At 37.1% G+C, this 72089-nt stretch overlaps 2 protein-coding genes across 3 annotated transcripts; both read left to right on the forward strand.

Annotated features, from left to right (window-relative positions):
• The first annotated feature begins 14005 nt into the window (after positions 1 to 14005).
• LOC135650104 (zinc finger CCCH domain-containing protein 17-like) lies at positions 14006 to 21809 on the forward strand. Of its 2 annotated transcripts, XM_065169242.1 has the most exons (9): positions 14006 to 14727; positions 14801 to 14896; positions 14980 to 15069; positions 15185 to 15286; positions 15410 to 15556; positions 19536 to 19655; positions 19786 to 19845; positions 21000 to 21097; positions 21182 to 21809. In XM_065169242.1, the coding sequence occupies exons 1-9, from the start codon at positions 14302 to 14304 to the stop codon at positions 21321 to 21323; spliced, it is 1281 nt and encodes a 426-aa protein (XP_065025314.1). In that variant the 5' UTR covers positions 14006 to 14301; the 3' UTR covers positions 21324 to 21809. The 2 variants fall into 2 exon arrangements, with proteins under 2 accessions (XP_065025314.1, XP_065025315.1); XM_065169243.1 differs by lacking the exon at positions 19786 to 19845.
• A 5042-nt stretch (positions 21810 to 26851) lies between these two features.
• On the forward strand, positions 26852 to 29721 carry LOC103973783 (uncharacterized). The gene is made up of 3 exons (XM_009388438.3): positions 26852 to 27775; positions 28181 to 28346; positions 28806 to 29721. The coding sequence occupies exons 1-3, from the start codon at positions 27059 to 27061 to the stop codon at positions 29384 to 29386; spliced, it is 1464 nt and encodes a 487-aa protein (XP_009386713.2). The 5' UTR covers positions 26852 to 27058; the 3' UTR covers positions 29387 to 29721.
• Positions 29722 to 72089: the final 42368 nt, after the last annotated feature.

Consider the following 72089-nt stretch of genomic DNA (forward strand, 5'->3'; position numbering starts at 1 on the left):
TACTTGATTCAATTGTTTATAATCGATGCACAACCTTATGAAACCATTCTTCTTTTTGACAAATAAGATAAGGACACCCCATGAAGAGATACTAGGTTCAATAAATCTCTTATCTAATAGCTCTCGTACGAGAAGCTCTAACAGTGTCATTCGTTAAGGTGGCTTTGAAATTAGTGTTGTGCCATGTTACAACTCAATACAAAATTTAATTTATCATTCAATAGACAACCCTAATAAATCCACAAGAAATACATTTAAAAATTCTTTAACAATGAATATGTCCTGAAAGTTAGGTTCAACACGTTGATTGCCAAACACAAATGTCAAGTATCCTCGGCACCCTTGCTTTAGTACTTGCACAGCATGGGGAGCCAAAATAATAAGTGGTCATCTCACACACATATAAATTTAAAAGAGAATTGTCTTGGTAGTGAGAAAATCATAATCTTCACGAAATAATTAATGCTCAGATAATAAGCTAAAAGTCAATCTACACCAAATATAGCATCGAAATCATACAAGTCTAGGAGGATGAAGTAAACAGTTATATCCTGATCCTTGATCTTAATAGAGCAATCCTTGAATATTTAATCCATCAGCTTGGATTTCTTAACAAGTGTGGCTAGAGACATGATGTTTTCTAGTGGAACAAGTTCTATATTCATCTTGCATGCAAAATGTAGTGCAATGGATGAATACGTAGAACTACTTTCAATAAGCACATTAGCTATCAATTTACAAAGGGGAAGGACTCCTTGAATCATTGATCCAAAAGCTAGAGCATCTTGTTGAGTCAAAGCAAAGACTTGGGCTTGGTTCCTATGAGATCTACTCCATTGATCACGAGATGGGTAAAGGTCATTGTTACAACCATCTTGGGCAATCTTTCGGCATGTGACTAAGCTGTTGATAGATAAAACACACTCGTTGTCCCACCAAACAATGAGTAGAAATGTCATCAGTTTGCCCACAGTTATAGCATATGAAAATAACCTACTTGGAGCATTTGGATTCTTCTGAGATGGTGGTTGCCATTGATGCAATCTCAGCTTCTTCGAGAGTCTTTGATTAGTGCTGTGCATGCATGAACCACCTCCAACGAAGGAAAAACGAAAGGTTTTCCCTTGGTCCTTTCGGCTCAAAAGCTGCTCAAAGTATCTTTTTGACATAAGGGCCTTATTGATGACCTCTACAAAGGTCGGTAGCTCCACGAGGCCAACTAACTCTTTGGATGTAATTTGCTGTACCACTCTGAAAGTGTCGAATCTTCTAGTCGTCATTTACTATTAAGTGTCGAGCAAAGCAAGAGAGTTATGTGAAATTGTGCTCATATTCTACCACTGTCCAACTACCTTATTGTATATTCAAAAATTCCAAATGTGATAAGATAAAATTACTTATAAAAAGCTTCCCTAAATACTTGCTAAGTCACCACATCATAGACAATCTCCAGAATTTAACGTTGGGTATGGTAGCTTGCCACAGGTTGGCTTTGCCTTTAAGGATGAACGTGGTAAAGGTGATCGTTTTGCTCCTTAGGGTAGCCTATGGCGTCAAATGTGAAGCTTCATGGCCCATTGGATCCAACATTCGGCCATTAATAGGTCATGACTCCCATCGAAGGGAAAGGGTCCAAGTTGCTTCAACTCCTCAAGCTTCATGTTGCCCTCCAGCAGTACCAGCAAACACCATCATGTCCACTTGCACTAGTCGGGAAGTATTTGAGGAATTACATCAATAGCAACATTGTGCAAAACTTCTACAGCAATAGCAGTAACAACATTATGCGGAACTCTTGCAGGCACAACAATATCGTATGAAGATTTTGCAAAGGACTACAACATTATGTGGAACTCCCACAGTAGCAGCATTTAGCACAGGTGGAGGGATAGGATGCATCAGGCCATCAATAACTGGGGCTTTGGTTGGGTAATTAATTAGCCTATGGCACCATCGGCATACCACTCTATAATCTCGTGGAAATACCAGCTCGCGCCCCTTGTCCAGCTCCAATTCCACCTCCTCACATGTGTTATAATCTTAAAAAGATTATTGTCATAGTTATTATTTAAATTTGAGACTCTCATAAGTACTTAACCATGCTCTAATACCATAAAAAAAGTTATCAAACCCCAACTATGATTCAACATTATTTAGTCATGTACCAAAAGTATGAAACTTATTTTAACAATAATGATCCAACTTATTTAGTCATGGTTTAAAAAATTAATAAGAAAAAAAATATCTTAAGTTGATCGCTCAATAGTACTTTTACTAAAAGAATATGTGTTGCTCCTATTGTTATTAGCTATTGTCCTATGCCTTGGAATAATTTTGCAATAATAGCATTCAACAACAATAGCATTGCAATAGTAGGGTGATCCCGAATAAATAAAAAGATATATTAAGGTAAATGATAAAAATAATTTTTTAAATGATAGTTAGTTCATGCAATAATACAATATATAATCCACACATGCTAATGAATTACAAATACATAAATACAATACCATATACACATCATCATTAGCAAATGGGATATTCGAATCTCTTGACTCAACTCTCATAACAATTACTTGTGATAATTAAGCTAGAGATTGAAGTCTTTTACCAATTCTTGAAAAAATATAATTAACCAAAGAAGAAGGCGAGAATACAACTTTATAAAATTCCTAATTAGAGAAATATAACATATGAGGGCATCATCATAATTCACGTAGAATAATGTCATTTTGACCTCAAGATAGTCATATATTTCACAAGATCAGTGCTTTCATCAAAAATTTCAAAATTTATGAAACATAATTAGAAAGAACAAGTTTCTCGTTAGCCCTCTTTTTAGCACAAATATAGTATAATCAATTTTAGTGGTCAATTCGATGTGATGAAATTGATCCAGCTTGATTTGCGGTGGCACTTCCATGAGTCGTAACCCAACTAAATTATGAGAGACTTATCAAGTAGCTGACCCTTATCCCTATGTACTAAAGCCATCATAATTCTTTTAATATGTAGCCAATGACACGAGTGTTAGGATCGGAGCGACACTAAGAGGGGGGGGGGTGAATTAGTGCAGCGGATTAAAACGTTGATTTCGATAAAACTTTCGTACGAAAAGTACGAAACTTGAAAAGCTTAACTTGAAGGCGTATTCTTAAAGTTGTGCAGCAAAGGTAATAAGGAACTAAAGCATGTAAGAAGGTTTGCAATAATGTAAATGGCAATAATGAAATGCAAACCAAGGATGACGCCGATTTTAGAGTGGTTCGGTCAAATGACCTACTCCACTTGCGAGGCCCCTCTTCGATGAGGCTCCCACCTTCCACTAGCAAATCTCTTGAAATGGAAGGGTAAATACCCCTCTTACAACCTTTTACAAGCAGTTAAACCTCTTACAAAATTTCAGCAAGAAAGAATGAGGAGAACTCTCTAACAAAATGAAAAGAAGACTTGCTAAGACTTTCTAAGACTTTTTTCTCAATCAAATTGCTTCTCAAAAGTTGTAATCTCAGCTGAGATTTGAGGGGTATTTATAGGCCTCAAGAGGATTCAAATTTGGGCTCCAAATTTGAATTCTCGTGGAGTTCCCGATGCTGGCGGTGCTACCGCCTGTCAGTGGCGGTTCCACCACCTGTCAGTGTCAGGCGCTGATAGTGCTGGGCGGTGCCACCGCCCAGCTCAGGCGGTGCCACCGCCTGGCTCTCGGGCACTGGGCGGTGCAACCGCCCAGTCTGGCAGCGCCACCGCCAGACTCTTTGGTTGATTGGTTGGGCTTCAAACTTAGCCCAAACCAAGTCTAATTTTGGGCCCAGTTGGCCCCTAACCAGGATATAGGATTATCTCTTAATCCTAATCCTAATTACAAGTTAACTACAAAAAAACACTTCCTAAACAAGTTTTCAACCGCGAACGTCGAGTCTTGTTCCGGCGAGCTTTCCGACGAACTTCTTCCGACGGGCTCCAAGCACGCTCCCGAACTTGTGATGACTTTAATGAGTAGCCGAGCCTTCTCGTTGATCTCCGTGAACCTCCGACGATCTCTTCGGCGAACTTCCGAAAATTCCGACAGGTTCCCGATTTCTTCTCGGTTGGTTCTGGCAGCATCTCCGACGATTCTTCAAACTCTTAAACGTCCATCGAACTTGACTCCGGTATACTTTCTTTGTGTTTTCTGGTTTATCGTAGTTAACCCTGCACACTTAACTCAATAATATGGATTAGATCAAATAACCCATCAATTGATTTTATCATCAAAATCCGAGATTCAACAATCTCCCCCTTTTTGATGATGACAATCAATTGATAACGGAGTTAACCATAACTCCCCCTATCTATATGCCATATTATAAGAAGTTAAAAAATAAACACTTGAATTTCATCCCATTGAATTCAAACATGAACCGATAAGTTCTAACCGTAGAACTTATCACTATTCTCATTAAGCATAATGTAAATACGAAACTTTGATGAAAAAAAATTTTCAAGTCGAATGAAGATTTTTATCATGAATTTAATGATATGTTTGACATGCTTTCAATATGATTATGTGATCTTGCGAATTTCTCAAAGATTATGTAAGGCACATAAGACATTCATATCACACTAGCTTATATAAGTCATCACTTTTCTCCCCCTTTGTCATCAACAAAAAGGAATACGATTTTACAGAAAAATTTAGCATTCATTTTATCAAACCTCTTCTTTCTATACAAGCCCATGGTAATTTGAAACTCATCATGCATTCACGCAAATCCAACATTCATTAATACTTATCCAGAATTCAGCTTAAAAAGAGAAATCAGCATTCAACCAAAAGCATATATCCAGAATTTAAATACAAAACAGAAGTTCAGGTTTTGTTCAAAAGACGACCAATTTGGAGCATGAGATGAAGAGCAGAATAAGAGATTGAGAGAATTTGAGAGAGCTGGAGGAAGATATCCACGGGTTGGGGGCGGTGTCACCGCCGGCCCTAACCTTCTCGGGTTATAAAGGGCTCTCGGGCGGTGCCACCGCCTGAACAAGCGGTGCCACCGCCTGGCGCCCGAGCGCTCAGGCGGTGCTACCGCCGATTCTGGCGGTGCCACCGCTGGCTGACCGTGAAAGAGGAAAGAAAACTTTTCTTCCCCCTTTCTTGATTTCCAGAGTTTTTTTTTTGACGCAAGGAAAGGTTGAGACATTGAGTTGTAGTTTTAATATCTCATTTGGAATCGAAAGAGGAAGATGAAATCAAATTCACAAACGAACGGAATAGGAATAAGACATCCTTTCAAAAGTCTTACTCCAAGGGACAATTTAACATGCCTAGTTCCCTTCTAATAAATTCAAATTGATCTTCATTTAAGGCTTTTGTAAAAATATCTGCTAATTGATGCTTTGTGTCAATGAATTCTAGAATAACATCATTGTTAAGGACATGATCGCGTATGAAATGATGCCTAACGTCAATGTGTTTAGTTCTAGAGTGCTGAATTGGATTCTTAGTAAGACATATGGCACTAGTATTATCACATTTTATGATAATGTTTTTAAAGTGAATTCCGTAGTCTTCTAATATATTTCTCATCCAAACAACTTGTGCACAGCATGCACTTGCAGCAATGTATTCGGCTTCTGCCGTAGATAGTGCAACTGAATTTTGTTTCTTGGAAGTCCAAGAAACAAGTGCATGTCCTAAAAATTGGCATGTTCTGGATGTACTTTTTCTATCTATCCTGTATCCACCAAAATCGGCATCCGCATAAGCTATTAAATCAAATTTTTCAGATTTTGGATACCACAATCCTAAATTTGGAGTTCCTTTAAGATACCTAAATATTCTTTTAACACTTTTGAGATGAGATAATTTAGGATTAGATTGAAACCTAGCGCAAAGTCCTACACTAAACATAATATCCGGTCTAGTCGCGGTGAGGTAGAGTAGGCTACCTATCATTCCCCTATATGTTTTTTGATCGAAATGTTCACTATTTTCATCTATATCTAACTTAGTTGCAGTACTCATAGGAGTGTTTATTGCTTTTGAATTATCCATGTTAAATCGTTTTAACAATTCTAATGTGTATTTAGATTGGTTAAGAAATATACCATCCTTAAGTTGTTTGATTTGTAATCCTAAAAAGAAAGTTAATTCACCCATTAAACTCATTTCAAATTCATGACTCATAGATTTGGCAAATGATTCACATAGTGATTCATCCAAAGAGCCAAAAATGATATCGTCAACATAAATTTGCACAATAAGAAAATTCTTTTCAAAATGTTTAATAAACAATGTAGTATCAACCTTGCCTTTGGTAAAATTATTTAAAATAAGAAAGGAACTAAGCCTTTCATACCAAGCTCTAGGGGCTTGTTTCAAGCCATAGAGAGCCTTAGTCAATTTGAATACATGATTAGGAAGAAGAGAATTTTCAAATCCGGGAGGTTGTTCGACATATACTTCTTCGGAAATAAAACCATTCAAGAAGGCACTTTTGACATCCATTTGAAATAGTTTAAAATTATAACTACTAGCATAGGCAAGGAGCATCCTTATGGCTTCTAATCGAGCCACGGGAGCGAAGGTTTCTTCGTAATCGATACCTTCTTCTTGGTTAAAACCTTTGGCCACTAATCTAGCCTTGTTTCTAACCACGATACCATTTTCGTCTTGCTTGTTTCTAAAGACCCATTTAGTACCAATGACTAAATGGTCACTAGGTCTAGGAACAAGCTCCCATACCTTATTCCTCTCAAATTGATTCAATTCCTCTTGCATTGCAATAACCCAAAGATCATCTTTTATGGCCTCATCAATGCATTTAGGTTCGATTTGAGAAAGGAAGGCGGCATTAGCACAAAAATTCTTGAAAGAGGAACGAGTTTGAACCCCTTTAGATGTATCCCATATAATTAGCTCCTTTGGATGAGCATCTATATACTTCCATTCCTTAGGTAAGGAAATTTCGGAAGAAGGTGCATCCAAGTTGCTATTTTGAGGAGGGGGTTCATTCAAATTCAAATTATCAAAACCAAGATCATCATCAAAATCATTTTTCTTTAAATTTGAAACTTCATTAAAAACTACATGAATAGACTCTTCAATTACTAAAGTTCTTTTATTAAAAACCCGAAAAGCTTTAGAAACGGAAGAGTAACCAAGAAAGATGCCTTCATCGGATTTAGCATCAAATTTTCCTAAGGCATCCCTTTCATTTAAAATAAAGCATTTACAACCGAAAACTTTAAAATAGGAGATGTTTGGTTTTTTGTTATTCCATAATTCATAGGGAGTTTTTGATAAGGATTGTCTTATTAGGACTCTATTCATGATGTAGCAAGCCGTATTTACGGCTTCGGCCCAAAAGTACTTAGGTAAACTATGTTCATTCAACATAGTTCTTGCCATTTCTTGTAGGTTTCTATTTTTTCTTTCAACTACTCCATTTTGTTAGGGATTTCTTGGAGTGGAGAAGTTGTGATTGTATCCATTAACTTCACAAAAATTTTGAAAGTCATGGTTTTGAAATTCGCCACCATGATCACTCCGGATTGATGAAATCATGAAACCTTTTGCGTTTTGAGTGAGTTTACAAAATTTAGAGAAGCACTTGAAACAATCACTTTTGTGAGTTAAGAAATAGATCCAAGTGTATCTAGAGTAGTCATCCACAATCACAAAAGCATATTTGCTTCCACCTAGACTTGTCGTATCAATTGGTCCAAATAAGTCCAAATGGATCAATTGTAATGGTCTAGTGGTGCTAATTTGATTTTTTGGTTTGAAGCTTGTTTTTATTTGTTTCCCTAGTTGACATGCATCGCATACCTTATCCTTAATAAACTTCATATTCGGAATCCCTCGGACTAATTCTTGAGATGAGATTTTAGATATTGTTTTCATGCTTGCATGGCCTAATCTCCTATGCCAAAGCCAAGCATCATCATTTACGGCGGAGAAACACATTTCATTTCTTAGTTCATCAAGATTGATGGTATAGACATTATTTTGTTTTAAAGCAATCATAGTCATGTTAAGATTTGGTTTTTCAATAATGCACATATTTGATTCAAATCTAACGATATAGCCTTTATCGCATAATTGACTAATGCTCAATAGATTATGTTTCAATCCATCAACTAGTAACGCATCATCAATGGAAAAACTTGATTTGTTACCTATGGTTCCCTTGCCAATGATTTTGCCTTTGTTGTTGTCTTCGAAGGTGACATAGCCTTCGTCCATGCTAGTGAGTTTGGAGAATTGGGATGGATCTCCGGTCATATGCCTTGAGCATCCACTATCAAGATACCATCTCTTGCTCCTAACATGTGATGGTGTATGTTTCTACAAGAAGGAATTATTTTTAGGTACCCATTTACTTTTGGGTGCCTCAAAAACTAATCTAACTTGTTTATCATGTTGCATAGACTTGATCATGGTTCCTTTAGGAACTCAAATCAATTTGTTCGGACTAATTTTCTTGAATGGACATTGCTAAGTTATATGTCCATATTTACAACAAAAGTTACAATTGCTTTGGTGTTGAACATGTAAGATAGGACCTTTAATAAAGGTGGTTGGATTTTGGTGAGTACTTCTCACAAATCCGATTCCACTCCTTTTGGGAACGTGACCCTTATTTGTAAGGATCATGTTTAAGGACTTGCTACCGACCTCGAATTTCTTCAAGGTATCTTTAAGTACCAAGTTCTCAATTTGGAGAGTTTCTAGATCATGGCATTTAGCACATTGAGCTATACTATCATGATATTCAGTTTTTAATTTATCAAGATCACAAGTAAGGCTATCATGCTCCTTTTTTAGCATTTTGTACTTTCTACTAATTATCTCACATTCATCAAATAACTCATGGAAGGCATTTAATAATTCATGATAAGGTAAATCTGCATTAATTAAATCCGTTACCTCTTCTTCGAAGGCCATTAGGGCGTAGTGAGCAACTTGCTCAGTGTTGGACTCCTCTTCTTCGGACGTGCTTGAATCATCCCATGTTGCCTTGAGCGCCTTCTTCTTTGATGCTTTCTTTTTGGCTTGTGGACAATCGTTCTTGTAGTGTCCCGGTTTCTTGCACTCATAGCAAATTACTTGGTCCTTCTTGTGTTCGAATTTATTTTTTATATTATTTTTAAATTTATTCTTTCTTAAATATTTTTTAAATTTTTGAGTCAAAAGTGCAATGTCATTGTCACTGTCCTCATCACTTGATGTTCCTTTCAAGTGGTCTTCTTGTGATGTGAGTGTCATATCCTTCCTGTTCTTTGGAAGGGGGTTCTCAAGCTCGTCATGAGCTTGACATGTCATTTCGTAGGTCATTAGAGACCCAATGAGTTCTTCAAGAGGGAATGTTTTAAGGTCTTTGGCCTCTTGAATTGCCGTAACTTTTGGATCCCAACTTTTAGGGAGGGATCTTAAGATTTTAGTTACTAGTTCAAAATTAGTAAAATCTTTACCAAGAGCTTTGAGTCCATTGATGACATCCGTAAACCGGGTGTACATGTCTCCGATGGACTCACTTGGTTTCATTCGAAAAAGTTCGTAAGAGTGCACAAGAATGTTGATTTTGGACTCTTTCACTCGGCTAGTGCCTTCATGAGTGACCTCAAGAGTTCTCCAAATATCAAAAGCCGAATCACAAATTGAAACACGATTAAATTCATTTTTGTCTAGTGCACAAAACAAGGCATTCATAGCCTTTGCATTTAAAGCAAAAACCTTCTTCTCCGATTCATTCCATTCGCTCATCGGAAGAGAAGATTTTTGAAATCCGTTTTCAACAATAGTCCAAAGCTCGAAATCCATAGAAATGAGGAAGATCCTCATCCGAGTCTTCCAATACGTGTAATCCGACCCATTAAACATAGGTGGACGTGTGATAGAGTGTCCCTCATGCATGCTTGAGTAAGCCATCTCTCTTGGGTATTAAACCAAATATGAGAGTGAGCCTAGCTCTGATACCAATTGTTAGGATCGGAGCGGCACTAAGAGGGGGGGGTGAATTAGTACAGCGGATTAAAACGTTGATTTCGATAAAACTTTCGTACGAAAAGTATGAAACTTGAAAAGCTTAACTTGAAGGCATATTCTTAAAGTTGTGCAGCAAAGGTAATAAGAAACTAAAGCATGTAAGAAGGTTTGCAATAATGTAAATGGCAATAATGAAATGCAAACCAAGGATGACACCGATTTTAGAGTGGTTCGGTCAAATGACCTACTCCACTTGCAAGGCCCCTCTTCGATGAGGCTCCCACCTTCCACTAGCAAATCTCTTGAAATGGAAGGGTAAATACCCCTCTTACAACCTTTTACAAGCAATTAAACCTCTTACAAAATTTCAGCAAGAAAGAATGAGGAGAACTCTCTAACAAAATGAAAAGAAGACTTGCTAAGACTTTCTAAGACTTTTTTCTCAATCAAATTGCTTCTCAAAAGTTGTAATCTCAGTTGAGATTTGAGGGGTATTTATAGGCCTCAAGAGGATTCAAATTTGGGCTCCAAATTTGAATTCTCGTGGAGTTCCCGATGCTGGCGGTGCTACCGCCTGTCAGTGGCGGTTCCACCGCCTGTCAGTGTCAGGCGCTGATAGTGCTGGGCGGTGCCACCGCCCAGCTCAGGCGGTGCCACCGCCTGGCTCTCGGGCACTGGGCGGTGCCACCGCCCAGCTCTCGGGTGCTGGGCGGTGCAACCGCCCAGTCTGGCAGCGCCACCGCCAGACTCTTTGGTTGACTGGTTGGGCTTCAAACTTAGCCCAAACCAAGTCTAATTTTGGGCCCAGTTGGCCCCTAACCAGGATATAGGATTATCTCTTAATCCTAATCCTAATTACAAGTTAACTAAAAAAAACACCTCCTAAACAAGTTTTTCAACCGCGAACGTCGAGTCTTGTTCCGACGAGCTTTCCGACGAACTTCTTCCGACGGGCTCCAAGCACGCTCCCGAACTTGTGATGACTTTAATGAGTAGCCGAGCCTTCTCGTTGATCTTCGTGAACCTCCGACGATCTCTTCGGCGAACTTCCGAAAATTCCGACAGGTTCCCGATTTCTTCTCGGTTGGTTCCGGCAGCATATCCGACGATTCTTCGAACTCTTAAACGTCCATCGAACTTGACTCCGGTATACTTGCTTTGTGTTTTCTGGTTTATCGTAGTTAACCCTGCATACTTAACTCAATAATATGGATTAGATCAAATAACCCATCAATTGATTTTATCATCAAAATCCGAGATTCAACAACTAGAGTGTCTCCAAACTTTTAAAGCAAGAGAAGTGAAGATAATCACACTGATTTCTTAGTTTTTCAATAAATTAAAATTTTAATACTCAATTCACATTAATCCAGAGATGAATAATTCTAAGATATTTATGATATGAGTTGCACATAATAGGAAAGCTCGTTGAGTTAGGAAATCAAAGCATTTTAGATTATTTGATTTGAAGTTTTACAGAGAAAGCTATGCTCAGCTCTCCCTATAAAGGTCCTAATGGCTGCTCTGTCATATTGGAGAAAAGTTGTTTATGTCTCTTTTAATTAGTTTTTATTTATTTTAAATATTAAAAATGGAGAAGAAATTTGTTTTCCAAAAACAAAATGTGATGACAACTATAACCATGCTCCTATATAGGGAGCATAAAATATTATAATTGTGAGATGCCAATTACCCATCCACACACAACAAAATTTGGTAGACAAAGCAAACTGTGGTAGCAAATAGAGATAGAGCCGATCCTGTGAACCAGCCAAAGAAAATAGACTTGGTTTTTTTTTATTATTATTAATTTTAATTCAAAATTACAACTCACTACCACCAAGTGGCTCATGACTTAGATATTTATATTAATCACTATACCACAATAAGCTCTCATCCAACATGGTTGCTTGAATTGGCATGGATCTAACCTCAGTCCCACCTTTGCCAGACTTATCATCTATATTGATTGGGTCGACCTAACCCGAGCCTGACCTATCATGGTCACGCAACCTAAGCCCCACTTATCTTGATTGGGTCAAACCACACTCGACCCAAGCCCAAATTTTACTTAGACTATCTTAGTTGACCTTGAATGAACCTAACTCAAGCCTAATCCAACCTGGATTTAACCCAGGCCTATGTAGGAATGATTATGCCCTCTGCTTTTTTTCAAAAAAAAAAAAGAAGAAATTTTTGTATTAATAACTAAACTATAATAAGCTAGTGTTAGAACATGATTGTCATCAACTGACTACCATTGTTAGGCTAACCCAAACTTGACCTTGAGTTCGACCTTTGCTTGACATACATTGGTTAGGTTTGAATAGGCTCAACTTGAGCCCAACCTCTACCGTAGGATCAACCTGAGCTTAATCTCTTTCAATTGTCTTGATTGGGCTCGATCGACCTACATTTATTAGGCCAACAACCTAAAGCATGATTCAAGTCTAACCAGCTTTTGTCCTACCTATCCTAGTCGAGTAAATCTAGAATCGATAAAATCCTAACGTCTTAACCAATCATAATAACCTAACTCGAGCCAAAATCTGATTTAGGAATTATTATGTTCTAACTCTTTTTTTTTTCTTTTTAAAGTGAAATATTTTATCCTTTTTTATCAGTTGAACTTGTCTCTCGTAAGGAGAGATCCTCATTCTTATAAATAGGATAATTACTACAAGAAAAATTCCTCGTTAGCCAAATATTTTATGTTACAAATATTTATATTTGACAATAATTCTTTTTTTATTGACAAGATCATCACTAAAAAAAAATTAATTACAAAACATGAGTTGTCATTAAATGTATGAATGACATGTGCTCATATCTTACTTGCAATGTGGTCATTAGGATAACAAAAAGCAGCCAAAGCATTCGACATAGTAAAACATCCTTTTTGAGTAACGTGTGTTCAATCAAGAGAAAAACTATCAAAAGTATTTGATGTGATAAATTCTTTCATTTATGGTAGATGTGGTATTAAGGACAAAAAGACATTCAAAAACATCCAATACATGGATGAGATTGAAGCCTCCCCTTGCCTGCCCAAGATAAAAATCATCATGTGTTTAATGCATACAAATTAGCTAAAATATTTGTTTTACATGAAAACAGTCACTGCATTCTAAGCATCTTGATGCATCCACTCAGGATTATATATATATATATATATATATATATATATATATATATATATATATATATATATATATATAGAGTAATTGATAAAAATATGTCTACTGAAAAAGAAAAAAAACATAAAAGAAAGAGTGTCCTTTGCAAACAATGTGATGTGTTTTAACTAGGCACAGTACCCCCATCTTGCATGATGTATCCTTTATACATGATATGTTTACTAGGATAACAAAAAACATTCAAGTCGCCGCTTAATTATATTTTATGAACCAGACAATGATGGAAGTTCAGAAAAGAATATCGCTATTCAAATGATATAACCTTTATCTCAAAGTACAATATGAGAAATAAATGATATAATCAGTATTTTTGGCCAATTGATACTCCACGCGTACTTGGATATAACAAAGCATTGATTGAGTATGCCATATCAGCTTGCTTCCAAAGATTATATGTTATCTAAAAGGAATATCTTTCATTAAACTGCATAATATTTTATAATATGTTAATCATATATTTAATAATTTAATAAAATTTTATTGGGCTTATTAGTCTATTAATTTTGTTTGATCTAAATTATTAATCAAAAATATAAAAATTAATAATAATATCAATTTTTATAAATTAATTTTAATTTTTTTCACTTTCCGATATGGGGTGGTCTTACACTTTCCACCCATGACATCGTCATGGGTGTACGCATGGTTGGTAGATTCATCATTCGTTACTGTCGTTTGGTGAATGGGTGGGTATATAAAAATAGGGAGGCTGTGTTCACAACGTAATAAATTCGAGAGATGGGGAGAATGCTGGGCCGAGCCCGCTTCCGTCTTCGATCGTTTTAGATCAAAATACACACGCCCGTGCTCGAGCCCAAGCAATGTGTTGCAGCTCGTGTCCTCTCCACGACAAAAATAAACCGAGACCGACGATGGGTTGCGGCGGCCGATAGCCAAAAAGGAAACGAGGAACGCAAGAAGAACACATAGAAAACCCCCTCTAAATCCAAAAGCGACGCGGTGAAACACAAATATCAAGCGCTCCTCCGATTCCTTCCCTCTCTGTGTCTTTTCAGCTCAAGATCTCTGCCCTCCTGTCCGATTCCGAGTCTCGAACCCTTTCCATTATCGGTTTGATCTCATCCTTCTTCGATTCTAGAATCTTCTTTTATCCCTCATCTTTGATTCACGGCCATGGACGCCGACGGCCGAAACGGCAACAAGAGATTCCACCAGAGATTGGCGCCGCTAGACCGCGCCAACAACAACGTCTGCTACCACTGGCGGGCGGGGCGGTGCAATCGCCACCCCTGCCCCTTCCTCCACAGCGAGCTGCCACCGCATCAGCAGCAGCAGCAGTCCGTCGCTCCCGACGGCGGCGCCATCGCGAAGCGGAACAACGTCTGGAGGAACCCTGGCGCCGCCTCGGGCCCTCCCTCCAAGTGGGGGAAGGGGCGCGGTGGAGGCGCCGTCGGGCGACCTCCCGGCAGGGCCTCCGACAGGATCTGCCATTACTTCTTAGCAGGGAACTGTACGTACGGCGAGAATTGCCGCTTCTTGCACTCGTGGTTCATCAGCGACAGTTTCTCCCTTCTGACCCCGCTCCAGGGGCATCAAAAGGTGATTCTTTTGCTTCCTATAGGTAATTTGTTGTTTGGTTCTACAACTTTGATTAGGTAAGGGGTGTTTGCAGGCCGTATCAGGTATTGCACTTCCTTCTGGCTCGGACAAGTTATATTCTGGAAGCATGGATGAATCTGTTCGGGCTTGGGATTGCCAGACTGGGCAGGTCCAGATTCTCACGGCATTTTCTTTTCTTTGACACCCGCTATCATCAATCTTTTGACCTCTTTTTACACGTGCCTCTGGTAGTGCGTTGGAGTCATCAATATGGGAGGTGAAGTCGGATGTATGATCAGTGAAGGGCCCTGGTTATTTATCGGAGTTCGAAATGCTGTCAAGGTTAGTTATCATCTATAATCTTCTTCTTCTAATATGATTCTGGATGTTGAGGTTAAGTTCTCATATATGAATGAAGAGAACTTCATTTCGGATTTGTTTTTCGGCGGTGGAACAGGCATGGAACACACAAACGGCAACAGAGCTGAGTCTTGATGGCCCTAGTGGACAAGTTTATTCTCTGGTTGTTGGCAATGAGTTGCTTTTTGCCGGAACTCAGGTACTTTCTTTGTCGTTTTTTGTTTTGCAATTGTGATGCTCAATATTAAACAATGTGCTACTCTGGCCTTGTGAATTTATCTTCGTAATCTGGGAAACCTTATGGGCATGTCTTCTGCTGCAGAATGGACGTATATTGGCATGGAAATTTAGTGCTGTTGGAAACTGCTTTGAACCGGCAGCATTCTTTGATGGCCATCAACTTTCAGTGGTTTCATTAGTGGTGGGAGCTTTGAGGCTTTACTCCAGTTCTATGGATAATACGATAAGAGTAAGTGTCATGTCATCTAAATCGATTAATCCTTTGTTATGTATGATTCTAACTGCTCATTATTGGTTATTGACCTTTATATATTCTGCCTATTCACTCTCTATGTATAAGGTTATATGCGAGATCTCACTATTGCAAGCAGTAGCTTTTGAGAATCAAATACTAATAATTTTAACATATTTTAATGGTTTTTTAGCTTCTAGAGAAAGTGAGCCTATTTGATATCCTTCTTCTGTTGTACTAAAAGAAAACATTTGTTGATTGAAAACAAAATCTAAAGTTTTTTGTCATTAAATTTAGTTTGAAGTCTTTAACTTTCTAACTGACACATCTTGATCTGGTGCACTAAAGAATTTCCTTTCATGTGAAACCTTATGTTGTCATCAGTGGCAAAGCACAGAATGTCATAAGAGTTGTAGCAAATATAAATGTTTGAAATAAGGATAAAAGATATAATGGTCCAATTAGAATCTTAAAATTTCCATTCCAAAGAAAATCCAAGACATGTTCCATTTGATGCAACCAGATCCTGCATTCAACTCCATAATTCCATTCCAAAGAAAATCCAAGACTTGTTCCATTAGACTATGACGTAGTGTACTTTATTAGGGGTCTTGTGTGCCCAGGAGAAAGGAGGCTCCCCTGGCCCCCACGAGGAGTCCACGACTCCTAATGGCAGATGGGCAGGTTTTTTTTTTTCTTTGTTTGGACCAGATAGCAGATCACAAGTCCAATTTGGACTCTTAAAAGGGGCACAAATCATCTCTTTAAGTGTTAGCAGTACTTGCAGCTTAAGAAAACAATAAATAGCAGTTAGCCAGCATAATAAAGGAAGGGCAGCTTATGATTTTAGGCTGTTTATCATTGGAAATACTCAGCCTATATAACAAGGAGAAGGCATATGGGAGCATGTAAATGAGACTGTGCAAGCTTCTTTGTCCATTATTTGGACCATTTTTCTTTCTTATTCCACCAGTATTTTTTTTCTTTAATATTATCTTGTAAGGCTATTTCTCTTCATTAGTTAGAAGCATTAGTTAAGGAGTGCAATCCTTAACAATTTGCTATGAAAGTGAGTTTGAGGGCAATTATACATCGACCTACAACCATTTTGGATTGCTCCTTTATTGGTGCTCACATCTTGAGCTGTAAACCTCAGTTACCAGATGTCATCAATATGATATGAGGATGCAAACCGATATTATGGACCTGATCATGGGACAAGGGAGTTATTTGTGAAGTATTTTGTTTAGAAAAGATGGAAGAAGATCAAAGCACTTACCTTGTCACACCATCGGTAATGTTCGATCTCATCGATGAGAGTGCTACTCCCTCCCTCACGCCAATCAAGTAACCTTCAACATTGCCTTTCTAAGGCAACAAAAAAGTCCAAGTTGGAGGTAACAAGGGAAAGTCAGGCTTGAATGTCCCTGACTATTGGAAATTTCGGATGATGTGGCATTGACTCCCACAACATAGTAGGCCATCCTTCAGGGAGGTGAATCACATATATGGAAACCGAAATCATCACAATAGCATTGATGGCTCTGGCATAGCTAAAGATACTCAACATGTTGCTACAATGATACAACATTCTCAACTTGGTATTGTCATTTTTGCGATGACACAAGGCTTGACAAAATTGTTGTCCCATTGATGTTCACAATAGTACCAAAGGACTTCCAATAGTTCATATTGGTTGGCAGAAGCCCATACAGAGGCAATCAAGCCTCTGGATCCTTGTCGGTGCACTCTTTAGCCTGGAGTCTGCTAAATCATGAAAGCAGGTAATAGTTGACAACTTTAAACACTTGCCAACAACATCACTTGACAACAATCAGTTGCCTCCCATTTAATGATGTTACAATCCTTCGATGGCCCAAAGTCAACAGCAGAGCTGCACCTGACTGCCAAGACAGATTTTCCAAAATTGCTGGTGACTGCTCAACTAACTGGATTTTCTTCTTGAGCAATCCTATGATTATATGGCAACACTCGAGAACCAGAAGTTGCTATTGCAGCTATGTGCTTCGAGGATATGACAATGATATCTGTATTACTTGACTCAAACTGGATAGCCTACAAGTGATGATTCATGTTAGTAACTATGACGTGCCTTCGTCCTTCCTGCATTACTGATTGGGATGCAATGGTGAAGAGAATATCATGAAGAATTCAAGTATCTCATATGGTTCCTGACATGTCTCAAAAAACATTGATTGAGAATTTTTATAGGAGGATTGAAGCCATGGCCGGACAGTGGGTTTCAGCATTGCCTCATAACAGTCATTATCATATTTGCTAGCATTGGAGCAATGCTCAGCATTATTGTCTTTGCCCAAGTGTGTCCGTAGATCCTTTTACATACTAATTCTATTTGTTATCCCATGAAAGAAACAAAGGTTTTGTCCCAAATGTACATTTATGTGGTATTTTGTATGTAGAGGGGACATGCTGTGCTCTACTGGTTGTTTGCCAAGTTACGACTGCACTAAACCACTCAGTTACGACATCTTATTTCATGGTTTGCCACAATGTAAAATAGAATATAAGGTCACCTATTTGACATTTTGTTAATTAGATTGCATATAGCTCTCTTCTACGGCTGTCACTCTTTCTTAGAATTCTATGTTTTCAAGAATTTTGTCAATGGGTCAGCCTTTCTCGATATAACTTTTCTTCTTGCTTCAACTTGAACTTCTGCTTGGATTCCATATGCTGACAACTGAGACCTAAAAGTACTTCCATGTATCCAGCTATGTAGATGCGGATACCTATTGCATATTCCTAGATCATGTACTTCTTGGAAACATTGAGATAGTCATGCAATACTTTCTGGGTAGTTTTCAAGAGAGCTTTCTTGATGAACATTGAAGTGTTGAAGACAAAATGATGAATGACTGACCTTAGAATTAGTGATTTTATGTCAGTGGGTGTAGTATATGGTTTTGATCATACATACTGGATGCTTCATGTGTCCCACTTTTGAGTACTGACTGGAAATGTAAGGATACTTCAGGATGGTACCTATATCTTATTAGTATTGTTTGTTCTTAATGAATTTTGACATAATACCTGCAGAAAATAAATGAAGTTTGATCAGCCTAATCACTCATATCAATATGAAGTACCAAGGCTATCGAATAAGGATGATTTGAGAGGATGAAGTATAAAAATTGATTGTATTCCCTATTCTTGCATGTGACAGAATGTCGTGAAATAGTTGGGACATTATGCTTGTTGTTCTTGTTGTGTTATATCCATTCTTCAAGAGGGTCTGTTTGTCTTTAAATAAGGGTGAATTTTGAGTCTTGTATTAGGTTTTGTTAGATGATTTAGTGAACTTTTGAGCTTTTTTTATGGTTGGTTATACATTATGTCTATTTAAGATGATATTTTGACATCTAAGTCATCGGAATTCTTTTATTTAGCACCAAACTTTTTACAACGTACTCAAAAAGGATTTTTCAGTAGTTAACAGTATATTGTTCTGTTTGTTCATTGGAGTATTTGAATTGAACAACTTCATGTTGTATTTAGTGTCTGTTTCTTTTTATTTTTGAGAGCTTCATGATACTTCAACTTGGATTCATCCTGATCATGATGAACTCAAACAGTTTCTGCTTTTGTCGATACAACTTGCCATCCAATCTGCTTAGGTCATTTTATTTCGTTTATTTTACAGCAGCACCATTGAATATGTTCCTCCGGATGTATCCATTAAGCAAAAAACTATAGTGGATTTATGAGTTATATATGAGGGGACCTTTAGCTTGGATGGTTGCTAATGCATTCATTTTTAAGATTGTTTATTACCCATAGGCAAATGTATAGATATGCTATTATGCCACATAAAATGAACATTTTTTCTCTCTTCTTTTCTTGATTTTGACAACATCAGATTAGCATAATATTCTTTCTGTTTAATCTGATACTTTATTATGGTAAATCATGTTTTCTCAATCTTCTGGTGATTCAGGTGTGGGACCTTGCAACTTTTCAGTGTATCCAGACGCTTACTAACCATACATCAGTTGTCATGTCAGTGCTCTGCTGGGATCAATTTTTACTATCATGTTCACTGGACAAAACAATAAAAGTTAGTTCTTCTTTATATGCAATTCCTATTTATTTGCTAAAAACTCTTTATTTTGCTTTGCACTTTTTTTTAATTGCTCACTTAGGAGGACATTGATGTTTTAGCGATGCCATAATGTTTTTCTGTGCAGGTTTGGGTAACAACAGAAAGTGGAAACCTAGAAGTAACATATACTCACACTGAAGAGCATGTAAGCACCTAACTAGCTATAAAATAACTTTGGATGAACTTGTTGGATAACAAATTGCAGCATTGTTGGCTCAATTAGAACCAAGTGATTAGGGACAACAATTTTTCATGAACTCCATTATTTTATATTTATTATGTGAATCTTTAACTAATTATGATTGCTAAGTTCCTGCTCTTGTAGAGTAGTGGTTGTATTTTTTTATATTTTTGAGAAAGTTATTGAATCATAGGATTTTTTTAATTTATTTAATAGCATAAATTATTCAAAATATTAGAGAAAGATTGAGAAACATCAGTCAGTTAATGATTTGATGTTTTTATGTGGAACATAATTCTTGTAAACCAACCTGCAGTGCTGTACCAAACAAATTTCATGGTTCATTATTCTGTTCTTAGGTTGTTATTACAGGGAATCATCAACACTTATAAGCCTTCTATGAATAGCACATATGAATATCAAAATAACCACATATAAGGCAATCCATCTAGGGTCATCATATAGTTGGAATGCAAGGAATTTTGATAGCGCTGTTCTCATCATGTTTCATTTGATACTGATGCTAACTTTTAACATGAATGTCTGAAATCTGAAATTATTTTGTTGCAGCTGTTTAGTTCATTATTTTCTACCAAGTCTCGCATTTGTGTAGAAATTATATTATCAAATGGATCATCTTGATCCAAGAAGATTATGTCCATATATGTTACGTCTGCTTCCAGTCAGCCTAAAAGCACAAATACCTCACCGTTTTCCCTTAGTTGAAAGAAAATTGGGAGCAATGTTAGCATGTGACGGAATTATGACCAACCATGGCTGCATCTGGTTAGATCTTGTCATAGAAGCCAAATACGTGCTTAATATGGAGGTTGCTTTGTATCAGATGTGTCCAATGTTGAACCATTAATTTGTACTCCTAATTATTGAGTGTGAGTTCAGATAGAAGTATTCTGCTGCTACTGCAACTTTCACAAGACCATGTATCTGTTTTATATTCTTGGAAAGGGCTTCTTCAGTCAATTCTTTCGGGTGGCGGATTATTCTGTTCTTAGCTTACATTTGCACTTTTTAGTGAAGTTACCATTGCTGGTTACTGGTTTACTGTACTCAACATGTTTGTATAAAATTTTGCTAATTGATGTGGTCAAATGTTTCAGGGAGTGCTTGCTTTATGTGGCATGCATGATGCTCAAGCGAAACCCATCTTACTATGTTCTTGCAATGACAACAGTGTCCGCTTCTATGACCTGCCATCGTATGTTAATTTTGATTAAGTCACTCCTTAAGCATATCTTGAGCCCATTACATTATGAAGATGTTGTTTTTTCTTGTTTTGTAGGTTCAGCGAAAGGGGTAAGATTTTCTCCAAAGAAGAAGTTAGAGCAATACAAACTGGACCTGGTGGTCTATTTTTTACTGGAGATGCGACAGGTGAACTTAAGGTGTGGAAGTGGTTGACCAATGAGGTGGCAAATTCATGAAAAGGAGTGATCAGCCTTTCCTATTTATAGGATCCTCTCATGTAAATTTAAGGGATTCGGTGAAGGGCCAGAAGTGAGACTTAATGCTGCCATTTTTGTCATCTCGGCTATTGGGATCGTAGTTACGTGCCGTGCAAGTACTTCATCTCGGTAGAAATCAGATTATGGTATATTACCCAGATGCCGTAATTGGCCATCACTTTGGAATGGAGTTAGCAGACAAATTGTTTTTTGTGATTTCATGCCATGTGGATAAGCTGTCAAGCCAGCGAAGAACTGAATCCAAATCTGCATTCTTTCTGGGATTCACAGAGCTCTGAGGGTCATTACTAAAACAAAAGGTGTGCAGTGAGAAATTTTCATATCAATGTATGTAGGTTTTGGCAGTTTGACAGCATCGTAGTCATTCAGTTATCTGAGGTCTGATGCATGATTTGTGGTAGTGTGTAAGTTTCGGAGTAAGATGCTGTTTTGTGCACGCTCTAATCCTCGGACATTTGGAGCAAGGATTTAAAACAACCGATTGCTGCATTTATTAGTGCAGAAATTTGGGCCTCTTGCAAGGAGTTTTGGATTTTCTATCGATCGGTGCCGGTAAACAGGCCTAACACTTCTACATATGCAAAGACAGACAGATACGCCTCTTGAGTATTCGTAGGCATCAAATCTTGTGTATACATATTGGTATTCTGTTTTTTTCATTTCGAAATTCCAGAAACTGCAATGGAAATGAGTAGCCAACTTCAGAGGTTCGAATCACAATAACCAGCTGGGTTAATTCAATGCATAAAATGGTGCCATGGACTTGTGCTGTTGCTCCACCATACGACTACCAATTTGAGTACCAGTGTTGTTAACACCTCGCAATTAGCACAGTTAAAAGCTATTATTATAACAAGATATATTACTTGGGAGTCTAATAAGAATGGACAAGCAACCCCTCTTCCATCTCGAGGCCACCGAATCGTCTTCGAGGGGCAGCCACGATGGAGGTGACTAAACTCTGACTTGCAGAAACACGCACCCACTGATAGCAGCGTTTACTTTGCTATTTCGAGTGTTCGATTGGCACATGCCAAGAAAACAAGCCGGGTTAAATGTTACAGCTGTTGCGGGCCGGAATCTTGCTTGAGGTAGACGACAGCATTCCAAACCTAAGCAGGAGTAGAGGAGGAGTCATGTGCAGGGCGAGAAGAGAAGGAAGAAGCAGGGAAGGAAGGCAGCTCCGGGGTCAACATGCATGTAGATAAAGAGTACAACCAATCGAGGCATGAGCACGCCCGATACCCACCGAGAAGTAGGGGATATGTTGGTGCAACCGTAATCCATGGAAGTGGGTGGGTATGACATTGTCGTCCGGCTCACATCAGGTTATGATAACTCAGGAATATATATATATATATTTCCTGTTTGATATCATTCCTGTTGGGAATAATAATTCATACGAGAAGAGAGGTTAGTCTTGCAAGAAGAATCACAAATGTTAAAATCTTAATAGACCGATAAAAGTTGGGCTTAAACTTGTATAAAAATTAAAAATTTCTGCCCTTCCACCGACAGTCCATTTTATTCATTCCGACCTGCAAATAACTCGGTATCCACAATATCGTCGGTATCGTATTTTGAGCTCGTTAATTTAGTGCACTATTTATAGACATGTATGGTAGGAGCGAAAATTAATATGTCGATCACTGCTACATGGAGATTGTTAGATTATGTGCCCTTTTTAATTAGGTAAGATATATTATAGATATGATTGGATCTCCTTGCAGATCCTTGCATATTGATATTTCAGATCCGAAGATGAAGCGCTTATAGATTAGATAAGATTTATTCTTCCGAACAACAAGAAAGGTAAATATTGTTATATCCAATTTATTTGATTTCAATCTTGGCATAAAAAATTTTTCGCATTACAGATAACATGATTACAGATTTTATGCTAACAATGAGACTGAATTTCTCATCCTCTTTAAACATATATTAATTGTTGAAGCAGTTGGACGGATAGTCGACATGTGTGTCAATTATACAACAGAATAATCCTCCCCAATCAACATTAATGGCATCCAAAGGCATCTATCTCTCTCCTGATTTTTAGACCTACCTACCTACTGATGATTTATATGGTTATTATTCCCCATCAATCCAAACTCAACATGTAAATACCATTCAGCTCCACCACCACAATCTGGCATGCAAGCCCCAGTCAGCCTCGCTACATCAGACATGTGATGTGAGGCCTAGTCAACCAAACCTCACCAACATCGCCACCACATTAAAAGATTAATTATTTCTCTAACCACCAACTATTATAAAAAATATATATATTATATCTATACTTTTTTTTTTTTTTATAAAATCTCAATACTTTACGATAAACTGTTAAAGTTTTTACCAACTCGGTAAGCTATGCCATCATATACTTTATCCTCATCTCAAGCATTTACTAGAGCACGTACGAATGTATACTTTACACTCAATCTCAAGTATTTACTAGCGTGAGTATCTCACCAAACATGTCTCAAAACTTTTTATAAGAATTAGAGGGTCTAAACACCAAATTCAAAAACTTATGAGGTCAAAAAGAAATTTGTATCAGACACATAGGATTTAGGATTCAAATGGATTTTTAAGAAAATGAGCTAGGTCGATCGATAATCAAAAATCAATACTAATATTAAATTTAATTGGATTTATCTGTCTAGGCAGGAGATTGTAAAATTTGATATGATTTATCATGGTTGATTCAATTAATCATCCTAGAATTCAGATTGTATTCTACTCATAAGTAGGTATTTTGAAAAGACAAACGTGAGGTGTCCCCGAATATCCACGTCCAATTGTCAAAATACGGCCAACAAGCACGTTCAACTTAGGATGGAGTGAGTTACGACGCAAGTCACATCAGATCATGAAGAGGAGCCAAGCCCCGACAGATAGTGGTGGAACGCATGTAGCAAGAGAGGCACGACGCGAGGCGCAGAGTCGGTTTGTCATGTACGTCAACCACTCACGACACGAAGCATTGTGTCGGTCAGATGTGCGGACAAAATACGAGCGTGTTTTGACGGCATGAAAGAGGAGAAGGCGATTCGGCCGCGCGAGTACTAACGCTCATGACGACTTCCCCCATCATTTAACCACATGGCAGGCTCGATGGAGAGATGCATGCATGCATGCATGCATGCAATCCCCAGTCACGGAGACACAGCTCACCGAAAGCCAACAACAAAGATCTCCGCTCAAGATTCGAAGTACCGGCCTCCGACCGCTTAAATTGCATTATCCACGCACGTCAAAGACATGCTGTTTGTCGTTTCTTAACCATAAGAAAAATTTCCTGTTGTTTCTTTTTGTCATTTATTTATTTTTATTTTACCCTTTAAATATAAATATAAATATAAATATATATATATATTTTTTATTTTTATATATCAAACCGATAAGATTACTCATGATGAATCGTATTATGTGTGGCTCTGTTTAATCAGAAACTCGATTGATTGTAGATTCACTCCAATTCATTCCCAAACTTCAAATTCTTAATCCATTCTTATAATCACACATAAGCTCAATGAACGTATAATGTATGATACCCAATTTTATTCTTTTCTTTACTATTTTACTGCCGCACTTATCCAAATAGATCAACTAAGCAATGAAAGTTTACTTAGCCACATATAATAATTTTAAGAATATATTTTGTAATAGTAATTTTAATTTATATAATAATTAAGCTGATTAGTACGTTGTTGCATAAGTAATGGATCTCAATTTTGAAGAACGTTATATACGTCATTTTATATAATAAAAAAAATTATTATAAAAAAATATTTTTAAAAAATATACAGTGATAACCGCCCATCCAAAGTAATGAATCTCACAAAAAGGTAACAAAGTCTATTTGTATTTTTCCGCTTAAAAATCATTAACCTCAGTAATACTGGAGATCGATCCGATACCTTGAGATCAGTACATGTATGAACCACAAACCAACTCCGACAATATCTTTCCGATATAATAACAACAACAACAACTTATTTTTGTGACCCACGGTACGATGGCCAGTATTGTATTGATTGATGATCATCACATTTTGGTTCATTTAGAGACCAATTGCAACTTCATGATTGGGTTTTGATTGTTCCGATATAATAACCCCAAGCCCCGCTCGATTGTACAACGTTTGGTTCTTTCGTATGGAATTCGACAACTCATATTATTGAACCCAGATTCATGCACCTAAACCTGATCATACTACCTATGGACATGGGACTCCTTCGACGACTCAAGTCACGGGGTAATAACGCGAATGCCGTGCTCACATACTTACTACCAATGACATGGACTCGAGTCACGGGCGTGTCGAGGTGGTACTTCCATTACCGCTCACGTTACGTTGGTCACCCAACTGCACTCCCGTTGCGGTCGACGCTGCAGTCGTGGGCTTAGTGAGTGAGTGGCAGGAGCAGTCGATGCATTTGCACGAAGCCTCGGCGTGACCGCACGAATACGTCCGCGCTCTTCGCGCCCCGTGCGTCCGCCGTACGTGACCACCGCGAGCCCATCGTCTGATCCCCTCCCAAAAATACATCCCCACCGTCCGAGCGAGCCAGCGGCGCCGCGAGTCTTCACCGCGCACGACTCCTCCACGAATTAGTCGGGGAACCCGCACGTGCTGTTCCTCAGTCGGGTTTCACCACGCGTCCCGCCGACAGGTCTGGGGATGCGACAAGTTTCAAAATTTTCGAATCCGTCCCCAATTGTTACTTTAACGTGGTTTTTGTTTTTTTGTTTTTTTCTATAAGTAAGTGATTGATGAAAATGAGGTTTCATTTGAGATGTTACGATATAATATTATTTAATTTTTTTTTTCACATGATTTAGTTTTTGCCTCCCTCCCTCCCTCCCTCCCAAGGGTCACACGATCTTTTGGATCCGAAAACTAATATTTATTTTGTTTGGGGGAATTAAAAGGTGTTCGTCTTTTCTTTACTACTTACTACACGACAAACCAAAAAAAAGAAAAAAAAAGGTCCTACCTGGCCATCAGATGCCGAAAAATGGATCCCAAACCAATATTTGTTTTGCTCGGTGGGGGGGGGGGGGGCGGGCGGGGTAAAAAAAAGTAGTGTTGGCTTCTTCAGTATGAGACGAAACAAAATTTATCCTACCTGGCCACCCTCCATTTAGTCCCAATGCCAGAATAACCAAAATAAATAAATAAATAAATAAATAAAATAAACAAATAAAAGCACTTCAATTTTCGTTACTTCCGTTGGTTCACAACGATTCGGTAAAAAGGTCGGCAGAGACGTGAAGTTTGGAGTTATTTTTATTTTTATTATTTTTTTATTATTTTTACTTGACTCAGGCGTTCCAGCACTCCGACCCGCTTTGCCTCTCCGTGCTCTCTGCCCTCCTGTGTTACTGCCAACTGCTTCCTGCCGCCACATTTTAACCACACAGATCAAATGAATTCCTCCTCCTAACTATTATTTTACTCACTATGTCGCCCTGCTTGTCTATCATCTGGAGATCTCCGCCTCGGAAGCTACGCCTCTCCTTCGCCTTCGACCTTCCTCCTCCTCCTCCTCCACCTCTCTCCTTAAATACCCTTTCGCATTCCCTTCTTCCCACCTCCCCAGTCGTTGCTTCTTTGTCTTTCCGGCGAAGAAGAAAGAAGAGGCAAGAGAGGTAGCGTTTCTGGGCGATAGAATTGGTGATTGGCGATGGCTCAGAAGCCGTTAATGCTCAAAGATTACCTTGAACTGGACTGGGATTCCGAGTCCTACTGCGCTGGCTTCGGGTGCGTCCCGGCCCAGGCCGGTGATGTCGACCCAGACGCTGATGCCGCGACCATGCGGTATCTCCTTGACGCGGAGCTCCGCGGTGGCGGAGGAGGACCAAGGCTCCAGCGGACGCGATCCATGAACGCCATGGCGAAGATCTCCGCCGTTATCGGCGCTTTCAGGCCGCTGTCCTTCGCCGGTGCCTCCTCGTCGTCCGCCTCGGGTGGACGACGGAGGTGTGGGGAGGGAGGATTCCTGACAAGAAGCTTCTCACAGCGGCTTAGTGGGAGCTTCTGGCGGATGACGGGGATGGCGGCCGCGGCCGTAGCGATGGAGGACACCTGGGTGGGAGTTAAGGACATCGTACGGCTGAGATCTGTCGAGGAAAAGGTGGTTAGCGAGGAGCTCAGGTCGTTCGACTTCCCGTCTCCGGCTCTCAGCAGCTGCACCGTGTGGTCGGAGTCCGATTTCCTGCCCTCGACCACGGCCGGTACCGACTCCTCGGACGACAGCCTCTCCTCTGCCGGAGCCGCCACCTCCAGAGAAGCCAAGAAGGGATCCCCACGAGCAAGGTCGAGCCGCAAACCCAAGGTAGACAGGAAGAGCACCGGCGAAGGATTGGACGCAAGCGGCGCCGGCCTCAGCCGCATGCCCATGGTGAGAGGTCAATTAATGCCCTTCAATTATTTGTTGCTCAACCCTGCACATCTCTGGATTATCAAGTGCGGGCCCCAGTCTCGTTGTATCTCCACTACAGGTAGCAGGATGTCTCGTCTAATATATGCGCAAGAACACGGAATAGATCGGTGGGCGAGGACCTGAGCGTAGTCTCAGAAATGTTCAACTTGGTCACCGCGAGTCGAAGAGTTCAAGGATTAGTAGATTGTCCAGTGATAAGCCACGCGTGTTTAATTTTCCGGCTTCTTTGGCCGAGATACAAAATCGAACAGCCACGTGGCCTTGTCATTTGTTTATATCTATTTTCCTTTGGAACGAATAGAAATTAGTCTTTATATTTCACTAATTCGTGTGTTTGTCTTTACATGGGAAAAAACAAAAAAGGCACCGGAGAGCGAGGGCACGGAGTCGCCGCAATGCCACTCGGAGGAAGAGGAGCAGCTGAGTCCAATGTCAGTTATGGACTTTCCATCTGGTGAAGAAGACGAGGAAGAGGAAGCGGACGACCCCGCATCGCCTTCCTTCCATCGCAGCCTCGCCAAGCTCGAACGTAGGCATCTCATCCTAGTTTGTTGCTTCTTGAAACCGAGTGAAGAATCTCGAGTTGCAGTAGCTGCCATTTTGTTTGGGCTCAGATTCCAAGGAACAAGTCATCTTCCATTAGGATCGCAATACCATATATAATTGGAGGCTGAGACGACTTGATGCCGAGCCCAAAACTTGTTCGGTTCTTGTGTCCCGCCGGAATCTCGTCTCTTTTGTCGGAGGATTGCCTTGTGCGAACTCAGACCCCTAATTGTGCCCATAAATAAGAAACCCTCCACCATTCTAGTTTTCTTTATAATCTTAGTTGAAATATTAATTTTGCTTGTAATATATATATATATATATATATATATATATATATATATATATATTTATATAGAGGTGCTCGGTGCAATTTAATGGCATTGAAAGTGTAGGGGAAAGAAGAATTAATGTATGCAAGGTGGGTCATCTGTTGGTGCAGGAACGACGCGGCAGCTGCTGCAGAGGATCGGACAGTTCGAGAGCCTCATTGACCTCGAACCGATTGACGTCGACCGGCGCTTCGCCTCCACGGATTGCTTGGACGAATCCACTGACGACGTGGCATCCGTCGTGGAGGAGGAGGACGAGAGAGCCTTACGAGAGAGGAAGGCATGGGGCGTACTGGGACAGCTAAAAGCCAGCTGCCACGTGGACCCAGCGGAGGCGAGCGTGGAGAAGCTCCTGCTGGACTTGTTCATCCAAGAACTGTCCTACTCCGACGGCGATGCCAATCGCGACGGTCGGTTCCGGCGGGGCCACAGGGAGTGGGCAATATCCGCCGTGCGTCATGGGCAAGCAGAGGAAAGAGCGCTCTTGATCACCGCAAGAGATTGGATCGAGGGGACGAGGCGCCGGGACCTGGACGACTTCCACGGCGAGGCGACGCTGAGGGAGATCGAGAGGGGCGGACGGTGGAGATCGTTCGAGGAGGAGGAGGATGGGGAGTTGGGGGTGGACCTACAGGGACTCGTGCTGGGTTCGTTGATGGAGGAGCTGGTGATGGATTTAGTGTCACGTTGAACACAACGATACTAGTGCGGAGTCGGCGCCATCGTCGCTGTAATAAATTAGCTGGTGAAGCTATCGTTAAGGTATGTATATGTCCCTGGACAGTGTGTGCGTGTGTGTGTGTGTGTGTGTGGGGTAGATACAAGGGTTGGGAGGCCAACCAATTTTGAGTGGAGGGGGTAATCGAAGAGCAGCTTCTTTTGTATGTACATTACTAATGGAAGAGTAATTTCTTTAGGTCTCATGTACATGGAAGCACGCATTAGTATTATTGACGCACACAAGATTCTGTTCTTCAGCCTCCTCCACTTGATAGAATGAAACTTTTTTTTTTTCTTACGTTCCAATGGAACATTGAGAGTTAATTCTAAACCTTTTCTTAATTCTTTTGGCTACAAGTGGGAAGACATCTGCGTGAGATAGATACATATAAAGAGATGATGAGACATACACGAGTCCCGCATTTCTAACATATTGAGAATGCCAAATTGCATATGTTGCATTCTATATATAACATAGTAAATGTATACTTTTGAATTGTATTGATATCCATTTTGCATATATAGAAGTAGTCTTTGATGGAGATGTTAGTATAAAATCTGTAATCATGCTATCTGTAATGCGAAAAAATTTTTATGTCAAGATTGAAATCAAATAAATTAGATCTGACAATATTATGATACGTACCTTTCTTGTTGTTCAAAAGAATAAACCTTATCTGATCTACAAGCGCTCATCTTCGGATCTGAAATATCAATCTGCAAGGATCTATAAGAAGAAAAATCTTAATCTCTCAATTTCTGAGATGTACTCAGATACATACTTAGCCCCTAGAGGTCTTGTCTATTTATAGGCGAGAGTAAAGGGTCTATGATAAGTTGTTAGGAGAGTTCTCCCATTAAGGTTATCTCCTAAGAAATCCTACTTTAACATGGACTTCTTTTCTATTGGCCAATAACCATAATCAGAATCCAATCATATCTATAATATATCTTACCTAATTAAATATGACTACATAATCTAACATTCTCCCACTTGCCCAATAATTGGTAAGATACAAAAAGACTTAAACTCAAAAATAAATAAATAAAATTTATTTAAAAATAATTTGACTCAATTGGATTATGAAATTTTAGAAAAAATATATACACGTGCGTGAATTTTAGAAAATAGACCAATAAGTCCAATAATAATAATACTACTACATCAAGTCTCACTAACAATATGAGTCATAGCGATTGTATGTCATTAGTGTTACACTTCCTTTTATGTACCATAGTTAGCCTTTCCTAATGTAGTCCAAAATGACCCCTATAATTTATCTTGTCAAGATAATTTTGTCATCACATTCAACCATAATATTTACATACATAATTGTGAATAGGATAGCATAAACAAATAACTTTAAGTACGTAAGTAAGAATGTCAATTATAGTATCCACTCAAACATGCATCATCATATCCTTTATGGGTTGCTCACAAACTCAATCATAAGAACATTTCTTTCAAAATACTTTAGACTGTAAGTCCTAAGTGAATGGATCAGTAATCAATGCAATGGAACTCAAGTAATTAATTAACATTATATGTTTCTGGACTCATCTTCTCTAACCATCAAGTACTTTATACTATAATGCATATAGATGCAATAGTACTTGTCATTCTTAGAGAAAAAAACCACTGCAATGTCATAAAATATCTTCAATGACTTGGTAATTGAGTCTGATTATAACAAGTCCTGAGATAAAAATTTTACAGTAAAAAATTTGATTAGTGGCCTCAAAGCATGCCACAAAATCAACTTCTATTATTATTAATAATAAATTACCTCTCTAATTGATATAGATATTAACCATAAGATAGACTTTCTATTATCGAGGCAATTTATACAATCAGCATATGAAAAATATCATTATTTCAAGCTGATATAATTTCATACATGTGAGCATATAATCCTTTGTCCCTTCTAGATACCTTATTACTTTCTCTGTAGTCCGGCTCGGTTGATATATCGTTTCTAAGACAATCTTCATAATCATTGAGGTCTATCCTTAAATTACTAAATGTTAATAATATAATATATCTTATTCATATCAACCATCTTAAAACTCTTAGTGACAAATTCTTGATTTAGTATAATAAATCAAGACCACTATTGGTAAGGCAAAATATTATCCATATATAAGACCAATATAATAAACTTACTCCCACTGATATAAATACTAATTAATAGTATTTATCTTAAATCTGAAAATAATGATATCAAGAACCTTTATATATCATTATCTTGAAGTTTATTTAAGGTCATAAATGAATTCCTGAATTTGCATACAAAACTTTATATTTCTTTTATTTTCTTTGTAAATCATTTAGAGTAACCCATATAAAGCTAGATCTTTTTAAAAATATTTTTATATCATTATGATATAAATCAAACTTATAATGAATCACTAATGTCATGATGATTCTTAACAAGTTCATTAAAAATCTTGTTATGATCGATACATTCTTTATGAGTAAAACTTTTAACCACAAGTCTGATCATTATATTGTTCGACATTGTCCTTTGAGTCATATTTATATAATATACTCTTTTACAATTATTGGACAATTCGATAAATTTATCAGATACCATTATGGTTATTAATTTTAACTCTTCTTTTATTATATCATATTACTTTTCAGAATCATTACATTTTATGACCCGTGACAACAATAAGGGATCCATTCTGATTCCTATATCATAATATAATTCTTGTAGATATGTAATATAATAACCATAAATGATATGATTCCTTCTCCTTTGAGATATTCTTAAAGTTGTCAATTATGTTTGTTCTACAAGACCATTAATAATGATATCAATATAATATGGGAGTTTAGTAATGTTATTTTGTTGTTTACTTTTATCAAATCATTTAATGATTTGAGTAACAACAATCTCTCGAATAATAAAGGAGTATTAACTTGTATCTCCTCTATATCAAAATTAAATTTCGAGATTTTCACTCCCACTTATTTGCTATTTTATAGGAATCTTATATTACCATATTTAATTGTCCTCGTACTATGATTAGAGCAATAAGATATGTACCCCTTTAAACTTTTCTGCATAGATAATAAAATATTCAGAAATAATTATTAAATCTAATTTTCTTTTATGTGAGTTGAAGATCGTTATCTCCATAGGATAGTTTTAAATATGTAAATATCTTAACTTATGTTTCCTATCATTTCATAACTTAAAAGAAATCATGTAATTTACTTACTAGGAATACCATTCAAGATATACATAGTTGTCCTTGGAGCTTCTTCTCACATTGATTCGGATACAAAAGAATAACTTATCATTACTCTTAACCATATCTATAAGGTACGATGATATCTTTCAGCAATCATATTCTGCTGTAACACATCTGGTAAATAATATACCTTATTTTTCTAAGAATCTAGCAAAAGAATTATAATTGGATTCATCATAAATACTATAAAATTTATCACCCTTATCAGATATGATGATCTTGACTTTTCTATCTAATTGTCTATCAACTTCATTTATACACACTTCAAGAGTGTCAATGGTCATAGACTTTACATGAATTAGATATATATAATCATATCTCAACAGATTATTTATATGGTGATAAAATGTCTCTCTTTAATGAGACAAAAGCATATAGTAATAAACATAACCTCAAGGAGTTTATAAAACTACATTTTATTTCAATATTTAATTATAGGATCATTGTAAACTTATAATTCATATTAATTCTATATAGACTATTATACAAAATTTAAAGGTTAATTTTATTAAATCATAGTAAATTTATAACCATCAAAAGAGAAGTAATATTTTAATAATTCTAGATAAAGAACTCAAATTCCCAGAATTACAAGAAGTAGGGATCCTCAAGATTTATTAAATTGAATCATCTTTAGATATAAGCGATAAATATAAACTAATATCTCTTTCACTTTAAGATGATTCCCTATAATGATAAATATCTCATTCTCTTTTGGTTTTATCCCTCTTCATTTTTTTTAATTTTAATAAATATCTATTATTGGTAACATATGATGAAATATCAAATTAATCCATCAATAATATCTGTAATATTTGATTTGAACCATATAAAGGTTATATTTATACCTTTTTCATTTCAAATCAAAATTTGTAGTATATTTCTTCTTTACGTAACTTTATTTGCTACAAAAGTAATACTTTATTGTGAAGATATTCTTTTATGAGTTTATATAGTAATTATAAACTCAGGTGGACTTAAGCTTCATCCTTATTATAGTGTTACCTACTCCTTGAGTAATACTCAAAATATTATGAGTCTTGAGCTTATAGCTTTATCATTTATTTTGAGGTTATAATCTTAAATTCCTCAAATACTATCATTTTAAAATGTCAAACTAATGACCTATCAAACTAGTAAACTGTACTGAAGTCTAAGTATCATAAAATTGAGTCTTTCATATTTTCTTGATAAGTCACTTCAATTATTTATTTCAAAGAACTTTCAGTAATTGAGATTATGTTCTGTTCAATTAATCTGATCAAGGTCTCACTCACTCAATACAACTTGTATATGCTCAAGCCATTTATTTCAGAAAGTATAGAGACATTTACAGAAACACTATAAAGGAAGTGCCACGGTAATAATATAACATTAATGCTTTGAGTTTCTAAAATATGATGAACTATTAATATCATCTATATTTCACCTTTGGGTAAAATATTGACATATCTAGTGTTCACTCAAGATCACTTATGGGGGACTGATACTATCCTTATGGAATAGTGTTATTACCTTTGGGAATACAACCCTAAACTGTAATAATATCCAAAATAGTATCATCCTACCCCATCACATAATTATTTGAAATAGATTCTCCTTTGGGATTATCTAAATCTCATAATTATATGTGCCATCGTGAATATTATTTTATTTAATATCATTTAAGATGAATTTCATAATGTATTTTATAGATTATTGGTCCAGGTCACTTTGGTGGCTGCAAGACCAATACAAAAAGATAAAAAATAATCTAAAATATCCCATGAATGACATGAACTTTATTGTAATTCATATCCCATAAGCCTATCATCCCAAGCTACTTTGGTAATTACCAGTCAGATAAAACTTAGGAAGATAAATTATAAATAATATTCACTAAATTTCTTTATCCTGATTCATGCTGTCATTATAAATATTATTTTTATTTAATATCATTTAGGACTAATTTCATAATGTATTTTATAAATTATCGGTCCAGGTCACTTTGGTGGCTATAGGACCAATACAAAAATATAAAATACAATCTAAAATATCTTATAAATGATAAGACCTTTATTGTAATTCATATCACAAAAGTTTATCATCCAATGCCACTTTGGCAGCTACAAGTCAGATAAAACTTAAGGAGATAAATTATAAATAATATTAATCAAATTTTTTAATTTATGCTAAGCAGTTCGATAATAGAATAACAATCATAATAATTATTGAACATTAATGCTAAGCAGTTTAATAATAAAATAATAACCATAATAATTATTGAACATTAATGCTAAACAATTCAATAATAGAATAATAACCATAATAATTATTGAATATTAATCAGTAAAAGAAAACTCATATGATAATCATGATAACATATAAATCATGTCTTCATGTGAAAGGTAAACATTATTTCATAATTTCAAATATATATATGTGAATAACTAAATAAATATCCAAGAACAATAATTGGATTTTATTTACCACATGTATAATCAATAATTCATATGAGAAAACTATAAAGTAAACCATAATTTATATTTTTTTAATCAAAAATTAAATCCAATCAAATAATCAAAATATAATTATAATTAAATTCAATCATAATCATATTTATCAATTTTTTTAATTGAGAATATAAACCAAATTTCTTAATTTCATAATAATAAAACTATAAATATTTGATAGGATATAAATCGAAAATATGTAATTTATGAATGGCAGAACTATAATTTGGCAGAAATTAGACCCGAGGGTAAAATTATAAATATGTTAACAGAACATAAACTGGAATTACGAAATTTACAAAGGGTAGAACTATAATTTTGCAAGACTAGACTCGAAGTCAAAATCATAATTATGCCAAAACCCTAATCTGCCTTACCGCCGCCGCCTACGCTTGCTGCCGCCGTCGTCTGCGCGTGCGGCACTGTCGTTGCTCGTGCGCGGCCGCTGCGGCCTTTCCTTCCTGCGGACGGTGCGCACGGTTGGCTGCGACTGTTGCCAGCGAGCGGCTACTACGACGGTACCTACCCGCGTGCAGCCACTGCCATCGCGGGGGCTGCCTCTGCCCACGAGCAACCGCTGCAGCGGTTCCTGCCCACGCGTGGCTGCTGCCAGCGCGCGACCGCCACCAGTGCACGGTTGCCACATCGCGGCGCTGCCTATGCCGCCCTTGCCCGCGTGCGACCGTTGCCACTACCTACGCCCGGCTGCCGCGGTTCCCGCTCGTGCTTGGCCGTCGCCTTGGTGCGGTCGCTGCAGCGGTTATCACCATCTGCGGCCATCGCCCTTCCACAGGCACCTTCTGCGAGCGCCACCATTATGCGTGGGGGCGGCCGTCGCCTTCATATAGGGTGCAGCCGTCGCCTTCCGCGGTCACAACGTTTATAGGCGGTGCGGGATGCCCGTGGTGCTACCACTGCTCGCAAGTGGACCTCTATCCGCGCACAATCGTGATGCACAGCTGTGGGGTGGTACACGACCCTTCGTCAACAATGATCAACAGAGATGATCGTCTCAATAACATCGATGATAGTAAACAATAAATTCATCGATCAAACAAAAAATTATACATTGCTCGTAATAAGCAAATCATATAGAAAAAATAGATCAATAATATTCGACGAATCATTTAGGCATCGTAAACAAAAGTAATAGATCTAATATATTTGATCTCAAGAACCTAGCTCTGATACCAATTGTTAGCATAAAATCTGTAATCATTCTATCTATAATGCGAAAAAACTTTTATGCCAAGATTGAAATCAAATAAATTAGATCTAATAATATTACGATGCATACCTTTCTTGTTGTTCAGAAAAATAAACCTTATCTGATCTATAAGCGCTTCATCTTCGGATCTCCTCTCTTCCTATCTTTTCACAGGACTACCTAGATTGATGGATTAGGGGATTAAGAGAGATGGAGATTGAGAGAAAAATCGTAATCTCAGAGTAGAGGGTCTAGGTTAAGTTATTAGGAGAGTTCCTCCCATCAATGTTATCTCCTAAGAAATCCTATTTTAACATGGACTTCTTTTCTATTAGCCAATAACCATAATCAGAATCCAATCATATCTATAATATATCTTACCTAATTAAATAGGGCCATATAATGTAAAAGAGAAACATGATAGAACTTCAATTTTACATTTGTTATAATCAATCGTATTCAATGTCTTAAACGAAATGATGCATTTAGAAGAGGAGGTTTTGCTATAAAATAAACAATGAAATGAAACAAATGCTGACTGGATCAGATATTCTAATTGGGTACTCTGTTGGGCTTTCCAATAGGCCCAGCCCCAGATGAAGAAATTTTTTTTTTTATTTTAGGTAGCCTGTCTCATTCTATATAACACTTATCAACATCTTTGTCATTTCCTGCATTATGTATATGTTACCCACATTGGCTCTTCCATAAAATGTGTACAAGAGAACCATACTAGAAATGTAATGTTAATTGGTTCTCAAAGCCAAACAAAACTATCGATGAAAACTCAGCTTTACAATCTTAATCTTCTATCAACGAATACCACCGCTATCTTCTGCAGAATGTTGACATGGTCAGGTAGGAGGAAGAAAAGCTTACGTCTTTCTATCCTCAAACCTCTCCAAAAATCAATCTAATATTGATGGAAGAACCTCTCTAAATCAATCAAATACTAATGGAGACACCTCTCAGGGATCATGCCTTGTTGTGTCTTGGTGTTATAATATCTTAATAAATCAATCTAATACTGATAGAGGAACCTCTCAGCGATCATACCTTGTTGTGTCGTGGTGTTGTAATATCTTAGGAAATCTAAGACTAATGGAGGCACCTCTCAACGATCATACCTTGTATCTTAGTCCTAATATCTTAATGCTTAGTATATTATTGTACAAATGATTAGTATCAGAGTTTGAATTCATGTAACATAGTCCTATATGAAATATAATGTAACAGAGATAAAAATAATATATCGGGTATGGTGCTATCAAACCCATACGGAATCTGTTTAAGTCTCGCTCTAATCGGATTCTCTTGGATAACTCTTTCTCTCTCAATTCGAATGATTATGACCAAGGATTTACGTGAGCAATAATACATAAAATATTTCTCTCATGACACCGAGAGGATGAACCTCTATCGACACTCAATAGCCCTCGTAAGGTTGGCTATTACTCCCGATGACTAGTTGTGCTAGATCTGAAACTTCCAGGCCTATAAACCCAGTATTAAAGAGTGGGGTATGCGTACAAGACATCCTAGATGTCTCAAGTCTAAGGACTAAGAACACTACTAAGATAACAGAATCGTTGTTTGATAATGAGATATCATTAACCATCCAGCATTCCGTGAGCAGATCAATTAGTGAACTCATTTTCCAATGAGCACCTATACCGTAGCCCTAGTATCCCCATACGAGCAATTATAAGACCAACCACCTTCATCATATGGATAGGTATACAACATACTAGTTTATCTAGTTATCTCGATATCCCTCTTGAGTAATCTATGATTGAGATATTTAGGGTTTGTGTTTAAAGATGAATCAATCTTATTATCATGATATCATCACGATCTGATTTCCATTATACAGATCTATGAACATCACAATATATACAATGAGCGATATAAAGTGAGAAAAAAATTAAATAAATAATAATAAAAAAGAGTGTGTATCTTATCACACGTGCCATCACTCACATGATTGGCTTACAGGGCACCTATGACTAGTAATCTCTCACTTGACCTAAAGTCAATCACCTACGTGTTTGATCTTTATCAGACCCCTATGATGCTCAAAGACAACATGAGATAATGACTTCATGAGTAGATCTGTATTGTTATCTTTAGATGTAACTCTTTCCACTCCCACATCTTCTCGGGCCATGATCTCTCTGATCAGGTGAAACCTCCTCAGAACTTTCTTAGACTTCTAATGAGACCTGGGTTATTTTGCTTGAGCAATTACCTTATTATTATTGCAATATAAGGGAATATACTCCTCACTGCTCAACACAACTCCCAAATCTATGATGAACTTTTTTATCTAGATTCCCGCATTTGCTGCCTCTATCAAATCAATATACTCCTTCTTTGTGGCCGAGTCTGCAATTGTATATTACTCCTACATTTAGGGTGAATACATACATTGAATTAGATTTGTTATCGACATTGGACTGAAACTTGAGTTCATGTAGCCCTCAACCCTGAGGCTACTTCTTCCATATACTAGTAAAAGATCCTTAGTCCTTAAGTACTTAAGAATATATTTTACTGCCTTCTAGTGTTCTAAACTTGGATCCACTTGATATTTGCTTATAACACTTAAAGTATACGCTATATCAGGCTTGGTACATAACATAACATACATGATAGATCCTATTGCTGAGGTATAAGATATCCTATCTATATCTACCATTTCTTTAAGAGTCTTTGGGGACATACTCTTAGAAAGTGATATCCCATATCTTATTGGTATGAGACTTCTTTTAAAATTTTTTATACCAAACCTTTTGACAATGGTGTATATGTACATGGACTAGGACAAGCCAAGCATCCTCTTGGATCTATCTTTATAGTTCCGAATCCCCAAGATATATGATGTTTCCCCTAAGTCTATCATCGAGAAATGTCTAGATAGCTAAGCCTTTATTGTGAAGAGTATTCCTACATTATTTTTAATAATTAGGATGTCATCCACATATAGCATCAATAGGTGATAGCGCTCTCACTTACCTTCATGTACATATAAGGTCCATCTTTATTCTTAACGAAGTCATAAGATCTTATCACTTCATCAGTGGTTTCTCCTACTTCATTACTTTTACTACTGATTTTTCAAGTATATACACATGTACTTGATGAAGTATAATTCCAAAGCTTTCGAGAAATTCAAGGAGTATAAAGTAGAGAACTAGACTGAAAATAGTATCAAGACTCTTCAATCAGATTGAGGAGGTGAGTACTTGAGTATAAAATTCACATAATTCCTCAAGGACCATTGGATTCTATCCCAATGGACACCTCCTTATATACCTTAACTTAATGGTGTATCTGAAAGGAGAAATCGTACATTGTTAGATATAGTGCAGCTCATGATGAGTTTCATCGACCTACCCATATCATTCTAGGGATACACCATAGAGACCGCAGATTACCTTCTGAACATAATTTCAACTAAGTCAATAATGTCTATACCATGTAAGATATAAAAATGAAAGAAGTTTGATCTTAAGGTTGTTAAGATTTAGGACTGCCTTGCCCACGTTAAGAGATACAACCCTAACAAATTCGAATCCAAGATGGAGCGGTACAAGTTCATGGGATATCTCAAGGAAGCTTATGAGTATTATTTCTATCACCCCGAGAACCAAACAGTCTTTGTAGATAAGAAAGTAGTATTCCTTGAGAAGGAACATATTCTTGGTGGAGATAGTGGGAGCATAATAGAGTTGAGCGAGATTGGAGAACCTAGCTCAAGCACCATTCTACAGCCCGAGTTTGTTCAGGTACCTAGTACACAAGTTCCGATATTACGTAGGTCTAGTAGAGTACTCCATCCTCTTAAGAGATATATAAGACATATCAGAGGAGAGGATGTTGAGGATGTTGATCCTTAGACCTACAAGGAGGCTATTACGAGTATAGACTCCGAAAAGTGGTAAGAAGCTATTAATTCTGATATGGATTCCATGTACTCCAATAAGGTTTGGAACGTAGTTGAAGCACCCGAAGATATTATACCTATTGGTTGCAAGTGGATCTTCAAGAAGAAGATTGGAGTATATAGAAAGGTAGAGATCTATAAAGCAAGATCAGTGGCTAAGGGGTATCATCAAAGGCAATGTGTTGACTATGATGAAACCTTCTCACCCATAGCCATTCTAAAATTTATTTGAATTCTATTAGCTATTACAACACACTATGATTATGAGATCTGACATATGGATGTGAAAACTATGTTCCTCAATAGCAAACTCAAAGATGAGGTGTATATGATACAAGCTGAGAGATTCATGTCCAAAGAAAGTCCAGATAATATATATAGATTACTTAAGTCTATCTATAGACTGAAGCAAACTTTCTAAAGTTGGAACTGTTAGGATTGAGTCAGCATTAGGGGGGTGAATTAGTGCTTACGATAAAAATCACGTCAATTCTGAAAATCTTCGTTTCGATAAAAATCGATATCAGAACATCTTGATAACTAACTGTGCTAGATCTAGGAGATCCAAACATATAAGTTCGGTATCAAAGACTGGAGTACTCATACAAGACATCCTTGGTATCTCAAGTCTAAGAACCAAATACACTATTGGGACTATGGAATTAGTGTCTAACAATAAGGCATTATTAACCATTCAATATTCCATAAGCGGATCAATCAATGAACTCATTCTCCAATAAGCACATGTACTATATTTCTAGTGTCTCCACACGAGCAACTATAAGACCATCTGCATCCACCATATGGACGGGTATATAACAAGCACACTAGTCTGTCCAGTTATCTCGATGTCCTTCTCAAATAACCTATGACCGAGATTATTTAGGATCTATGTTTAAAAATGAATCGGTCTTATTATCATGATCTCATCACGATCTGATTCAAATTGCACAGATCCAAGGATATCACAATATATATATATATATATATATATATATATATATATATATATATATATATATATATATATGTAACAAGCAATATAATATGATAAATGCCAAAATATAATAAGCAAAAAGACTGTGTGTTAAGTCATATGTGCCATCACTCATATGATTGGCTTGCATGACACATATGACTAGCACAAATACCCCCATGGAAGGGCACCATCTGCCTCATATCAACTTCAATGAATCTACGGCAAAGCAACGCATACATCATACAGGCATAAAGAAAACGATGCCCTTTGAGAGCTTTATTAAAAGCTCTAAAGGATGTCTTTCCGGGGGGGAGGGGGGGATGAATGATAGGGATAATAATATTGGTATCCTCAAGTTCTCTTTCCATATAGACTAAAAGACAATAAAGACATAAAAATTAGCGATCATTAATGATAGCATGCCCCAACCTCTCTAGCCACCTCTTAGTTGACATTTCATTAATGCCTCTACATTAATGGTTGACAACAAATCACCCTCATTAATGCCTCTGCACTAATAATTGATAATAAACTACACTCATTAATGCCTTTGCTATAAGGTAACATATATCCGAACCACTCGATACCCAAGTATAAAAATCATACCCTAGGCTAAGTACCAAGGGGGGGCAAGATAAGCAAAAATCTCTCTACTCTCTCATTTACATAGCTTATACTATTGTCTTTCTCACCCTTTGCCTTTCGTTGACTTAAGCATCAGAGGGGTTTGTTAGGACTAAGTCGACACTAAGAGGAGAGGTGAATTAGTGCTTTAGATAAAAATGTCGATTTTAAAAAATTACATTCGATGAAAACTGATATCAGAAATGTGCTTGACTTGAAAGTAAATAAGTTTGTAATATAAATAAAAGCATAAAAGAAATTTAAACTGAGTTTTATAGTAGTTTGGTCGTCGTGACCTACATCCACTCCCGATTCCTCTTCACTCGAGGCCATCGGCTTTCACTACCAATCTTCTTTCAATGGGCAAATATCAACTATCCTTTTACACTCTTTCTCCTTTTCATAAGCTCAAGAGAGAACCTTTACACATCTCTTTTAGATTTCACTCCTCCCTTAGAAACTCTAGAAGGAAGAGACTCTAAATCCTAAGAGAGTTTTCAATTTTTCTCAAGTATTCTTTCCCCCCTTTCAACTCAATTTCATGCTTCTCCATGCAAGAATAGTTGGAGAATTTATAGACCCCAAATAACTTCAAAAATGAAGCAAAAAAAGGTCTCATCTCGGGTTTCCCTGGTCTTGGTGATACCATCGCCTATATTGGATGGTACTACCGTCTACAGCACTGACATTAGGTGATACTACCGTTAGTACTCTCTGACATTGGGCGGTACCACCGCCTAATCTGATAGTACCATCTTTTGACACAATCTCGGAGATTATGTTTGGGTGGTAGCACCGTTAGACCTTACTATAGGACACTAAATGAGCGGCTAAACAGTAGGCCTAATTCAGCCCTGATTCAGGCCTAATTTATCATTAATTGATTTGGTATTATTTCATCCCAAAACCAACTCAATTATACTTAACTAACTCGATTTAGACACACACGATTACAAGCATGAATCCTATATTATTCGGTATATCATTGGTTTATTCGGCGCTTCGTTCGATCCTTTTGACGCATCGTCCTCTCTTACGGCGTATTACCTAATTAGCATGTTGACCTCCGTAACATCCAATCTCCTTGGCGTAATATCCGATCCTTCTGGCCCGATGCCTGAACTCATAACACAAAACCTTTTGCTGATACGTCGATCGATCTTCTGACTCGACGTCTAATCTTCTGACATGTTCCATTCCGGCCCAACATTTGATTCCTCCTACTTTAATCGAATTGGCTTTGATTTCATCATCAAAATCCGAGATTCAATAGGGTCGTGTTGGGAAGCCCCCGACATAGATTTGTTGTACAGGACCATCAACGATCAAGAGATGACCCCACTACTAGGAGGCAACCCCGTTGCCAAGAGATGACCCTACAGCAAAAAAGACCCTCGTTCCTCTACCTGACCTCTCCATTCTATGGTCAGATCATCTCTAGTGAACAGTCTCGCTAATGGACTTCCTACGTCGGTTCACCATATCAGCTCTCCATATCAATAAGGAGGAGAAACGAAGAAGGACCTGCATCTTCGACAGTGAACCAACTAGGTCGAGTGACCGATCGATAATATTTTTGACATCATAAATCAACGTTCCAAGAGTCGGATCCAATCAGTTGGCTTTCTATGAACCCAAAAAAACAACGTTCCAAACGAAAGCCAAAGAATATTATGACTAAGAGTTCCTTTTCATATCTATCTTTATAGCAGTCATTTGTTGGGAATCAACTTTTTGTACTTTTGAAAATAAAAAATAAAAATAAAAAGTCTATTACTCTAAACGACGACCACAACAACCAATTACCTTTGGCATATGAGATAATCAAAATAGGGTTACTCGAAAGGCCAATTCTCCCTCCGAAATTTATCTACCCTCCCTAGTCACCCTAGCAAAATTCACAAACCAATTAACCAGGTGGTTTTCTTCCCCAAGTTGATGTACAACTTCAAATTCATCAAATAAAGCTAGCCACATAATCCAAAATATGCCCAATTATATTCGCAAGAGGTCATGGTAGTGTAGTCATATTGTTATCAAATTCATCAAATAAAGCTGAGCGCATATTCCAAAATATGCCCAATTATATTCTAAGAGACCATGGTGGTGTTGTCATATTGTTAATGAACTGAACCAAAGTCATTAAATCGACCTTTATAATCATTCTCCTTTCTCTTCCTGTAACCGGCCATCAAGCCCTCCTTGAGAACCATCACTTTTATTGTATGGCATCGATCTCCATTAGGTGTTTTTGCAACCGAAGGATAAGCAGGCACTAGAATCCGCCACTTCCAAATTACCTGTTAGTTTGGCAAGTCCCATAGTCCCACATCGGTAAAATCAGACTTGTTGTCTCGTCTTGGAACTATAAATAAGGGCATGAGCTTTGATGTTAGACACACCACGAGAAGTACCACAGACACCACAAGAAGTACAGCAGGCATCACAAGAAAACCTGCTTATGGTTTGAAGTCTTCTTGTTTAGGAAGCTGAAGGTGTTTTATGGCCTAGGAACATTTCCTAAGGCATTTGTAAGTGTCCCTCTTTTATAGTAGTAATTTGCTCCTCTTTCTTCCGTGGATGTAGGTCAAAGTTAATTGACCGAACCACGTATATCTGGTGTTCTGGTGTTTTGTTTGTTCTTGTCGCTTTATTCTTTCCGCTTTATTGTCTTTGTTGTGTTGCCAAAATTATCCTTTGGTAAATATCCTGGGGCTAGCTCTAACAAACTGGTATCAGAGCCTGGTTCTGGGATCTTTTGGCAACAATGACAATATCAAAGATCGTTGTCGAGAAATTCGACAGAAATGTCAACTTCGGCATGTGGCAACTCAAGATGGAGGCCATTCTGGTTCAAGACGGAGTTGATTTGGCACTTCAGGATGCTGAGAACATTCCAGATGGTATGTCAAAGGAAGATCTTGCGGGTATGGATAAGAAGGCCCGATCCAGCATCATTCTAAACCTCTCTGACGAGGTTTTACGGGAGGTAGCTACGGAGACTACAGCTAAGAGCATGTGGGACAAACTTAAAGCCTTGTACATGAAGAGGACAGTGGAGAATCGTCTTTACTTGAAGCAGAGTCTGTATATGCTTCGGATGGTTGAAGGTACATCTATACTCTCGCATCTTGATAAGTTTGATTCTTTGGTTATGGATTTGGAGAATATAGATGCAAAAATTGATGATGAGGATAAGGCTTTGTTGCTCTTGTGTTCTCTTCCCCAATCTTTTAAGCATTTCCGTGATACTTTGATTTATGGAAAAGAAACAGTTTCGTATCAGGAAATTAAATCTGCACTAAAATCTAAGGAGCAAATAGACAGAGATATCACTGGGGAAAGTAGAGGAAATCAGGCTGAGGGTCTGGTTGTCAGGGATAAAATGGATAAAAGAGAATTTGACAGTAGTAGATCTAAATCTAGATCTAAATCCAGACATAGAAATTTGGAATGCAGATATTGTCATAAAATGGGGCACATTAAATCTGATTGCTTTAAATTGAAAAATAAATTAAAGCAAAAGGAAAAATTTGTTGAGAAAACTATTGAATCCGCTGAAGCTAGTGTAGCATCTGATGAGAATTTTGGAAATATTTTCTTTGCTACTGATGACAGGACAAAGTCTAAAAATGAATGGATTTTAGATTCAGGTTGTTCTTATCACATGTGTCCCAATAGGGATTTGTTTTCCACATATGAATCTTGTAATGGTGGAATTGTTTTGATGGGCAATAATGTCGCATGTGATGTTGTTGGTAGAGGAACAATCCGAATTAAAATGCATGATGGTATTGTGAGGACGCTCACTAATGTTAGACATGTTCCTGATTTGAAAAAGAATCTCATCTCTTTAGGCACCCTAGAGGCCCTTGGGTGTAAATACACAGCTGAAGGTGGAGTTATGAAAGTTTCTAGAAGTGCTCTTATTGTTATGAAAGCTTGTAGGTCTGGTAGCTTATATATTCTGCAGGGAACTACTGTCACAGGTTCAGTTGCAGTTTCGTCATCATCATTGTCTGATTTTGACATCACCAAATTATGGCATATGCGTCATATGAGAAATATTCGACCACCACAAAGGTATGCAAATTTGGTTGCATATGCTTTGTCTGTTGCAGAAGAAACAAGTGAAGTTGGTGAGCCTACTTCCTATTCAGATGCAGTTTCTTGTGATAATTCCGCTAAGTGGTTGATTGCTGAAGGAAAAGTCCTTGTTCAGAAAATTCATACGAAGGACAATCCAGCTGATATGTTTACGAAGCCTCTTCCGATTTACAAGTTCAAGCAGTGCTTGGACTTGGTTGGTGTTCATTGTTGGTGATTGCCCGTTGGGGCTTTTGTGAAGAAGGTGGAGCAAGTTTTGTTGGGACATGCCAAGGTGGAGATTTGTTAGTTTGGCAAGTCCCATAGTCCCACATCGGTAAAATCAGACTTGTTGTCTCGTCTTGGAACTATAAATAAGGGCATGAGCTTTGATGTTAGACACACCACGAGAAGTACCACAGACACCACAAGAAGTACAGCAGGCATCACAAGAAAACCTGCTTATGGTTTGAAGTCTTCTTGTTTAGGAAGCTGAAGGTGTTTTATGGCCTAGGAACATTTCCTAAGGCATTTGTAAGTGTCCCTCTTTTATAGTAGTAATTTGCTCCTCTTTCTTCCGTGGATGTAGGTCAAAGTTAATTGACCGAACCACGTATATCTGGTGTTCTAGTGTTTTGTTTGTTCTTGTCGCTTTATTCTTTCCGCTTTATTGTCTTTGTTGTGTTGCCAAAATTATCCTTTGGTAAATATCCTGGGGCTAGCTCTAACATTACCTTACCCATATGTATTGAGCTTATCCCACACAAATATCCAGATTCATGATACTTTATCATAAGGTAAGGATTCTTACATTTAGAATCGAATATTGCTTCTCTCTAGGAGAAGGGTTGATTGTTCTAAAGATATACGAACCATAGTTTTCAACTAATAAAGAACTTTAGCTAAGATACGATAGCAAACATTACAAAGTAAAATTTGTCGAAAGTCATTAATCACCTTATGATTATTATATTTTGGAATGAATATCAAATATATCGTAGCCTACTCACCAAACATACTGGAGTTACCATGGGAAGGAGCAAGATCCCATTGAATTAGAGAGAGAGAGAGAGAGAGAGAGAGAGAGAGAGAGAGAATGCTAGAGGGAAGGAGGATAAGACCGCCCTACAATTTCCTTAATTTTGTAGTTTACTAGCAAATATGATAGTAATGTCAAATCAGTTATGATGCTAAATACTTATAACACAGAATTGCTAAGTAAATTTATATGAACATAGCCTCTACAGTGATCAAGGAGCCATAAATGTTCCATATGTGAATGGGTTACCCAAATTTGAAGGACAAATAACTAAAATTTGGACGCAAAAGATATTCAAGTAGAAATTAGAAAAAGAAATGCTTTACAATGCTCCTTACTAATTCCACCAAGTTTCTTGTCAAGATTGGATACCGTTTACTTGTGTGAGCAAGATCCCATGAAAATGTTGTGTGGATATCAATGATTGATGGAAGTTAATCACTTGAAGGCTACGCCATCTTTTACTTTATATCATCAACATAGTTTTGGCAAGACAGGTTGTGGATATGGCTTTGTCACTTTCATTGCCGGTTTTAATGCCTTGTCAAGGAAAAATTTGTGGATCACTAACCTACGTATATAGTCTAAATATTCTTGTGACCCTTGAGGCCTACATTGCATTGCATGTGAATGCCTCTTAAAAATAATATTTTAAGGAAAATAACAAATATCTTACATCAGTTCTGATCCTACTTTGATATATATTTTGAATTTGTGCTTTTCAATTAGAATCTTGATTATATATATATATATATATATATATATATATATATATATATATATATATATATATATATATATATATATATATATATATATATATATATATATATATATATATATTATTTTGTACGTATCCTTATGAATATATTAAGATCCTTCGTATTCATATTCATAAAACTATGCATGTCACTTGGAAGCCTTGATTAAGTTTAGTTAGATTATATGCTTAAATATCTCATATTTTTAGTATCATTGAGTTTATTTTTTATGAGTTTTAATGGACACTAAATTTTCAATTAACATTTTTATTTATAGTGGTTGGTGGAGATTAACATCTTCAATTAACACACAATAAGATTGTCAAGCATATAACTAAGTAACTATAATATGGAGAAGGCTGGCATCATGCTTTTTGAGATAGAATTTGAGATTTATTTATTTTGGACGACATCAGTGTTTAATTTAATTGTACATCTTTATGTTGCATGTGCCTTGGAAATCAGATCCCAGGAAGCCTACACTAAATTATATGTGTGAGAGGCAATCGTATAAGTAAGTGCAAGAAAACGTGTGAGTGAGTTTAGTATGAATAAGCTGCCTATCAACGTTGAGCCTTTTTATATGGGATGGATAGATGAGCACAAAAGTGTTTTTGAGTCTTTATTCTCGTATTACATACACAATAGGACAAACTCAGTCGGTTATTGAGTTTGGAAAGGATAAAATATGAGCTTAATAAAAGCCTCATTATTGTGTACATACACATATCTATGTTCTTCACTAAAAGTGAATATGAGGAGGAGGATCGATCCATGTTATCGATCGTTTGTTGAAGACTCTTAAAGGTACAAAAATAGGAAAACATTCCAAAAATCAATATTTTGGATCATGCATATGATGATCGAGCATGTATATCTTTATCAACAGATCAAAATGCATCTTATAAAATTTTCCAATAAGCTTATGGGAAAGAAGAAGAAAAAAAAACAAAAGTACACATATCACCGATTTCAAAGCTGCATTTCGTAAACGAAAGGATCAAATCTTGGATCGACTCTTTTATGTATGGCTCGGTCAGATTCTACCTTCTTTCCTTAGGAAGGGTTAAACAAACACACTATGATTTGATCCGATACATTGAAATAGCTTATTTGGTTTTTAACCAACTTGAGTCGTATATATTTTAATAATCCCATGCAGTGTTGGAATTTTGAGTAACACAATACAGTCAAGTGTTGAAAATTTTCAAAATTAAATTATTACATCATAGATCATATTTAATGTATACTATTTAGCTATTTTAATCCCTTTTGTAAGAGTGGAAGAAGGAGGATGAAAAAGAAACTCGTGTTTTATCGTATATAATATTATGTGAATCACAATCTTACGATAGGGTAAAAAGATAATCAAATCAAAATATTTTAAATCTCTTTTGTATGATATGATAGCAACGACCGAAAATATATCATCTTCTTATGACGGTAAGAATAATTATGATCATGTCAAGGGATATGAGAACCCCTTTTGATACACCCCCTGCAAATTAAAGATGGTTTAGCATTAACCAATTTAAATTTCGAAATCAAGAAGCTAAATCATCGTGATGAGAATGATTTAATAAATATATCTGTTGGTTGAACATCAATGTTGATTGAGCAAAGTTGCAAGTTGCCATGTTGTAGATGATTTCATATAAAATCACAATCAATCTCAATATACTACTTTGTGCATTCAGAGTAGCCATCGTTGTGAGCGAGCGATTTGAATGGTGTTATAATTGTCATAATAAATTTGTGTTGAATTAATCAATGAAACCACGGCAGTTCTAATGTAGTATCAACAAGATGACAATATCCTGCTTGACTACTTGAATGGACAAAAATACTTTCGTTTGTTACACCTCCAAAATAATTAAAGAATTACTTAGAAAGAAATAACATCTGATAGTTTAACATCTATCAGTGGGATAACCTCTACCCAATCGAGTATACACGAAGCACTGGGATACCTTAATTGAAAAATAAAGCCCATTATAAATTATTTCCCTTCATATAATGTACGAGCCCAAAAACATAACAGCATAATGAACTGAACGAGGTATCGACATGAATTGGCTAAATATATGAACTGCATGTGATATATTCGAATATATAATAGGAAAATAAACAAGGTTGCCAACAAGTTATCGATAAAGAGTTAGTTACATCTTTTAAGGGCTTTTCATCAATAACACATTATTTAATATTTAGTTCAATAGGTGCCTCTACTATTTTATTGTAAGGTATATTGGCTCCGGTAAGAAAATCAATGAATATCTGGCTTGACTTAAATAGTACCTATCAAAAGAAGAAGATACTTGATCCTCAAAAAATTATTTATATAGAAAAAGTTTTTATATCTTGAATTCTAATAATATATATCATCACCGGTAATAATCATATCATCTATATACAATAGACGGATAGTGGTACCTCAACTAGTTTAACGGGAACCAAAGGAGTGTCATAAGCACTCAAATGGAAACCTGATCATATTGGAATTAAATTTGACAAATCATGCTTAGAAAGCTTATTTAAATCCATATAATCCATTGAGAAATACATATTTGATATTCAATAAATACTTTTAGCTAGTGAGACAGGGCTGAAAGAGCAATGAGAGTTCTAAATATAGTCAACCGACCAATTAGAGCATATGTTTCCTCATAATCAATATAATATTCTTGAGTAATCCCTTAATAACATAGATAAGCTTTATATCATTCAATAATTCCATCCTACTATGGATTTTTCATAAAGTAATCCAACCAGATGACACGTTTGAGTTTTGATAAGTGCAACAAGTTCTTTATTCATAACCTTTTGCCAACAAGGATTGAAGAGTGGTATGAGAATTTATGTCTAATAGTTTAAAATCAATAAACATGTCAAAAGTATCAGAAATAGTTGTAGTTGAACCATTAGATTAACATCTATGGGGGAAAACTCACATGACATTTTTACGAATAATGGAGTCTCACTACGGTTAGCTTCATTGAAGGAGGACATATTAGAGAACATTTTGTGTTTCCATAAGGTTACATGATGGAAGATACAAAGAAGTTTTAAAATAGGATCATACCATCTATATCCTTTGTATTCAATTTTATATCCAAGAAAATGACACGCGATCGAGGTTGCAACTTATTAGGTTCATGAGGTTGAACAAAAATAAAACGAGCATCACCAAAAACTTCAATAAATAGTTGAGAGTTGTAGGAAAAAGTCATATCTGTCCATCTTGTTGAGATATTCTTGGACATGAATATTTTGAAATAGTTTAATATCGACTAACAAGAGAGAGAAAGAAACTCTCTAGATTTGTATTTTATGAGAAAATTGAGTTTGAATCGTTTTGAAAAAAGTTTTGTAGGTATCAAATAAATCCATGTAAAACATGAGAAATCATCAACAAAGATGACAAAATAACAAGATCAACCCATGTTAGGTATATCAGAATAAACTAAATCAAAAGGTGCAAAAGCAATAGGACTAATAATAGGAAACCCAAGTGTAGTTTGTTTTCCTCCTATTTGACAAAATATACATTCAAAATGCCGAGAAGAAACTGAACCTATTGATCACTAGTTTTAGTTGAGAAAGTGAAGTATGTCTTAACCAAGAATGCCAAAGACCCAATGACGTAGGTTTGATAATTTTCAGAGTGGATGTAGTAGTCGTAGAGGAAAAATGAAGTTGAGTGAGAAAGAACAGACATCCAACTTTATGACCTATCCCAACAATCTAACCAGTTTGTTGATTCTACATAGTGCAACTAGTAGAAGAAAAAATGAATATCAAATCCTAGGTCATAGATGGCGAGTTCGAGGGTAACGACACAACCGAGGGAGTCGACGTAGAGTTTAATGGGCTTGGAGCGGTTCTAGGACTTTAGGAAGAGAAGCTACGCCACGACCACCATAACGAGCATTCGCATGCTTGGTTGATGGAGGGGATCCGCGGAGGCGGGGGCAGAGGGGGATCCATGATGGGAAGATTTGGCAGCGGGGTAATAGGTTATTAGTGTTGGTGTCACATCCTGGATTTTTTTTTTATATATATCTTTCCACACATTTAGGCTAAATAGATAAACATCACTTTATTCATCATTCATAAATATTTATTATAATTTATTTATTACAATTCATTTATTCGTCGAGTCATAAATAGAAAAGTAAACATAGTGATATTAACTTCAAGAATCATCCAAGTGGCTCTACCTAGCGGTAGAGGAAGGTCCACTCTCCACTGGAATCTGATTTAGTACTAGAGGGAGGCTGCTATGAAAATTAAAAACAAAGAAAATTAAGCAACGCTGAGTAGGAACCCCAAAAGTCAACTCAAAATGTATACATGATCAAAATTCAATCAATCATTCCATTGGCATATATCAAATACCCGAAGGAGCACTCCCCCAACAGCGGATGGAGAGGCTTTATCCTACGGGATGAGTTTGTGTTCTCCCAACAGCGGATGGAGGCAAACTCATATCGCACTCCCAACAGCGGATGGAGTGGTGTCCCACACCCGCCAAAGTGGGGACACGTTCCTCCCAACAACGGATGGAGAAACCGTCCAACCGCCACGTTTGACGGCCCGCTAATCCCCGAAGGGAATCGCCCTACCTACTCTCGGTAGGAAAATAATATAATCTCACACTGGTCATGTCCATTTCGGGATTAAATAACATATTTAAAACGTCTCTTTCAAATATCATCAATATCAAATAATATAAATTAGCCCTCAATTGACTTGAACTCTAGTTTAATCGATTCAATTGAACTCGATTTACTAGAGCCTAACTGAACTAATCTCTAATCCTTATTTAACTAATCTGGAACCACCCTAAACTAGTATAATTTAGACTAGATTAAGTTCAATTTAGGTTAAACTAACTTGAATAAGTCAATCAATTCGGAATCACCCTGAATTGATCTAGACTAATCAAGTTTAGTTTAGTTCAATCAATATTTGGGCTCAAGTTCAACAATAATATTGGGCTAGATTGAGCTAGTCCATCTACTAGTCATGTGCATTATACATGATTGAGCATGCATTACACAAAACTGGCCCAGCCCTGGCTCATGGACTAGTCATGTGTGTCGCATGTGACCGCCCATAATGGTTGGGCTGGGGTAGCCTACGGGCCAAGGCCTGACCCGTGGGTTGGGCTTGGCCTGTGAGCAATTTCATTCCAATTAATATCCAATTTCATATCATAGCATATACCCATTAACAATATAAATAAAAACATAATAATGAATTAAAAGATAGATGAGGAGAAAAGCTTTAATACAAAGAAATAGCATTCTAAATTTGACTAGAAATCATAAGACATTAAAAGAGGGACTCAGAGATAAGTTTTAATACAAGGGAATAGCTTTCTAAATTCAAATAAAAATCATGTTTTCAACACATATAAAATTTTAACATATTCTAGTCATATTTTAAATCATTCAGAATAATATATTTTAAATTTCAGATTAAAGAATATCAAAAAGGATTTTAGATAACATATTCTAATCTAATAAGATTTTAATCCAGATAAGATTAAAGATAAACTGTAATACATGAAATATCATATAAAACAAATACATTTTTAACATATTTAACTTTACAATAAAAACCTTAATCATGGGTCAAAGAATATTATGAAAACTTTAACTAATTACTTTAATACAAAAATTTTGACATTTAAAGAATTGATACATATTTTTCAAATTATAAAACTTTCAACATTTAAAGAATCAAAATAAAAGCTAAAACTTTTAAATTTAAGAAAGGTAGGGAAACCTACCTCTTGTCAACTCCTCGTTCCTCCCGTTGCTAGGCTCGACTAGGTGAGGAACCAAGGAGAGAAATCCCTCCCTTTAAATAAGAGGAGGTGAGCCTCTATTAAGGAAAATTCATTTTAATTTTCGTATTTATTTAATATAAATTATTTCCATTTAATATACTAACAAATATGATATCATCATATTTGGAATACTTAATAGTTATTTCCTTAATTCATATCAACAAACAAGGAAGTAGATTAAGATTTCCTTAAATTATAATAACAAGTAAGGAAATAAAATCAATTCCTAACTAAAATATTTGATGTGATTACATTTCTCCCCTCCTATAGGAAATTTGGTCTCCAAATTTAGCTTATCTTAATAGAATAGATGAGGATACTACTCTCGCATATCTTCTTCTCTTTCCCACGTTGCCTCTTGGTCTAAATGGTGTTGCCAACAAATCTTTACCAAAGGTATAATTTTGTTCCTTAGAACATGTTCTTTCCTTTTCAAGATCTGGGTTGGTTGTTCTCTAAAAGTGGCATCATCTCATAGTTGTAGAGGTTGGTAAGATATGACACGTGATGGATCCCTGATATATCTTCGAAGCATTGACACGTGGAATACATCATGGATGCTAGCCAAAGCCGGGGGCAATGCCAGTCTGTATGCCATAGGCCCAACCTTTTGTAAGATCTCAAATGGGCCAATAAATCTTGGGGCTAACTTCCCCCTTTGACCAAATCTCATAACTCCCTTAGTTGGCGACACTTTTAAGAAAACGTGCTCACCAACTTTGAACTCTAGATCTCTTCGCCTTTGATCTGTATAGCTTTTCTGACGACTTTGAGCTGTTAATAATCTTTGGTGTATAATTCGAATATTATCAGCATCTTTTTGAATTAATTGAGGCCCCAAAAGCTTCCGTTCTCCCACCTCAACCCAATATACAGGTGATCTGCACTTTCTTCCATAAAGAGCTTCAAATAGAGCCATCTGTATGCTAGAGTGGTAACTATTATTATAAGAAAACTCAATTAGATGCAAGTGCATATCCCAACTCCCACCAAAGTCTAAAGCATATGCTCTTAAGAGATCTTCAAGAGTTTGTATTGTCCTTCAAATTGGCCATCAGTTTGGGGGTGAAAAGCTGTACTAAATTTTAACTGCGTGAATTTTTGTAGACTTCCCCAAAATTTAGAGGTGAATCTTGGATCTCTATCTGAGATAATGCTAACTGGCACCCCATGATATCGAATAATTTCCTTAATATATAAGCTTGCTAGTTTATCCAATGAATACTTCTTGTTAATAGGAAGGAAGTGAGCAGATTTAGTAAGTATGTCTACTATTATCTAAATTCCGTCATATCCTTTCACAGTCTTTGGGTAATCTTGTCACAAAATCCATAGTGACTTGCTCCCACTTCCATTCAGGAATCGAAATCCTTTGCAACTTTCCCGCAGGTACTCGATGTTCTATCTTTACCTGTTGACATATCAGACATTTAGAAACAAACTCTACTATATCTCTCTTCATATCACGCCACCAATAGTTTTGGCGTAAATCTCGATACATCTTAGTAGTCCTAGGATGGATATTAAATTTTGATCTATGTGCCTCTTCTAATAATTGCATCTTTATTGGATGGCTTTCGGGAACACAAAGTCGATTGTGGAATGTAATAGAACCATCTTCGGCTTGGAGGAATTCAGGTCTAGAACCTTGAGCTATTTCCTTAACTATCATTTCAAGATATGTATCTTCCTTCTGACCTTCTTTAACCTTTTCCACCAAAAATGATTATGCCATCAAACACACAAGAAAACCTTTATTTGTCTCCGATAAAAGTTTAAGTTTTAAGTCTGCTAACTCCATCATCATAGAATTCCTTTGAATATTCATATAGGCTACAAGACTGTAGGTATTTCTGCTTAAGGCATCAGCAACTACATTAGCTTTCCCAGGATGATAGTTGATATTAAAATCATAATCCTTTAGAAAGTCCAACCACCTTCTTTGTCTCATATTTAAATCTTTCTGTGTAAAAATATATTTGAGACTCTTATGATCTGTGAAGATTTCGAAAGTCTGTCCATAGAGATAATGCCTCTAAATTTTCAGTGCAAAAATGATAGCTGCTAGCTCTAAGTTATGAGTAGGATAGTTCTTTTCATGAGGCTTTAATTGCCTCGATGCATAAGCAATGACCCTCTCGTTTTGTATTAGAACACAACCAAGCCCTTATAGTGAGGCATCACTATACACTACAAAACCTTCTCCCCTTGAAGGAATCACCAAGATAGGAGCACTAGTTAATTTATTCTTCAATTCTTGAAAACTTTGTTGACATTTATCATCCCACATGAATTTTATGTTCTTTTGTGTCAACTTGGTCAATGGTGCTGTTATTTTTGAAAAGCCTTCTACGAATCTTCTATAGTATCCAGTCAAACCTAAGAAGCTTCTAATCTCTGAAACATTAGAATAGAAGGCTGCTTCCATTTTATCACAGCTTCAATCTTGTGAGGGTCAATAGATATACCAGCGCTCGAAATTACATAACCGAGAAACATAATTTCATTGAGTCAGAAGTTGCACTTGCTTAACTTGGCATATAGTTTCTCTTGCCTTAAGACTTCCAGAACTGTCTTAAGATGGTGTTCATGCTCTGCTATGCTTTTGGAGTAGATCAGGATATCATCAATGAACACAATTACAAATTTATCAAGATAAGGGTGGAATACCCTATTCATGAGGTCCATGAAGGCAGCTGGTGCATTTGTGAGTCCAAAAGGCATTACTAAGAATTCATAATGACCATATCTTGTTCTAAAGGCAGTTTTCTGTATGTCTCATTCCCTTATCTTCAGTTGATGATACCCGGATCTCAAATCAATCTTTGAGTATACTTCAGTACCTTGAAGTTGATCAAACAGGTCATCTATTCGGGGAAGAGGATATTTATTCTTTATTGTCACTCAGTTGAGTTGTCTATAATCGATGCATAGTCGCATAGATCCATCTTTCTTCTTCACAAATAGGACAGGGGTACCCCAAGGTGATACACTCGGTCGAATAAAACCCTTGTCCAAAAGCTCTTGGATCTGTTTCTTTAACTCCTCCAACTCAATTAGTGCCATTCTATACAGAGGTTTAGAAATAGGTGCAGTACCAGGTAGAAGATTAATTGTAAATTCAATCTGTCTATTTGGTGGCAGTGCAAGTAGATCTTCAGGAAAAACATCTGAAAAATCTTGCACAATGAGGATGTCCTTTAATACTGGCTTCTTAGATTCTTCTCCAAAAATGAAGGCCAAGTATCCCTGACATCCCTTCAGTAATAGTTGGGTAGCACTCAAGGCTGAAATAATAGAAGGAAACTTTTCTTGAATCCCAATGAACTTGAAAGGTGGTTGATCTAGAGGTGAGAAAGTAACAGTCTTCCGAAAACAATCGACACTTGTATGGTATGCTGAAAGCCAATTCATACCCAAGATAGCGTCGAAATCTTGAAATTCTAGTAGAATAAGATCTACTAGCAAATCTTGACTTTCAATAGTAATAACACAGTTTCTATATATCTGATCAACTATCAAAGAGTTTCCAACTGGTGTTATTATCATTAATGCATTATTCATTGTCTCACGATTCTTATGCAATTTCATAGCAAAATAGGGTGATATAAAAGAATGCGTAGAACCAGAATCAATAAGCACAGATGCTGACATACCACAAAGTGTGATGATACCTTTAATAATAGATCCCGAGGCTTCAGCATCTTGATGAGTCAGTGCGTAGACTCTTGCCTGTCCTTCCTCTCTGGGTCGTAGCTGTTGTTGTCCAGTTGTTTGGGGTGGAGCTCGGCGTTGATGTTGCTTCCGTGGGCAATCCTTTGACATGTGCCCCGGTTGTTAATAATAAAAACATACGCGTTGTCCCATGGGACATGAGGTGGAAATATGATCCGTCTTCCCACAGAAATAACATCTTATAACAACTTGATTGCTAGGAGCTCCTGCTTGTTGATGCTCAAACTGTTTACCTTTTCCTTTCTTTGAGGGTCCATAATGTGATCCCCCATACGTAAATGGTGTAGTACTAAAAGGTCGCTTTCGATCCTTTGCTTGTTGTAATTCATTATCCAATTTCTCTACCACCAAAGCTCGATTTAACACTTCAGCATATGTTGGTAAAATCAGTACTGCAACAGACTTTCTAATTGATGATCGAAGTCCCCTCTCAAAATGACAAGCTCTTTGACTTTCATTAAAGCAATATATGGAGAGAACTGAGCCAACTCATTGAAATGATGATCATATTCCATTACAGTTCTATTTCCTTAGTGGATGCTAAGGAACTCTTGTTGTTTCTCAAAGCGAACTGAATCAGGAAAGAACTGCTCATAAAATGCATATTTAAACTACTCCCAAGTTACCACATTACCTCCAGCCTCTAACATCCTCCTTTTTGAGGTCTACCAAGTGTCTGCCTTCCCTTCCAAAATGAAAGAAGCGAAAGGCACTTTCTGATTTTCCCTACATTCGATAGCTTCGAATGTCTTTTTCACTTGACGAATCCAACGTTCAGCAAAGATTGGGTCTGGCTTCCCTAAAAAATTAGTGGTCCCAATCTCTTAAAGTGATCTAAAGTATTATTCCTACCTCGTGGAATTTCATCTCGTTCCTCCTGACGCTCAAAGTATCCTCTAATAGCATTGAGGACTTTGTGTACGTCATCTTGAGCATTGACGGGTGCTGGGGCATGAGGGGCATTCTGCGAAGTCGGAGAAGCTAGCCCATAATTAGTGATAGGTGTACGGGAGGACTGGGTTTGCTCTACGATGCGTGGAGCTTCCAAGTTATTATTTGTTTGAACACCTCTCCGAGTGCGTAGACCAATAGCATTGCAACCATAAGCTCCCCGAGTGACAGAACCACTAATTTCTGGAATTGGCTTCATTACTCCTATAATAGGTTAAAGACAATCATCGGTTAGAGTCAATCAAGGGACCTAATACACCTACAAGCCCTAGACCATGCTTTGATACCATAAAAGATGTCACATCCTGGATTTTTTTTTATATATATCTTTCCACACATTTAGGCCAAATAGATAAATATCACTTTATTCATCATTCATAAATATTTATTATAATTCATTTATTACAATCCATTTATTCGTTGAGTCATAAATAGAAAAGTAAACATAGTGATGTTAACTTCAAGAATCATCCAAGTGGCTCTACATAGCGGTAGAGGAAGGTCCGCTCTCCACTGGAATCTAATTTAGTACTAGAGGGAGGCTGCTCTGAAAATAAAAAAACAAAGAAAATTCAACAACACTGAGTAGGAACCCCAAAAGTCAACTCAAAATGTATACATGATCAAAATTCAATCAATCATCCCATTGACATATATCAAATACCCGAAGGAGCACTCCCCCAATAGCGGATGGAGAGGCTTTATCCTACGGGATGAGTTTATGTTCTCCCAATAGCGGATGGAGGCAAACTCATATCGCACTCCCAACAGCGGATGGAGTGGTGTCCCACACCCACCAAAGTGGGGACACGTTTCTCCCAACAGCGGATGGAGAAACCGTCCAGCCGCCATGTCTAACGGCCTGCTAATCCTTGAAGGGAATCGCCCTACCTGCTCTCGATAGGAAAAAAATATAATCTCACACTGGTCATGTTCATTTCGGGATTAAATAACATATTTAAAACGTCTCTTTCAAATATCATCAATATCAAATAATATAAATTAGCCCTCAATTGACTTGAACTCTAGTTTAATCGATTCAATTGAACTCGATTTACTAGAGCCTAACTGAACTGATCTCTAATCCTTATTTAACTGGTTTGGAACCACCTTAGACTAGTATAATTTAGACTAGATTAAGTTCAATTTAGGTTAAACTAACTTGAATAAGTCAATCAATTCAGAATCACCCTGAATTGATCTAGACTAATCAAGTCTAGTTTAGTTCAATCAATATTTGGGCTCAAGTTCAACAATAATATTGGGCTAGATTGAGCCAATCCATCTACTGGTCAGTGCATTATACATGATTGAGCATGCATTACACAAAACTGGCCCAATCCTGGCCCATGGACTAGTCATGTGCGTCGCTTGTGATCGCCCATAATAGTTGGGCTGGGTAGCCTACGGGCCAAGGCTTGACCCGTGGGTTGGGCCTGGCCTGTGAGCAATTTCATTCCAATTAATATCCAATTTCATATCATAGCATATACCCATTAACAATATAAATAAAAACATAATAATGAATTAAAAGATAGACGAGGAGAAAAGCTTTAATACAAAGAAATAACATTCTAAATTTGACTAGAAATCATAAGACATTAAAAGAGGGACTCGGAGATAAGTTTTAATACAAGGGAATAGTTTTCTAAATTCAAATAAAAATCATGTTTTCAACACATATAAAATTTCAACATATTCTAGTCATATTTTAAATCATTCAGAATAATATATTTTAAATTTCAGATTAAAGAATATCAAAAATAATTTTAGATAACATATTCTAATCTAACAAGATTTTAATCCAGATAAGATTAAAGATAAACTATAATACAGGAAATATCATATAAAATAAATATATTTTTAACATATTTAACTTTACAATAAAAACCTTAATCATGGGTCGAAGAATATTATGAAAACTTTAACTAATTACTTTAATACAAAAATTTGGACATTTAAAGAATTGATACATATTTTTCAAATTATAAAACTTTCAACATTTAAAGAATCAAAATATAAGCTAAAACTTTTAAATTTAAGAAAGGTAGGGAAACCTACCTCTTGTCAACAGGGTGTAACTCCTCGTTCCTCCTACTGTCAGACTCGACTAGATGAGGAACAAAGGAGAGAAATCCCTCCCTTTAAATAGGAGGAGGTGAGCCTCTATTAAGGAAAATTCATTTTAATTTTTATATTTATTTAATATAAATTATTTCTATTTAATATATTAACAAATATGATATCATAATATTTGGAATACTTAATAGTTATTTCCTTAATTCATATCAACAAATAAGGAAGTAGATTAAGATTTTCTTAAATTATAATAACAAGTAAGGAAATAAAATCAATTCCTAACTTAAATATTTGATGGAAATAAAATCAATTCCTAACTTAAATATTTGATGTGATTACAGTTGGGGATCGTTCATATAGAGATTGTTAAAAAAATGTGGAGATTAATTACATATACAAATTGGTCGGGTCAACTCTCCCAACGGCAGCTTGCTGTGGAGATAGGACGACGGTGATCGTGCATGCCTTGGATGATGGCACGCGATGGGAGGAGCTCGATTGGGTAGCGATGGATCAGATCTGCAGCGGTGGATGGATCAGATCTGTAGCGATTGATCCGAAGCGAGCAGATCAGATCGAGTTGTCTGCTGAGCAGAACAGAGCTGCGATGTGAGGAGGGATCGCTGTGGCTCTACCGGACATGTCCTGCACCTCCGGCATTGTTATTTTTCATGTAGTGATCTTATCAAACTAGCTTGATGTCGTACGTTAGTATCTTCTCATGACCAAATGCATCGTGGCCTTCAAAATTCCGTAGGAGTGGCGCACGACTTCCGTAGGAGTTGCGGTTCCATTCGTATTCGCCTGCACGGCCCTTCACGACTTCCGTAGTAGTGGTTCCATTTGCCACGTGTTTAGTTTCATGCATTAATGCGCGCATTAATTACCCTGGCACTTAACGTGCATTGCACGTGGTTGATGGCTGATACCATCCCTCGGGGAATTGTTTTTGACGTCACGTGTTGGGGTCCACTAGCGGTGTCATCACTCTTTTGGACTCTATTTTGGATCCCTACATTTATATTGTTCATCCTCGCTGAATTCCCAACTGCACCATTCATCACAGCCTCGTTAGGTTAAATCTCCTTCTCTATTCATCTATTACTGTCAAACATTGCTCCATTTTTGCTAAGTTGGCTCTCAATGAACTGTGGCTTCTTTACAGTGCGATGATAAGGATCATAGCAACATCATTATCCCGACAATATATATCTATACTTGTTAATTTAAGAAAAGATGAATCCACGCCTTTCATTTATATAATAATATACTAATCAATCCAATGTATCAACGGACACTCTTACATTTATGTTTTTAGAATTTCAAAACGATCGAATACATTCTTGTTTCTCCACACACACACATATATTTGACACCCACTTCGGCTCGTTACATATTTCATGCATTTTAATTAAAAGGAAATAAAAGACATGCTGGTTGAACCTATTGCTAAAATATCATATTTTTATCCCCTTTTACCACCCTTTCTACGTATCAAAAGCATTTTGATAGCAGCTCTTTCTGCAATTGTATTACCACGTCATCTAAAGAGACAGTAAATTTCTTTCATTACATTAATCTACACACGAAATATTTTTTTATATACAAGAATCTAAGCCTTTCTAATAATATTTTTATATATGTGTAATATATATATATATATATATATATATATATATTCTAATTACTAGAATTTCTCAACAAAAATATATTGACACTTCAGTTGACTTATGCAGTGCGACTTGATGACGGTATTGTATGCATACCGTTTATTTTATCCAGCTATGCTATTTTAACAATTCAAACGTCAAAAATGGATTGGGAAACACACACTGCACGTTCCTCAAAATCAAGATTAAGCATTTTTATATGTATTTGCTGAAGAATGTTAATATGCTCATACAGTTAATCACGTCCACACTACATCTGTTTACTTGATACACACTACAGAAGTCGATACGTTTATTTAATGAGGATAAGTGTCCAAGTCCTTCTCAAATTAGGAATATATTTATATTTTCTTTCTCGTAATAAAAAAATAAAAACCCTTGCAAATTCTACTTGGAGTATGATCAATATCCAAATACACTACTAATATAGATGGTATATAGATTGTGTAGTCGTCAAAAACAAATTGAAAAGAGATTTCTTGAAAGGATGTGAGATTCTCTTTTCTTATGAGAATATAAATTCTATTTTAATTCCATGACACATGAAGGAAAGAAAGAACAAGGACGAGATCACATAAAAGAATCTCTTATAGGCCCCAAAATATATATACTTGAACTATAAACCCTTGCCGTTAATTTAATTTCTTTCTTTCTTTCTGTCTCTTTCATTAGTCTTTGTCTCCTTCTGGAAAAAGAAATATTCCTTGACAAGAGAAGACGTTTGATAGAAAATACTAAATTATATAATTTTGGTAGATAGGAGCTTCCCATCGATTATTATCTGTCTTAGTTGAATCCCAACTGGGTCTGCTTTATTAGTGGAAAACCAATTTCTAATGACTTGGAGAATTTTATGGATAAATTTTTTGAGTAAATTTTCATTTAAATCTAATCTTAAGATTTATCTATAATGTAAACAAAGGGATAAAACTAATTTAACAATAGAATATCCCTGTTAAAGAATCAAACATATGAACGTCACGTGTACAATTAATGAAACAGCATTGTTGATTTGTATGATTAGGTCACGTTTGGTATAGAGAGCTTAAGTGTTAATTTCTTAATCTTTAAGAGACTTCAAGTCAAACTCACCAAACTAAACTAATTATGTGGTCATTGTGATTGGAAGTAAACGGATAAGTAACATATATTAATTAATTTTGTTTTTTTTTTTACCAACTTAGCTTTAATAATCCACATGAGATACCAATCGTCAGCCCAAATCGATGCAAGAGAAAACATCAAACTAAAGTTTAACCATCTTGAGATTTTAAAATTAGTCCAATTCGTGATTTACCATGAACATCACATGGATATCATATGTATTTTTAGAGTCAAGTTAGTAAAATTATAAAATCGATTGCGATTATAATTTACTTTTTTTCATTATCATTACGAACGACGATTTGTATACTATGGAAGCATTAGTTAGATGACCAATTTAACATTAAAAAATATAACTGGAACATCAATTAAAATTCGAGCAAAAAAAATAAAGGAATATTTAGGTAATTTGGACTATTCCTATCTCTAAGTTTGTGAGTTACAAAATACAAGAGGTGTTTCTCTGCTTGCAAGGACAACATAAAAGGTTCATACTCCTCGGTGGGGGGCTTTATTTTTTGAAATCGTGGAATATTAATGAATAAATTCTTCTAATCATTAAAACAAATAAATTAAGTAAATTCTGTGGCTTGTTATATCTATATATATTCTATTTCTCTCATAAAAGTTGATCTGCATAGAATTATCAGATTTGAAAGAAACAATTTGATTATACCTAAAATTACAAAAAAGTTTTTGAGATATAAAAAAAAGGATAATATAGTAAATTATGCTCATATTATTTATTTTTTATTCTATGGCACTCATATTATTCATTTTTGTTGAATCTCGTATTTTGATTATGAAATCAATTGATAATTATGTTTATGTTTTAATCTGCGTTTTGAGTGGCGCAGGATGCTTCGATTAGGATGAGACAATTAAAGCAGAAAAAATCATGTTGGGTCAGAGGAACATGTTAGAAGATTGGACGTCGGGCTAATGGATCGGTCGACGTATCGATAGAAGGCTTCGGGCCATGGATTCGGGCATCGGGCTAAGAAGAACGGATATTACGCTAAGGATATCAAAGTTGCGGAGTCAACTGGTCGATTGGGCAATAGGCCGCAAGAGAAGACGATGCGCCAAAGAATCAGATAAAGCATCGAGGGACCAATGACATGCCGGACAATATGATTATTGCTTAGTATTAATTTTCTAGATTGAAGTGTGTTTTACATGTGTAGGATTAACTACGATAGCAAGACATGAAGCGAAATAAAGTTTCGGAGTCAAGATCGAGATCACGTTGGGAGTTTGAGAGTTCACTAGAAGTCTAGACGTTCGTCGGAGGTTCTAGCGGAACCAGCTGAGAAGTCTCAGAGCTTGCTAGAGAAGCTCGTCGGAACTCGCCAAGAAGATCGTCGTGAAGTCCAGGAGCTTGGCGGGAGTCCACCGGAACATTGCCGAGAGATCGTAGGAAGTTCGCCGGAAGCTCGTTGGAAGAATAGACATAGGGACTTGTTTTGCTTAGCAAATGTTTTAGGAATCGTAGTTAGCACGTAATTGGGTTTGGATTTGGGTCAACCCAATTAGGGGCTATTAGGACTCTAGCTAGGAGAGTCCTAATAAAGAGGGACATTCATGTAAAACTATTAGGACTCTAGCTAGGAGAGTCCTAATTGAGAGGGACATTCTATTAGGACTCTAGCTAGGAGAGTCCTAATTGAGAGGGGCATTCATGTAAGAGGTGTTTTCTTAGAGAAGAATTAGGAGTTGTAAGAGAATAGGAGTCTTGACTAGGAGTCCTATTAGGAGTTGGTTAGAAGTAAGAGTCTTAAGTATGAGTCCTATTAGGAGTTAGGGTTTAGAAGCCCTATAAATAGCTATGTATTCCTTCTCTTTTCTTAAGCAATAGATGACTCTTTTTTGCAGCCTTTGAGCAACAAATTGGAGGGAGGAACCCCTATAGAGTTCCAAGGAGGCCGATCCCCTAAAGAGATCAACCCCAAGTTTAGAATCTACAAGGGTTCTAACACCTGGTATCAGAGCAGCGTTCTCGGCATCTCGCTGCCCTTCCACTGCCATCCATCAGCCCTCCACATCCGCCCAAAGCAATTCCCACAATTGCTTAAAAGATCGTCGTCGAATTTCGCCATCATCTCCACCACCGTGGATCATCCTTTGATCTCCCCATGAATTGCAACAGGTTCTAATTTCCTACCTTACTGCTGCTGCAATTTAGTTATCCTTATTCGAAAATCCAAAAAAAAAAAACTGTTCCTATATTGCTGCATAAACCTTTCGTCACAAAGTTTTCATCTCTACGACGAAAGATACATTGCAGAATTCCAGCCGCATAGTACCATCTGTTTGATCTTGCTACTAGGCTTTTTCTATCCAAATTTCTATGAAATTTTTATGACATCTTTGACACTTCCTAACAGCAGATTTTCCTTTGGTTTTTTCAAAAAATTCTCAATATAAACCATTGATCTTTTACGTCAAATCTGCTATACTTGAAAATCTGCACTGTAAAATTTCAGCCGCATTGCACTGTTTGTTTGATCTTGATACTACATTGTTTCTATCCAAATCTCCACAAAATTTTTATGATAGCTTTGACACTTCATAACAGTGGATTTCCCTTTGGTTTCATCAAAAAATTCTCAATATAAACCACTGATCTTTTACGTCCAATCTGCTATACCTAAAAATCTGTGCTACAGAAATTTCAGCCGCATATTGTTGCTTTAACCCATCTATTTGCAATCTTTTTTGAATGAAATTTCTTATACACTTCATAGATCATCTTGGCTTCCATCTAAGATTAATCTATTAAGAAATTCATCTCTAAAAATGATTTTATGTTGCTGCAAATTTTCGTCGTAACCCGCTGAAATTTTTTGATGAGAATTCTGCAATCGCAACTTGCATCAATTTCCTTGCTGTTATACTGCCGAAATTTTCTTGATTAAATTAGATATCCTTGCTGTCATATAAATTGTTATTTTTCTATCAATTCTCTCCTCAATTCTCTCAAGTTTTTGGTGGAAATTACATCGAGAAACCTTCGTTTCTTCGACGACAATTCTACTCTTACAAGACAGCACATACTTACTGCAACTTCCACTGATTTCTATCAAACCTTTGCTACCATCTACCACAGATCCAAAACATTCATCCATAGCCCTAAAACTCCACTAAACTATACCCTCAAACTGCACCCAAAACAGCCACAAAACAAGCCTAAATCGTAGCCTACATCCATCGATCCACCAATCCTTTCGACCATCACTTCTCTCAATTATACATGCCTTTAACCTGACAACAAAAGAGAGATCTTAACATTATAGATTTGGAGGCATATACTATGGCATCTAAGGAGGCAATCAATGCTAAATTTGAAGCCTTAGAGGCGCGAATGAAGGATAAGATTCGAACGCTCTTTACCGAACTCAGATTGAGCTGACCACTAAGCCCGAAAAAATCATATCACGGAGAGAGCTTTGCCCAATCGCACCAGGCTCGAAGAGATGAGTTCCAAGGGAGGGGAGGCTCTATGACTGAACCCAACTATCCATGCATGAGAGTGGACTTCCCTAGATGGGAAGGAGACCCGATTGGTTGGATCTCGCGCGCGGAGCAATATTTTCAGTACCACAAAACCGCGGATGCATCTATGGTGAAAATTGCAGCTATACATCTTGAAGGGGATGCTATACAGTGGTTTGACTGGTTTGAACATACTTATGGAGTCCTTTCATGGCGACAATTCAAAGAAGGACTGTTGATCCGCTTCAGACCAATGGATTACGAGAATATTGACGAACAACTAGCAAAGATTCGATAAACCTCCACCATTCAGGAGTACCAAACTAGGTTTGAAAGGTTATCTAATCAAACTCATGATTGGTCTCAAAAACAGCTATTGAGGACCTTCGTTGAGGGCTTGAAGCCGGATATCCGAGGAGAAGTTAAAGCACGACAACCGTATACGCTTATGGCAGCCATCTCTTTCGCACGACATCAAGAGGAGCAATTGAACCATGAAGCTCAGAGGACTAGGGTCGCTCCTCAACCAGTAATATTGAAGCCCTCAGCCCCCTCTACCGTCGACCAAGTCCCTACACCAAAGAGGTTAACAAGAGAAGAGCTTCGGGAGCGATATGCAAAGGGGTTATGTTGGCATTGCGACGAGCCGTGGAGCCGCGAGCATCGCTGTAAAAAAGGCAAACTTTTTATGATTGAACCAGTAGAAGAAGAGGTTATTGAACATCCAGAAAAGAGCCTTGAATATGAAGAAGAAGATATGGAAGAAGAGCCACAGTCGACCGACATTACGGTACATGCACTAGCCGGCTACTTAAACCCGCAAATGATGAAAGTTGGAGGCCTTCTCAAACAACAGCCGATCACTATTCTCATCGACACGGGCAGCACTAATAACTTCCTGAATAGTAAGGTTGCTGCTTGGATGGTACTACATATTGAAGGCTGCAGTAAGTTCGATGTAAAGGTTGTCGACGACAGAATCCTAAAGTGCGACCAAAGATGCCCGCAGGTGAAACTATTACTACAAGACCAAGAAATTATCACCGATTTCTTCCTCCTACCAATCGATGACTATGAGGCCGTGCTTGGCATAGAATGGTTGACTACACTAGGTGATGTCTCTTGGAACTTTTCTAAATTAATTATGAAATTCTACTGTAAAGGCAAACAGATCATCCTACGCGGGAAGCGTGGAAGCAACGTAACCACCGTTTCGACCCAATGAATGGAGAAAGTTTTGCACAAGGTAAATGGTGGCTTTTTGATGCATCTCCAGCCACAACCAGAAGAGAAGAAAATAGAAATTGAAGATCAAAATCTTGCCCAATTGCTTACTGAATTTGTCGATATATTTGCTGAACCGCGCGGTCTTCCTCCTTTTCGGCAACATGATCATCGAATTCTAATCCTTCCGGGCAAGCCACGAGCGAACACTCGACCGTACCAATATCCTCACCTCCAGAAAGATGAAATTGAAGAGATCGTAAAGGAGATGCTTGAAACAGGGGTGATTCGGCCAAGTTGTAGCCCCTATTCCTCACCGGTGCTACTTGTACGCAAGAAGGACAGAACTTGGCGGATGTGCATCGACTACCGAGCTTTAAATGGCATCACCGTCAAGGAAAAGTACCCAATACTAGTGGTGGATGAACTTCTTGATGAATTGAAAGGAGCTCGAGTCTTCACAAATTGGACTTTCGATCCGGTTACCACCAAATTTGGGTATGTGACGATGACATTCCAAAAACTGCATTTCGCACACATGATGACCATTATGAATTCTTGTTAATGCCTTTTGGACTCACTAATGCTCCTTCAACCTTTCAAAGTCTCATGAACGATATTTTTCGGAGCTTTCTTCGTAAATTTGTGTTGGTATTTTTCGATGATATTCTCGTTTACAGCCCTTCTCTTGAGACTTACTTTCAGCATTTATGGATTGTTTTGACGATCCTTCGGGAGAATACTCTTTTTGTTAAGCAACCAAAGTGTAGCTTTCTCCAGCAAAAAGTAGAGTACCTTGGGCATATAATATCAGAAAAAGGAGTGGCGGTAGACCCAACAAAAATTGAGGCAATGCAAGGCTGGCCGAAACCTACAAACGTGAAATTACTACGTGGGTTCCTTGGACTAACAGGCTACTACCGAAAATTTATTAAGGACTATGGGAAGATCAATGCACCACTTACTTTCTTACTAGTAAAAGATGTCTTCCAATGGTTAGATAGAGCCTCCGCTGCCTTCGACAAACTTAAGGTAGCCATGACGACGACGCCGGTGCTAACACTACCAGATTTCAATCGACCCTTCATTATTGAGGCCGACGCATCTGGAGTCGGAATTAGAGCAATTCTCATACAAGATGGTTGACCACTCACATACACTAGCAAGGCATTATCTCCCTCCCATCAAAATAAGTCAACATATGATAAGGAGATGCTCGCCATTGTGCGCGCAACAACGAGGTGGAGACCCTACTTGATTGATCGACGATTTCAAATTAAAACCGACCATAAAAGCCTCAAGTACTTTTTGGAGCAAAAGATATCATCCCCTGAGCAGCAAAAATGGGTAACAAAACTTCTTAGATTTGATTATGAAATAACTTACAAAAAGGGGAAAGAGAATGTTCTTGCAGATGCGCTTTCGCAGCTACCCGAGCAAGTTGAAGTTTCGGCCATTTCACTTCCGACCAGTGACTTTCTTAAGGATATTAAGATTGAATGGCAGGAAGATTCAGAGACTAGTAAGATTATAAAAAAATTGGAAGAAGCACCAAGCCCCATGGCTCATTACAATTGGGATTCAAAAGAATTACACTATAAGGGACGCATTGTGCTTATGATAAATTCTACTTGCATCTTCACAAGCAGATTTTGGACAAAGTTATTCCATATGCAGGGTACTAAATTGAAAAGGAGTATGACATATCACCCACAAACCGACGGCCAGACGGAAGCTGTAAATAGGTGCTTGGAGACAGCCCAAAGCCACCCACCAAATATGACTACCCAAGGAGAACTTCTGACTCAGCTAAGTGTCATTATTGATTGACGAATCGTGACTCGACGACGACGATCCACTACTGAATTGCTCATACAGTGGGCAAACCTACTAACAGAAGATGCCACTTGGGAGAACTATGATGACTTAAAGATCAAATTCCCAAAATTCATGAATCGTCAGCCTCGAGGACAAGACTGATTTGAAGAGGGCGGGTTTGTTAGGACTCTAGCTAGGAGAATCCTAATAAAGAGGGACATTCATGTAAAACTATTAGGACTCTAGCTAGGAGAGTCCTAATTGAGAGGGACATTCTGTTAGGACTCTAGCTAGGAGAGTCCTAATTGAGAGGGGCATTCATGTAGGAGGTGTTTTCTTAGAGAAGAATTAGGAGTTGTAAGGGAATAGGAGTCTTGACTAGGAGTCCTATTAGGAGTTGGTTAGAAGTAAGAGTCTTAAGTAGGAGTCCTATTAGGAGTTAGGGTTTAGAAGCCCTATAAATAGCCATATATTCCTTCTCTTTTCTTAAGCAATAGATGACTCTTTTCTGCAGCCTTTGAGCAGCAACTTGGAGGGAGGAACTCCTATAGAGTTCCAAGGAGGCCGATCCCCTAAAGAGATCAACCCCAAGTTTAGAATCTGCAAGGGTTCTAACAGGGGCCAACTAGGCCCATGTAAGGACTGTGTTGGGCCCAATAAGAGACCCAAACAATGCCCCAAGAAGTCTCACCGTCATGGCATAGTCTTCGAGACTATGTTAGGCGGTGGTACCACCCAGCACTGCACCCTAGGCGATGGTACCGCTAGACCTGGGCGATGGTACCACCCAGGGCAATGTCAGCTAGACTGACATTGGGCGGTGGTATCGCCCAGCGCAAGCGGTGGTACCGCCCGTGCTCGGGGAACCCAAGATGGGAAAGTTTTAGGCTCCAAGTTTGAATCAACTTGAAGCCTATAAATACCCCTCTCATCCTTGGTTAAAGCACACAAGCACAGAGTCTAAAATCAAAGAAACGCTGCTGCAATCTCTTTAGAATTCTCTCATCTACTCTAAGTGTTAGATTTCAGTAAGAGAGGAGTGTGAGTGCTTGTAAGGGTTATCTCCTAAATCCGGTAAAAGGAGAAAAGGGGTGTAAAAGGTGATTATCCTTCGCCTATCGAAGGAAGGCCTCTAGTGGACGCTGGTGACCTCGTCGGAGGAGGAAGCTGATAGTGGATGTAGGTCACATTGATCGAACCACTCTAAAATCTTGGTTTGTATTTCTTTGAGTAATATATTTTTACTGTAAACCTCGTTAATTGTTTACTGCCTTCAAGCCATCTTTACATTCTTACTTTGTCTTCAAATTTAAGTATTTTCGAGTTCGGTTTTCAACATACGAAAAGATTTTCTTAAATCGATGTTTTTACCGCTGCACTAATTCACCCCCCCCCCCTTAGTGCGCTCTTGATCCTAACAATTTTTATCGTATGATAGCCCCCCTTTTTTATAAATGTTAATTTTATCTTTCCTTTGAAATTTTGAATTGTTTTAATCAATAAATCAATTCGAGTCAACTCTTTTTTTATCTTTCTCTTCTCACTTTACCTTTACCTCGATCTCGCTCATCTCCTTTTCCCACTCTATCGCCTCCTCTCTCTCTCTCTCTCCCTATTGGCTTCTCCCTCCTCTCCCTCCTCTCCCTGTCTTTTGACTTTCTCCTCCAAATCCAACTTTGCCTCCACCTCGTTCGCTTCCCCCTTCCCCGTTCGCTTCCTCCTCTTACTCTACCTTTACCTCATCTTCCCACTATACCTCCATCACCTCTTCCCTCCTCTCCCCTGGCGTCCTCCTCATCCACCTTCGCCTCCCCTTATCTCTCCTCTCCCTCTCTCTTTGTCTACCTTCATCTTTTGCCTTTACTCCTCATAGTTTACTTAGAAAGTTTTGTTACAACCACGTTTTACAATTGAGTTATACTTCAATTACAATTATTCACATAACCTATTAAATATATAATAATTTTTATATAAACTTATTCTAAATTGATCATAAAATAAAAAGTTAGTATAATTTTTTATTAGAATCATATTTTAGTAGAAATCTCAAAGTTTTGTTTATCCTAAAATTATCTAAAAAATAAAAATTATTACTTTTAAATTAGGTTAGGCAATCGAGTTTAACTTAGTTTAATTTCAAATGTAACTAGATTAACATAAGAAATAAGAAATAAAAATATAAAATTTTATAATTAGTTTTATGATGAATTTAAGATAATTTAATATATATATATATATATATATATATATATATATATACTATGAATGAGTGTAACTTGAATATAGTAGCTTTTTTGGATAATTAGAATAATTTTATATAAAAATTAATATATTTTTTAAACTCAC

This window comes from Musa acuminata, chromosome BXJ3-9, assembly GCF_036884655.1.
Source record: "Musa acuminata AAA Group cultivar baxijiao chromosome BXJ3-9, Cavendish_Baxijiao_AAA, whole genome shotgun sequence".
NCBI classification, from domain to species: domain Eukaryota; kingdom Viridiplantae; phylum Streptophyta; class Magnoliopsida; order Zingiberales; family Musaceae; genus Musa; species Musa acuminata.

Coding starts and splice junctions, on each gene's coding strand:
- LOC135650104 (XM_065169242.1), top strand. CDS start 14,302: ATGGACGCCGACGGCCGAAACGGCAACAAGAGATTCCACCAGAGATTG. Junction 19,656..19,785: donor CACTGGACAAAACAATAAAA/GTTAGTTCTTCT, acceptor TTTTCTGTGCAG/GTTTGGGTAACAACAGAAAG. Junction 19,846..20,999: donor ATACTCACACTGAAGAGCAT/GTAAGCACCTAA, acceptor CAAATGTTTCAG/GGAGTGCTTGCTTTATGTGG.
- LOC103973783 (XM_009388438.3), top strand. CDS start 27,059: ATGGCTCAGAAGCCGTTAATGCTCAAAGATTACCTTGAACTGGACTGG. Junction 27,776..28,180: donor GCCTCAGCCGCATGCCCATG/GTGAGAGGTCAA, acceptor AAAACAAAAAAG/GCACCGGAGAGCGAGGGCAC. Junction 28,347..28,805: donor CAGCCTCGCCAAGCTCGAAC/GTAGGCATCTCA, acceptor CTGTTGGTGCAG/GAACGACGCGGCAGCTGCTG.